General features: G+C 39.4%; 1 protein-coding gene across 5 annotated transcripts; it reads left to right on the top strand.

Moving 5' to 3' along the window:
- The first annotated feature begins 12,963 nt into the window (after positions 1-12,963).
- LOC108697591 (eukaryotic translation initiation factor 2-alpha kinase 3) lies at positions 12,964-60,242 on the top strand. Of its 5 annotated transcripts, none has more exons than XM_018227775.2 (18): positions 12,964-13,590; positions 22,764-22,893; positions 28,899-29,093; positions 30,358-30,488; positions 31,851-32,085; positions 33,777-33,939; positions 36,212-36,352; positions 38,057-38,179; positions 42,909-43,016; positions 44,821-45,044; positions 46,817-46,926; positions 48,469-48,591; positions 49,799-49,948; positions 50,720-51,482; positions 54,410-54,577; positions 55,625-55,726; positions 58,245-58,307; positions 59,914-60,242. In XM_018227775.2, the coding sequence occupies exons 1-18, from the start codon at positions 13,316-13,318 to the stop codon at positions 60,088-60,090; spliced, it is 3,381 nt and encodes a 1,126-aa protein (XP_018083264.1). In that variant the 5' UTR covers positions 12,964-13,315; the 3' UTR covers positions 60,091-60,242. The 5 variants fall into 5 exon arrangements, with proteins under 5 accessions (XP_018083264.1, XP_018083255.1, XP_018083269.1 ...); XM_018227766.2 differs by having other exon boundaries at positions 12,965-13,590; positions 22,761-22,893; XM_041587478.1 differs by lacking the exon at positions 12,964-13,590 and adding an exon at positions 22,375-22,436 and having other exon boundaries at positions 22,761-22,893.
- The last annotated feature ends 11,847 nt before the right edge of the window (positions 60,243-72,089 follow it).

The following is a 72,089-nucleotide window of genomic DNA, read 5'->3' as shown; positions in this document are numbered from 1 at the left end:
TGCAAGTTTTATTGGGTGTTTATTGTAAGGGGAGAAAATGTTAGGGAAGGAGCAATAATTGTGGCCTAGTTCTTATAGTGGCATGAAATAGTGTCAGGAAAAGGAGATTGGCTGTGAAATAGTGTGTATAATAAGGCAAATCACTCTCAGGGTTGCCCAACTGGATCACTCTCAGATTATATGACACAAATAAAAACCACACACAAAACTGGCAGCAGCCTGAGCCTCCAGGCACAATCCAGACTTCAGTGGAATTTGAGCCACACTGATCGTTTATAGTATGAAATGGATCTGATCAGTACAATGGCGCTTCCACTCACCAGACTTTTATTGTGACTCAGAGTGTACAACCCAACACGGTACAGTTGCACTGCCTGTAACATTATGTACCTTATTATTAGCTACTCTGGACAGAAACAAAGGGTTCAAATGGTTTGAGCAATCTCACCATCTCTACTTTCCCTCCCTATTAAACGCTAGTAAAGTTGGACTTCAGCTTTGGTCGTACTGGGAGCCAAACTGCACAGCTGCCCCTCACACCCAAGTTCAGAAGTAGAGGAGATGCAATTTAGATTTTTTTTGCCATCTGTGCCATACTGGAAATCCTTTGGGAAACAAAATGCTTCCAGTCGCTGCTTGTTCCATTGATGGTTACGAGTAGGGATGTACCGCATCCACTATTATGGATTCAGACGAACCCCTGAGTTTTTTTTAGGAGTTTTTGATGTTGACTTATCTGCAAAAGTACGGAAAACCTGTAGTTATAGTTGCAACAACTGAAGAAGTTGCAGTTTTTGTGACTTTTTCTATTCATACTTTTTTTATTCAGATTTTTTTTATCAAATGTCATGAAATTCGTGGTTTTAGAGAAAGTGAATTTAGTCGTGTTTCAAAAACCTCTAAAACCACTCAAATCTGACCTTTGATAAATAAGCCTCCACCACAAAATTAATCCTTACTGGAAACAAAACCAGCCTATTCGGTTTATTTAATGTTTACATGATTTTCTAGTAGAAGTATGGTATGACGATCCAAATTACAGGAAGACCCATCATAGGGAAAACCTCAGTTCTGGAACATTCTGGATAATAGATCCCGTACTTGTATTAAACAAATAGAATTTATATTACATCCTTTGCCCAAAGCCTGAGCAACATAGGAATGGCATATTAAATCAGAATATTAAATCAAGAGTCAGTGTGAACACAAGTAAATGAAACAATATATACAGTAAATAAACCACTAGAGACTCATATGACCATGTAAATAAAATGGACTGTGAAGTTTTCAGACTAACTAATGCTTTCAGGCAATATATAATGTCTCTAATTCCCTATTATTACTGCCCTCCATCATCTACAAATAATATGGTCCCCATGGCTCTTACTGATATACTGAGAATACCTAAATGTACACAGGGTTGACTTTACACTCAGGAACTGTATATCTTGCCTTTTATATAGTAATTCAAAGTAAAAGAAAACCTTGATTATAATTGGACAAATGATTTTACTATTTGATGTATTGCAGATAATGTCTAAGTGCATGGATCAACTTGAACTGTCGCTGTTCAGAATAGGACAACTGGACAATACTGGGAAAGTGGGGCCCATTAGCTGTCATGTGATGCCTCAAGAAGTCACTTATTAAGGGGGTACAGTGTGTGTTATTTCCTAAATCTACATCTGGTATCAGTACAGGCTTAATAAATAGTGTTTTATAGCCAGCATTTTCTGATCAGCACCTTGTGACCTCTCAGACTATGATGCATGCTGGGAAATAATGTGCAACCATAAAAGTATAATGGAGAGAGGGTTTAGTGCATACCTCCCAGCTGTCCCATTTTCTGAAGGACAGTCCCGATTTTGACAGCTCAGCCCGCGGTCCCGGGTTTTTAATTGAAATGTCTTGACTTTCTCTTTGATCTCCTGCACTGACTTGAGAAAAACCTACAAAGTTTCTGAGACGTAATCAAAATAAGAGGCTTTTTGGCAGATAGGCCAGAACACTCAGCAGCTGCATTTAGATACTTTTGTAACAATTTAAGATAAGCAAAGATACAATTGTAACAATTTAAGATAAGCAGGTCTCTTAGGAGAACTGAGACTTAGTAATTCGATTTCATTAGCAAAACTGGCCCATAAAACATGGCACTAAAACTCCCACAAATGTGTTCAAAATTTCATTGCATGCCAAAGTTTGTAAAATGGACATTTTAAGTGGGGGTGTTGCCATAAAATAGGCGTGGCCAAACTATTTTCTGAGCGGCATGAGTTTTTTTTTCAAATGTTGGGAGTTATGATTTAGTGAATGAGTCCCTGTGGTATAAACACTGATGATCTGACACACAGAATGCACAGAATGACTAAACACAAGATCACAAAACACACAATGGTGAATAGAAGAAGTTGCAGGCAGTAGTAGGACAGTCCCTTCATTCCAGAATAAACCCACTCAGACAGTGGCATAACTAGATGTTACAGGGCCCCACAGCAAAACAATTTAAGGGCCCTCCAAACTCTCCAGAGGTTGTCCCGTTTTTCCCGTTCTACAGGCAAGGCCGGATTTACATAACGGGTGCCCCTAGGCCCACTGCCGTTCGTCACCCCTGTCCCCTCTCCTTTATTCGTGCAAATTTTCATCATCTGGACTGGAGCAATGGGGATTGGCGCACGGGAAATTTAAAAAATGATTGTATCTCCAGCGCATCCCCAGTGTTTTTGAACCAATGTGGGTGTGGTTAGACAGCATGCCACCCACTAAAATCCTGCCACCCTAGGCACAGGCCTGGCCTGTCTACAGGATATTAAAGTGAGAAATACATATATGTTAGTAGGTTTCCTTTAGAAGAGAGGAATTGGCCGCCTCTTCATTTCAGGAATCAGCAGCAGTGGATACAGCCTGTATTAGGCCCCTGAATTTACTGCCTGTTCTATGGCAGACTTTAGATTGGGCGCCCACTTTTGCCCACATAGTGTACTTATACTGAACATCTGGGATAAATTCTTCCCTATAAAATGTGACCTTACAGTGTGAATCAGGGGCGTAACTACAGAGGATGCAGACCCTGAGGTTGCAGGAGGGCCCAGATGTGTAGGGGACCCAGTAATGTCCTCAATGATGAGTATTATCAATAATCAATATTGATAAATTATTATCAAATTACCTATAGGTCAATTGACCAAGGTTTTGTGGCCCTAAATGTAATTTGCTGTTGGGCCCAGTGACATCTAGTTACTCCACTTTTATGAATATAAGATGACCCCAGAACAACAGAAACCCCAGCAGAGCAGCAAGTTATATGTTAAATGCACATTATAGTACAACAGTGACCTGTAGCCAGCAATGGCCTTTATTAATATGACCTCCCTTCCTGACGTTCCCTGTCTCTGCTGCTCCTCATTTTTCACAGTTTTTATTTAACAATTGCCTACAGCCAAGATTAATGTAAAACTACAATACCCAGAATACAATGTGAGTAGTAAGGTGTAGAAAGCTTCCTCTATTTGCTGCAGTTCTAGCCTCACTGTCCCAACCTGTACTACACCCTGCAATACAGCCTGTGATTCCATGGTTAAAAAGAAGGAATATTTTCACATATATTCTTTCATTCTTTAGATTTTTTTCACTGTGCATATTGGGCTATTTTTGGGTGGCTTTTGACGTGTTTGGGTCTGGTTTTGGGACTGACTTAGACCCGACAACTGTGCAGAGGAGATATAAGTATACATAGATTTACATTTATGAGCCAAATTTCTGTTTTTTACATTGGAATTTCGGGTCTTCTAGTGCAGGCCAACCAATTTCGATGTTTGGGAAGGCTCCGAATCTCCCCTGCTGGCTCTGCCTCATTGACTGATAGTCGGGCAGTTGATCTGTAAATAACTGGTTTCAGATATTGTGCTAATTACACCAAGGCCTTATAACTGCTTAATAATTATAAATAGAGATGGCAGCATGTGTTTGTGGGCAGCGTGAGCACAGCTGGTGTATGATCTCAGCCAGATGATTCACTTGTGTCTCGCTATGATAAATGAGCAATTAAAATGGATGTCACGGCAATATCACAGCATGTCACCCCTTCAACTGACACAACTGACCCTTCAGGGGATAAATAGAATCATAAATGATCCACCTACCATCATGTGCGTCAGAAGCACAAGTATCTGAGCAGTATCACACTTTATTATCTTTTTCAGGTTCTGGTTTGCGAATCCAAATCATTAAAGAGAACCATGTGAGAAAGATAGAAAAGAGTTTAGGAAACGGGGTTAGTTAAGTGATAGGAGAGAAAGACTTTGCTAGTGGTTGGTGGGCCCACATTGCTGCCCTCAGACAGTCTACCCAATGCCGACCCCTTCACCTGCCCCTCTGCAAGTGAATCTGCATTGTTAGCTCACCCAGCACAATTACAGTTGCACTCTTTGCAATAGATGATTGAGTCTTGGTCATGTCCAATTTTTGAAACCTGGACCTGACTCAGATCTGTAACCAGGGCCGGATTTGACAAATCCTGCATGATCCCAGTGCCGGGTGCTTCTGCTTGCTCCCCAGTCCCCATGGCCGCAGGGTCCTAGCACTGGCCGCAGCGCTCTCAAGCACAAAAGCACTTGGGAGCTTTGAGTTACCAGTGCGCCTAAGGACGCAGCTGAGCGGCATGCCACCCCTAAAATTTCGCCACCCTAGGCTCGGCCATTTGTGGCTTCGCCACAAATGCGGGCCTGTCTGTAACCCACAACCGGGCCTGCAACTCAAAATTTTTACCACCATTCAACCAGAAATTATTTTGCTGCAGACCGCAAATAACGTCATCAGAAGTGGGTGATGGCAAAAAAACTGTTTTAAAGGCTTAAAACTTTTATTGAAGCCCGACTAACGACTCACCAACCCACACCCATACCTAAATCTGCAAGTCCTACACGCAGGTTACCCCCTTTTTTGTGAGTAACCTGCAGGTATGAACCTGCAGGTATGAACCTGCTGTAAGACTCTACTAGAAGAGGTGAAATTCTACTTCAAAAAAGAAGAAAATGTGTAAAATCAGGGAAATGTGTTAAAGGAGAAGGAAAGTGGTCTTGCATTAGGGGGTGCCAAATGTTAGGCACCACCAAGTGATTGTATTTACTTACCTGAAACCCCCAGGTCGGTGCTCCTATCAGCAGAAAACTGCACCGGCCCGGGGTTATTCCAGTGAGCACCACGGACCTCTTCCGGCTTCTTCTTTCTTCCAAATTTCCCCGGGGCAGACGCATGCACAGTAGAACGAAAAATCGACATTTTAAAGTTTGGCTTTTCGCTCTACTGCACATGCGCAGTCGCGTGATGAAAGAAGCCGGAAGAGGATCGCATGGTGCATGGCTGTATGAGGTGCAGACTAATTGTAATTAACGTTTACAGACAGAACCATGGTGAGGTATAAGTCTGGTTTATGGTTGCCACCTTTTCGGTTGGGTGAATCTGGGTAGGGGAGTGGACGATGATGCCAGGGGCAGGCTGGTGATGTCAGGGGAGGGCTGGTGACGTCAGGGGCCGGACTGATGACATTGCGATCAACGGTTGGCTGATTTCCATGTCATTAACTTCAATGTCCTGTCCGGATTTCCTAATTTGGAAATCCGGACAGGCAGTTTTTACCTGGACAGCCCTTCCAAAAACTGGGCTGTCTGGGAAAAGCACCTATTGAAATGCATTATAAACAATGTAAAAGGTGGGAAAACTTAAAATCATGGTAAAATTTATGTTTCACTCTATAGTGCTATTTATGTATTCAGCACTGTACAGAAGAATAGTAGATTAATAAAACAAACAGGGGGTTGTTGCAATAATAAATACAAATAAATGCAAAGTACAGTTACAATAAATATGTTAGGAGTATTATGTTGTATCACATGTATCACTGTATGTATATCTGATGTGTGCGTATACAATGTGCCTCTCCTTTCTGTGGTGACACAACAGCACTTCCCAACCACAGTATAATTATTAACAAAATAAATGGTAGTACAGCCAGTCTGATAAAGTTGTTTATTCAGCTGCAAGCGGCAGAGAAGTACAAGGCCAGAAATTCCGCTACTAAATTCTGTTTCATAAAAACTGACCTTACTGATATGTCAGTGTCCTGTGCTGCTGTGGTGTGTGCACTGTGTTACTGTACATTGACTGTGAACAGCTGTATTCTAATACTGGCTGGGCAAGGACAATACTAAAGGGCAGATTTATTAAGGGTTGAATTTTTTTTTAAGGTCAAAACTCTTAAATTAGAATTTTAAGACGTATCATACTCTGGCCCTTTAAGAACTCGAATTAGACTATTTGCCACCTAAAACTTGCCGAATTCCTGTATAAGTCAATGGGAGAGGTCCAGTGACCAATTTGAAGATGTTTGCAGCCTTCCTGACATTCGAGGTTTTTTCGGAGAGTAATCGAAATCGAATTCGAATTGAATTTGATTTGAGTTTGTGGGTCAGTTAAATTTTACATATTCAATTTTTTTTAACATATAATGAAATATTCTAATTGAGTAAAATCTAATTCATGTGAGTTAAAAAAAAACTCACATGAATTTGAAATTCAACCCTTGATCAATGTGCCTCTAACTGTTGTCACTCCTGTGTGAATCAGCCATATAGGGCTAAAATGATTCCTACTGACAGATATTTGGCCATGGAGCAGCTAATGGTCTATCAGACAGATTTCATAATCACATTTGGCAAGGACTGTCCTCTCCCAATGCCCCCGATCTGTCTCTAATAGCATACCTTGCAACTGTCCAATTTTGACAGCTCAACCGCTAGTCCCCGATTGTTACTGAAATGTCCTGACTTTCTCTTTAATCTCCTGCACTGAACAGCCAGAAAAACATACAAAGTTTCTAAAACTTAATTAAACAAGAGTCTCTTGGCAGAGAGCCCAGAATAGGTGGCAGCTGCACTTAGATTTGTAATAATTTAAGATAAGCAAAGATATAATTGTAACTGTTTACGATAAGCAAAGTGACTTGCAGCTAAAAGGACAATCCTACACATAAAACCCCCCAGAAATGTGTTCAAACTTTCCATAGCCTGACAAATTTTGAGTGCGGCAAATCTTTTTGTCCCTCTTTCTATTTTACAAAATGGCGGGAGGTGTGTAATAGTTTTACTTTATACTTTCTGCATGATCATATTCCTCCTTGCACGTTGCTTGTGCTGTGTCCAGCTATTATATTATAAAGAGAAGCTGCAAGTCTGTGTCCCCCGGGAGGATTTGCAGACGGCAGCGGAGGAATCACATGCTCATGAGAAAGAGAATACTTCCTGCTCCTGTCATTGATACAAGAGATCAATAACCATAACAATATTAAATATTTTAAGGGAAATCACAGAAATAAAGCATCAGCGTTGAAACAATGGTTTCATGGGCCAGTGCTCTCAATATATATACTTTGGATATCAGTCAAGTAGCAGTGGCGGAACAAACAGGGGTGTAGAAGGTGCAACAGCACCAGGGTCCACACCCCCTCGGGGGACGCCGGTGGTTTGAATGTGAGGAAATACCCCACGGGGGTAGTTATGTTACTGTCGGGTAGGATGCACCATCAGATGAGAAAGTGTTGTTCTTATCATTTGAGCTGTTAAAGGATAACTATACTCCCCAACAATGTAGGTCTCTGCTATTGCATATAGCTCATATGTAAAACCCTGCTTCATGTAAATAAACCATTTTCATAATAATATACTTTTTTTTATCTATGTGCTATTGGGAAATCCTAAATAGAAAATTGCCATTTTAAGGGCCACCCCCCTGGGATGCAATGATTCACGGTGCACACAAGCAAACCAAGGGCACACATACATGTTAGGTCACATGAGCCAATTAATGGACAAAGTTCTGTCTTTTCCTCCCATGCTTCTTCCTGTAACAGTTAGAGCTGCAGTATTTCTGGTCAGGTGATCTCTGAGGCAGCACACAGACCATCACAAAATGGTGGCTCAAGATAAAAGATGTAAAAGAACAATATTTACTGATATCTATATTCCAGTTCCGTAAGATTCCTTAAAATACCACTAAGGGGCAGATTTATCAAGGGTCGAATGAATTCGAGGGAATTTTCTAAGTAAAAAAATTCTAAATTCAAAGTAATTTTTGGATACTTCAACCATCGAATAGGCTACTACGACTTCGATCTGAAGTAAAATCGTTCGACTATTCGATAATCTAAGTACTGTCTCTTTAAAATAAACTTTGACTTCAATACTTCGCCAACTTAAACCTGCAAAATTGCTGTTTAGCCTATGGGGGACCTCCTGTGTGTTTTGCTAAGTTTTTTTAAGTCAAAGGATTTTTTGATAAAATCGTTCGATTCGAAGTACGATCGGAGTACGATCATACTCCGATCGGAATACAATCGTAAGATGTATAAAATCCTCTGACTTCGAATGTTGGAGGATTCTATTCGATGGTCTAATTTTGAAAAGTTTTTTCTACTTCGAAATTCGACCCTTGATAAATCTGCCCCTAAATATGATATGAACTATCTGTTGATTAAGTATTCATTTTGGGAGGTAAAGTTTTCCTTTAAATTGAACAATACAATGGTGCCCCTCTTTTAAAGGAGAAGGAAAGTCCTTTTTACTTGGGGGTGCCAAGTTCGGCTTTTTGCTGTACTGCACATGTGTGGTGCTCGCTGGAAGAATCCCAGGCTGGTGCAGTTTTCTCCTGATAGGAACACCGCCCGATGTGTCAGATAAGTAAATGTGATTAATTGAGGGTGCCCAACTTTTGGTACCCCCAAGTATAAAAGGACTTTCCTTCTCCTATAACACGCAGACCTAACTGTCCGATACCATACAGAATTGTCCACTGAAACGGAAAACTGCCTGTGGTACATGCTCTAACAACCCTGGGCTTCAGCGATATTTTGCAACTTTATTACAAATATTATACATATTGATGTTTTAGTGAATAGTGCCCAAAGGAATGTGAAAGTAAATTGTGATTTCTAGCCATGGTACCTGTATATAAACATAATATAAAAAATGTAAATAATTTTTTTTTTATAAGCATTAGGTTAGATTTCAGTGAGCAAAGCCCAGAGTTTAGCAAGTGAGGATGTCTGCCCGGCCCAAAGCTCAGCAATATCATAGCAAAGCCACTGATCGAACAGCCGGAAGCAGCAGCGGAGGATCATTGGCGCAAAGGCGCCAAACATTATTGCCTTCAGGCATTTCTTGAATGAAAATCCTCTGCTGAAATGACATCATTGATAAGCGAAGGCCATAAAGATGCTTCTATTTAAATCATCCCCAGAGATGGTGTGGAATGAGATAATAGGAAATGCCGGCACGTGACCGGATAAGTTCAATGCATTTTATACAAAGGAGACACCGCAGAGACATGAGAATCCGTCTTTCTCTTCAGTTTCATTCAGTTAAGGAATGACATCACCCCCAGCCATTCAGCTTGCTCTGCCCCCCACGGGAATATCAAAGAAATCCTTACTATGCACATGTCATTGTACATGTCTCTATGCACACGCCACATGCACTGCGGGTCTCTCTATGCTAATTATTTGCATGCCCCTCAATGCTATAAGACTACTATTCCCACCAACAGCTGAAGGCACCCCTACCTCCCAACTGTCCCGTTTTTTACGGGACAGTCCCGATTTTGACAGCTTAATTCGCAGTCCCTGATTGTTACTGAAATGTCTCCTGCACTGAAAAGCCAGAAAAAGATACAACATTTCTAAATTAATTGGCTTTTGGCAGAGAGCCCAGAATAGGTGGCAGGTGCACTTAGATGCATTTGTAACAATTTAAGCTAAGCAAAGAAACAAATTGTAACAATTTAAAATAAGCAGGTCTCTTGGGGAAAGTGTGACTTGCATCTTAAAGGGCAATTCACCTTCATTAGCAAAACTGTTATAACACATAAAAACCACAGAAATGTGTTCAACCTTTCATAACCTGCCAAATTTTGTACAATGAAACCCCTAAAATAATAGAGGTAATTAGTAATAATCTTTTTGTCCCTCTTTCTATTTCCAAAATATTGGGAGGTATGGACTTGGAAGGACACAGTTTGGACATTGCTATTCCAAGAAGCTAATTGACTAAATATTAATAGTCATTTTAATGACTTTTAGTGAATTTTTGTTTTGCATTTTATCTTCATTTTTTCACCTTCAGTTCCTCTTTTCCTTTTGTTCCTCCAGTCTGGAATTGAAACTGCTGTCTTGTTACTAGGAACATGGTCCCTGTCTACCAGGCAGAGGTTTGTGAGGAAAAACTATTCACAGAAGGGCACATTTAAAGTAACAAGCAATAACTAATAATAATAATAACATTAAAGTTGTTCACTTGCTTAAGAATAATGTAGCGAGTGATGTTCTAAGACAATTTGTAGTTGGTTATAAGTTTTTATTATTTGTGGTTTTTGAGTTATTTAGCTTTTTATTGAGCAGTGCTACAGTTTGCAATTTCAGCAATCTGGTTGCTAGGGTCCACGTTACCCTATCAACCATGCGCTGATTTGAATAAGAGGCTGGAATATGAATGGGAGAGGCCTAAATAAATAGATTAGTAATAAAAGTTGCATTAACAATACATTTGTAGCCTTGCAGAGCATTTTTTTTAAATGGGGTCTGTGACCCCCAATCAAAAGCTGGAAAGAGTCAAAACAAGAATGCAAATGATTCAAAAACTATGAAAAAGAAAAAATGAATGAATTGAAAAGTTAACTTATAGTTGAACCACCCCTTTAATACTTAGAGGGTTATTTATTAAAGTATGAATGTCAAAAACTTTTTTTTACTATAAAGTGTTTAGTGAAAAAAAAACTAGAATTTTTCGAGTTATAACCCAAGGATGGAAAAAGTCAGAATACGAAAATCCGGCATCTTAGACCTGCCGAGGTTGTATATAAGTCAATGGTAGAGGTCCCTATACTATTTGGAAGTTTCTGTGGTTTGCCCTGGAATTATCCCGAAAATCCGACTATTTCAGACTTTTTGGGCAAAAATCCGAAAAATTTGGGCTTTTCGGGACAAAGGCCCTATGGAGATGTACCTATACTTTTAAAATATGACGAATATAGACTTTATTTTTTGACTTATATTTTTGGCCTTGTGGATCCCTTGAGTGACGGACAGTCCTGTTCTTTTGCTGTATTTCTTTTGGGAAAAAATTAGCAATTTATATTGATAAATATGGCCCTTAATGTGTAGAGAACTGAAAAAAACTTTCAATGTAAATTTCAGATAAGGAACTCTTCTTCTCTTAAAAGTAACTGCAATCCTACCTTGTGTAGCATTAGTACAGCACCTAATACAATGGGGTTGTTTACTGCCCTCCAACGCATGGCTTAGTGGCTCAGTTCACTTCGAATTTCGAAGTGAAAAAAACTTTGAAATTTGACCATCGAATTGCAGTACTTCGAGATTCGAAGTTTTTTTGATCGAATATGACCATATTCAGTCGAAGTAAAATCGTTCAATCGATCGTAGAAATTGCTTGAATCGAACAATTTAATCGATCGATTTTCAAAAAAAAAAAAAAACTTCAACTCTTTAAAACTTAGCCAAATTTTGGCTATATGTTCTAGGAGGTCCCCATAGGCTAACATAGCAATTCGGCAGGTTTAAGGTGGCAAAGTGTCGAAGTCTTTTTTAGAGACAGTACTTCGAAAATTTCAATCGAATTTAGGCCTATTCGATGGTCTAAGTACCCAAAAATTACTTCGAAATTCGAACTTTTTGAATTAGAAAATTCCCTTCGATCCTTAGTAAATGTGCCCCTAAGTGTAACTAGAGGGCATTTAGGTCAATGTAATATCTGGGTGGGACCAGTATATTCATCTATTATAGATGCTGTAATCCCAATATTCTATATATACCAGATCAGCATACATCTATCAATTTTAAGTGTTTTTAACTTGTGAATTTTTCCCTCATTTTTTCTATTTTTAAAGGAGCAATTAAATGTTATGTTTTAATTGGGTTATTTATTTATTATTATTGGGTTATTTATTTATTAGTGGAATGTGAACTCGTACCAGACAATTGGCACTTTAACTATGAATGAACTATTTTTGTTTTTCACAATACTCATTAATGACACAATATGAATTGAATTATTAATTGAAGTAACTAATATTTAATTACACCGAGATGTGATTCCCTTGTTCCAGCACAAGGCCATTATTCATTTTACACTCAGTTTCTTATACATTGGGCGACATAATAGCAATTCCTTTCTCCTGTGCTAATTTTGTTGGTTCTTTCCATTTCAAGACTTGTCAGCGCATCTATTTTGCTATTTTGCTATGTGAACTAGTTGTTGCAGATGTTTAGAAGGTGCAGAAACCAAACATCCCAGTAATATCTACTTATTTCACTGCTGGAAAGCCTTGCCATAAAGTAAGAGAGAAGTGCTGTTGTGTTGGTGCCGCTGCTCCTCCCCAGTGCCCGCCTCTTTTCTCTCTTACCATAAACAGCGGCAGACTGAACACTCAAAACCGGCCACGTATCTACTGCCATATTACTGCCAATCAATGGGCCTATAGCGCCGCCCTTCCCTCAGGCTGACGTTATCGACAGCCAATGCAAAACGTTCTTCTCAGCTGCCTATTTGGCCAATCAGTGATTCCAGCGCACAGTCTTTCGCTTCCCAAACATAAGATGTAAACAGGAACCACGAAGGTCGGAATCTAATTGGTGAATGTGAACATGAATGGCACACTCTGATTGGCGGAGGCCTTCCACAGGTATCCCATGGGGCCGAGCGCCACTTTCTGTCTGAGCAGCACATTCAGCAAGAAGAGTTTGTTGACAGGCGGGGCGACGTCCTCGTGACAGACGTCAACTCCAGCCAATTAACGTCAAGACTAAACTTTCTGCTTGCGTTTGATTGGGTATGTTAACACTGAGAGGCGGAGAATAGTCTTAGGGGGCGTAACCTGGCTATATAAAGACATTGCAGCGCTGAGAAACGAAATTTTGTGATAAAGCTCACAGCGCACAAAACCTATTGGGAAGGGCACACTTTAGACAGCGGAGAGCAGCAAATATAAACTGATCCGTAGTCCCGTGCAGCTGTGATCGCTACTTCTCCAACAGGTTGGCGACACCACTGAACAGCGAAACATGAGACAAGACACCTGTTAAGTAGACGCTCATCAAGCCCTAGCGCATTTAGCATTAGTATATAGCACGTGATGATGACGCCGTGCGTCACTTGCGCGTGACGTCAGCGGAGGACGGCCAGCCTTTAGGAAGTAGTAGGAACCAAAGTGTTATGAGGTGAAAGTGTTCGTGGCTAGGCGGGTTAAAGAGCCCATGGAGGGCAGGAGCGTTTGGGTTTGGCGATTAGGGCTGTCTCTAGTCACCCTGCTGCTAATGAGAGGGGCCGCGGCCGGGCTGCTGGAGCAGGAGGCACCTGGGAGTGATGTGGCGGGTTACCCCTGGGAGGAACAGGACGAGGAGAGCGCTGCGGGGAGCAGTCTGAGCTCTTTATCCTCCGCTTTCCCTGCTGGGGAGGTGACTGTGGAGGATGTGGAGTCCGGGGCCGAACAGGAGCACTCGGAAGGAGGGAAGGACGAGCTGAGACCCAGGTGATCACTAGACACACTGTTTCCATGTACTAGAGGCACAGAAGGGTTAACAACGGCCCTGCACATTGTCACTTGTGTATGAGACAAGGGCCCGTGTCACATTCTAAATGGACAGAAACACCAGGAAATTAGTGTTTTACATTAATGAACTTCTGATGTACAGTTACCCTGCACTGATACTAGCAGAGTGTTTGCTTCCGAAACATTATTCTACTTTATATAAACAAGCTGCTGTGTAGCCATGGGGGCAGCCATTCAAGCACAGGATACACAGTAGATAACAGATAAGTACTACTATAGTTTATATAAACAAGCTGCTGTGTAGCCATGGGGGCAGCCGTTCAAGCACGGGATACACAGTAGATAACAGATAAGTACTACTATAGTTTATATAAACAAGCTGCTGTGTAGCTATGGGGGCAGCCATTCAAGCACAGGATACACAGTAGATAACAAATAAGTACTACTATAGTTTATATAAACAAGCTGCTGTGTAGCCATGGGGGCAGCCATTCAAGCACAGGATACACAGTAGATAACAGATAAGTACTGAAGAATCCCATTGTATACTACAGCTTGTTTATCTAAACTATAGTAGTACTTATCTGTTATCTACTGTGTATCCTGTGCTTGAATGGCTGCCCCCATGGCTACACAGCCGCTTGTTTATATAAACTATAGTAGTGCAAATACAGCAGTTTTACAAGTGCAGAGCAACTGCATTATGTTGTCATTCCTTTAAAACACTTTAAGTTTTTGATGTTACTGTTCTTTTAAAGGAGAATTCAACCCTAACATTAAAAAACCCTACCCTGCATAGACCCTCCTCCCCCAGCCTAAGTGTTACCCCGGGCAAATCCCCCTAATTTTTTACTTACCCCTCGGTGTAGATTCAGGCGTCAGAGTTCACGGGCGCCATCTTCAGCCGCTTCGGTAATCTTCGGAATAAGACCGGCGCTTCGGCAATTTAAACTTTAAATTGATAAACACTGAATGCCTTCCCTAAAAAAAATGTAATTTAAGTTCCTCTAACGTTGTCGGTTTTTACCTGCTCATATTTTCAATTGTTCATTAATGCAGCTTCAGGTTAGCAGGAGGCTGTGCTCCCTGTCATGTTTAAGCAGGGCAAATATTTATTTTAGCCATGTGCCTGTTAGATTTTATAACTGTAATTCTCTTGTGTCACATTCTGTCTCATTGTTTGTCACCCTTGCAATGTTTCTTTTGGCTTCCATGCATGCTGAGAATAAAGCAGATGGACATGGACAGTAAATACATAAATTGGGCTGCCGATAAAGCAGAACCTGTTTTCCATACTGAGCTGCATGTTTAAATATATACAGTATATATAATTTAACTGTGGGTATGTGTGTTTGGTTTTAAAAGCTCCCAAGACCCTCTTATATTTAATTTGTATTGCAACCAAGTACACTAGCTGGAAGTCTGTTGCATATATTAGTCAGCACAAAGCTATATTTTATTTATGATTTTTCAGCATGTGCCTTCAGTTTGTGTGACTTGCTGCTTTCTCACCAAACCTTTAAAGAAACTGTAACACCAAAAAATGAAGATCTTTTAAAGTAGGAATCCAGGATTTGCTGCGGGATTCAGGAATCGGATTCGACCAAATCCTAATTTGCATATGTAAATTAGGGTGGGTAGGGAAATCACATGACTTTTCTTCTTCCCCCCGCTTTTTCCTTTCCTGCCATATGCAAATTAGGATTTGTTTCGGTGTTCAGCCAAATATTTCACCAAGGGTTCGTGGACTCTGCCGAATCCCAAATACTGGATTTGGTGCATCTCTATTTTAAAGTAATGAAAATATAAAGCTGAAAAAGGAGAAAAGGCCCAGGATACACGGCAGATAACAGACGAGCTCTGTAGTATATGGGATTGTTCAGAACTTATCTGTTAACCCACACACGTGTTACCAGTTCAAGGCAACAGTACATTATATTGTCATTCATTTAAACACTTTCAATTTTGGCTGTTACTGTTCCTTTAAAGGGGTTGTTTACCTTTGATTTAACTTTTAGGGCAGAGACACGCTCAGATTTGGGGAGATTTAGTCGTCCGGTGATCAATCGCCTCTTCTTTGGGGTGACTAATCTCCCCGAACTGCCTCCTGGCGGCTAGAATGTAAATCGCCGGCAGGATGACGATTGCCACCCTGCCGGCGATTTACATTCTAGCCGGCGGGAGGCGACTTCGGGAAAACGAAGCACACCAATTGGCATCCCGCAGGCGGGAAGCTGTTTCCGGGAGATTTGGTGCTGGGCGGCTTATCTCCCCAAATGTGTGCGTGTTTCTGCCCTTAGTATGATGTAGAAATTGATATTCTGAGACTAATCGCAATTGGTTCTCATTTTTTATTATTTGTAATATTAAATTCTTTTTTTAGTTGTTTCGCTTTTTTATTAAGCAGCAGGAATTTCAGCAATCTTGTTTGCTAGGGTCCAAATTACCTGAGCAACCATGCATTGGTTTGAACAAGAGACTGGACTATGAACTAAGAGAGGATCTGAATAGAAAGATGATTCATAAAGAGTAGCAATAACAATACATTTGTATCCTTCAAAGCATTTGTTTTTTTAGATCCTTCCATGTCAATCCAAAAAACGATTTGTTCAGCCCATTCTATGCGCTGCTTTTGAATTTGACCATCTGGTCTGTTACAATTGCAGAAGCATGTAATAAAAATGGAAAATGTATCATTTATATTGTACATTTTGCTTTGTTTTAATACTATTGGTTACTAATGATAGAAAATAAAGTTCTGTGTATGCAGATTCTCCCATAAGCCCCCTGTTTTGGGTGGATTCTGTTCTCAAGCCTTGGTTACTACTACCCTGGCCTGGAGGCAGATCCACCTGTTCAGCTGTAAGACCATTTCTTTGGTTTTCTGTGCTGTGGAGGGATTACTCTATGCTCTCACACCCTAACACTAATTTATACTAGCCTGTTGTTTATGAAGTTTCTCTGCAAGGCAAAGAAGGGCATATATAATGTCATTATTAGCCCCACCTTACACCAGGCATGTGAGGGTTTCACTTTTACGGAGCCACCAGTTTATCAAGAGCGCTGGTCTGGTTTCCTGGCTTCCCAGTTTGGGATCCGTTATCCGGAAAACCATTGTCCAGAAAGCACCGATTACGGAAAGGCTGTCTTCCATAGACTCCATTATAATCAAATAATCAATTTTTAAAAATGATTTCCTTATTCTCTGTAATAATAAAACAGTCGCTTGTACTTGATCCCAGCTAAGATATAATTAATCCTTATTGGAATCAAAACCAGCCTATTGGGTTTATTGTTTATCATGTTTCCATGATTTTCTAGTAGAAAGGTGTGAAGATGCACATTATCCGGAAACCCCCAGGTCTCGACCATTCTGGATAACAGATCTCATACCTGTACATAATTGCCTGACAGCTTGTGCCTCTGTTGCTTTTATCTTTGTTGACTCTGCTCCGTTTTTTTGGGGTGTTTCCTGTTACCCCTTTAGCTATAACTGTGGCACGTCAGAGCAGGCACTAAATATAAAAGTGACCCATGAGAAGCTAGCCATAAACACCTGTATAACCGCCAAGTAAGTAAAAAGTCAATTTTATTTAGAGTATAGAAGAAAGATTGCATTTGTCCGCTTTTGCTTAAAGGAAAACTAACCCCCCAAAAAAATGAATACTTGAGCAACAGGTTTATATAAAATTAAGTGGCATATTCAAGAATCTTAACAAACTTATTTTTTTTATAAAATTGTACTTTTAAAAAAAACCACAAATGTTTCGAAATTTATTAAACCCAGAGGATGGGAAAAGTATGAATCTGAAAATCCGGCATCTCAGACCTGTCGAGGTTGCATATAAGTCAACGGGAGAAGTCCCAATGATTTTTTTGATGAGGGCTGGTTTTTGTGCAATACCCTGAAGTTCTTGGAATTTTCAGCTGAAAATTCCAGAAAAAAATCGGATGGAAAAATAAAATCCAAAAATACTGTGAAAATCAGATTTTTTTTGCCTTAAAACAAATTTTCGGGAAAATGTAATAAATAAGTGTAAAAAAACCTGAGATTTGATCAGAGTTTGTAGCAGAAAATATTGAGATAAATTTGGACTTTGGTAAATAACCCCCTTAATGTAACAGGAAGAAGTGTGGAAGCAAAAGGCAGACTCTATCGGTTAATTGGCTCATGTGACCTGCCATGTATGGTTTGTTTGATTTATTTTTTTTTAAAATGGCAGTTTTCTCTTTGTTTACCCAATGGCACATACCATTAAAAAAGTATATTATTATGAAAACTGTTTATTTACATGAACTTTTACATATGAGCTGTTTTATGAAATATATTTTAATAGAGACCTACATTGTTCGGGGGTATCTGTTTTCTTTAAAGGAAAACTAAACCCTAAAAATGTGGCTAAAAATGTCATATTTTATATAGTGAACTTACTGCATCTGCCTAAAGTTTCAGCTTGTCAATAGCAGCAATGATCCAGGACTTCAAACTTGTCACAGGGGGTCACCATCTTGGAAAGTGTCTGTGACACTCGCATGCTCAGTGGGCTCTGATTGGCTGTTGAGAAGCTAAGCTTAGGGCTCGTCACTAATTATCCAGCAGAAAATGAGCTTCCCTGGCTGTAATATAAGCTGATGCTACAGGTTTGCTGATTATTAAATTCTGATGCTAATTGCACTGGTTTCTGTGCTGCCATGTAGTAATTATCTGTATTAATTACTAATCAGCCTTATATTGTGACATTTCTATTCTATGTGTACTGTATATTGTGAGTTGGTCCCTAAGCTCAGTAAGTGACAGCAGCACAGAGCATGTGCAGTGAATCAGCAGAAAAGAAGATGGGGAGCTACTGGGGCATCTTTGGAGACACAGATCTTTACTGCTAAAGGGCTGTGGTTGCCTTTGGCTGGTACAGAAGCACAAAACATCATGTACAACATTTCTAGCTACTTCTTTAATTGAAATGTAATTGGGTCTTCCTTTCCTGCTTCAATTGGCCTTTAGGAATGCCAGCTACACACAATCTGTACGATTCCAGCTCAGTGCCAGTTTCTGTGAGATTCTGGCTATTTCTGACTTCATCTCCCAACATGGGAGCAATTACCGCTGCCTCTGGCTGCCAATGTCTGTAATGGGAATTCTCAAGCATTTGCTGCTGTACCTTTCCTGCAGTCCTAGCAACAGCATGGCCTCGCGTGAAATGCACACAGTATTTATGCTTAATGCAGCTCGTGTTTAACTGCTCCGTGAGGCTCTCACTACTGCTACACCCTTTAATGAAAAGTATTAATCAATGAAGAAAAGCATTCATAGAGAGTTATAGAACCAGTCAGGTTGCTGCAGCCCTTCCCCTCCCCCTCTAAGGTGTTTCTGTGTTAAATATCCCAAACATTTAGCAGTAGACTAGTACAGGTATGGGCGTGCATTATATGGAAACCCTTTATGCAGAAAGTTCCAAATGAAGGAAAGGTAATTTCCCATAGGCTCCATTTTAATCAAATAATTCTAATTTAAAAAAAAAATAAAATAAAATAATAATAATATAGTACAGGTGTGGGGGTCTGTTACCCAGAATACTCTGGAACCTGGGGTTTTTCAGATAACAGATCTTTCTGTAATTCAGATCTGCTAGAAAATCATGTAAATATTAAATAAACCCAATAGGCTGTTTCTGCTTCCAATAAGGATTAATTATATCTTAGTTGGGATCAAGTACAAGCTGCTTTTTTATTATTACAGTGAAAACAGTAATCATTTTTATAAAAAAATAATTATTTGGATAAAATGGAGTCTATGGGAATGGCCTTCTGTAATTCGGAGCTCTCTGGATAACTGGATTTTGGATAACGTTTCCCATACCTGTACACTGTACTTGATCCCAAATTAATCCTTATTTTAGGAAAAAAATAAACCTCTTATTGGGTTTCATGATCAAATTATTTTTTAACAGACTTGAGTTTTGGAGATCTAAATTACAGAAAGATCCCTGATCAAGAAAGGTCACAACCATTCTGGATATCGGGTCCCATACCTGTAGTAGAAGCTGTGGCCATTTTTTAGGAAGAGAAGGAGTGGTTGCTAGTTATGGGCCCTACCCATGAACATTTGGAAGTGGATTTTCTGAACAGTACATGACAGATGGCAAACCTATAGAATTGCCTGTATAGTTCCTCACCCACAGGGAATAAACACATTCTAAGAGCACAGCTATATGGCTGAATGAAGCCAATTAATACAATACCATACTAATGAGCCCTCTGGAATGCACCATATAGTAACAGCATCAACTGTAAAGATCAGGTAATGCCTTTCACTGTCCAGTCTCTCACAAACCAGTTTTAGATTGTAAGCTCTGCTAGAGAGGATATTGGCTTCCGTACCTTATCATGGCTTAGGTCCTGTTTGTGAGTGTGATTGATCTTTGACTGTGTATTGGATTATTTTTTTACTTTATTAGGGCTTTATTTTTGTTTCAAACTCTTCTTACATGTCCATCTGAAGTAGGGATGCACCGAATCCAGGATTCGGTTCGGGATTCGGCCAGGATTAGGCCTTTTACAGCAGGATTCGGATTCGGCTGATTCGTGCCCCAGCCCACAGACTTCATTTGATAACATTAAGGGTCAGTCCACAAGAGCAGATTCAGGGAGATTAGTAGCCCCATCAACAAATAGCCTCTTCTTTTCCGAAGTTGCCCGTAGTTTTCTCGTGAGGCAACTTCAGGCGACTTTGGAAAACGAAGCGCTCGTGTAAATTGCTGCAGTCAATTTTCATTTTAGCCGGCGGAGGGCAGGGATAAGGCAGTTCAGGGAGATTGACGTCCCAAAAAAGAGACTATTTGGCGCTGGGCCGACTAATCTCCCCAAATCTGTTTGTGTGGACTGACCCTAACTTGACAATGAAATAAGTCATCAGTTAGGTAATGAGCCAACGACAAGTTAGACAGCAGTGAATAAGTTCAAACTGAAGTCACATCAGTAGGTTATACAACAGGCCCTGAAACAAACTCCTGTTTTGAACTTTAAGGTGTGTTTTTATGCATTCTGCTTCGGATTATGGAAAGGTCGTCTCCCATAGACTCCATTTTATTCAAATAAACCACATTTTTAAAAATGGTTTCCCCTTTCTCTGTAATAATAAAACCGTAGTTTGTACTTGATCCCAACTAAGATATAATTAATCCTTATTGTAAGCAAAACCAGCCTATTGGGTTTATTTAATGTTTACATGATTTTCTAATAGACTTAAAGGGATACTGTCATGGGAAAACATGTTTTTTTTTTTCAAAACACATCAGTTAATAGTGCTGCTTAAGCAGACTTCTACACTGAAATCCAATTCTCAAAAGAGCAAACGGATTTTATTATATTAAGATTTGAAATCTGACATGGGGCTTGACATATTGTGAGTTTCCCAGCTGCCCCCAGTCATGTGACTTGTGCCTGCACTTTAGCATGGAACTACTTTCTGGCAGGCTGTTATTTCTCCTATTTAATGTAACTGAATCAGTCACAGTGGGACCCTGATTTTACTATTGAGTGCTATTCTTAGTGTAAGGGCACACCTGTAGATTCGTGGGATTTTAGTCACCCGGCGACTTCGGTAAATGAAGCGACGTAAGTGCAATGCCGCAGGCCGATTTCTCATTCTAGCAGGGGGAAGCCATTTGGGGAGATTAGTCACCCCAAAGAAGAGGCGATTAGTTGCCGGGCCACTAAATCTCCCCGATCGGAGATCTACAAAGGAGCTGTTATCTTGTGTTAGAGAGCTGCTATCTGGTTACCTTCCCATTGTTCTTTTGTTTGGCTGCTGGAAGGGGGGGGTGATATCACTTGCAGTAAAGAGTGACTGAAGTTTATCATAGCACAAGTCACATGACTGATGACAGCTGGGAAACTGACAATATGTCTAGCCCCATGTCGGATTTCAAAATTGAATAAAAAAAAATCTGTTTGCTCTTTTGAAAAATGGATTTTAGTGCAGAATTCAGCTGGAGCAACACTATTAACTGATGTGTTTTGAAAAAAAACATGTTTTCCCATGACAGTATCTCTTTAAGGTATGAAGATCCTAATTACGGAAAGATCCGTTATCCGGAAATCCCCAGGTCCTGAGCATTCTGTATAACAGGTCCCATACATCTGAGTGAGTGTGTGTGGATCCATCTGTCTCAGGCTGCTGTTTTCTCTTTACTATCGGAGTAGCGGAATAGAGAGATTTTTAAAATTCAGAGTATTATAGGGAAACGATCATGCAAAATATTACATTTGTGGAGTAGGAAAAGCTTGACATTTTTTCAATTTATTAAAATATAAAAATCTTCTTTTCTCCCTCTCCTCTGTTGGGAGCTTGTGTGTGGCTCTGCTAGGCCACGTCACGTATTAAACAAAGACGCTCATCCGTCAGCGTTTTCTCATAACCTGGAACACATTTTATTTAAATGTCGCACAGAACATGAGCCGTTTGCAGGGCTGCACCTCTAAGCACCGACTCCTCGTCTGACGCTGCATTTGTTTCATTTCATACAAGTAGTTGTTTTGTGCTTGTTTGTCGGCTACACATCATCCAAACACGTCTTGCTGGAAAACTTCCCTGTGTCTCGTGACTCCGTAGCCAACCTGAGACAGAGATTAGTGCAATCTGTTTACCTAGCTAAATCTATTTACCTTACGTAGCTCAGCTTAGAGATCACATGCCACGAATACTTGTGTATTAGCACTTGCCTCACTCGCCTCTTGCTCTTCTAGCTATGAGGAGTCTTCCCTGCCTGACTATTACACATGCTTCACACTGATATGGGACGGATATACTTGTGTCAGACTTGCAGGTACCTGTGCAGAGATGGTTCACTCAGCCGCTTGTTATATACAAGATATATACACAATTAAATGGCATAGACTGTCGGACTAGAACACTTAGCCCTGGGTGATGTATACAATAATAACCAGTTATTTCATAATCATATTTTTTTTTGCTATCTTTCCTTATTTTAATGGCACCTAATTGATCCTCATAAACACAAGGAGAAATCCAAGCTTCTGCTGTCTTTGTTTGTGTTTTCCCTTCTAGTGTGCAGAGTTGTAGATTTCATTTATTGGACTTTTATTTTATCTATTTTTCTTTTTTTATTAACAGTGTGTTTTCTCTCCAGCAGGTCTTTGGTTATTATCAGCACTTTAGATGGAAGAATTGCAGCACTGGATGCAGAGAATCACGGCAGAAAGCAGTGGGACTTGGATATTGGCTCTGGGTCCCTTGTGTCGTCCAGTCTTAGTAAGCCCGAGGTAGGCTGAACTTCATGTTATTACATTTATAAGGTTTTGCATAAAGGTAGGTCACCTTTAAGTGAACTCTTAGTACAGGTATGGGATCCCTTGTGTAGAAAGATGCGAATTACGGAAAGGACGTCCCCCATAGACTCCATTAAAATCCAAATTTTAACAAATTATTTCCTTTTTCTCTGTAATAATAAAACAGTAGCTTGTACTTGATCCCAACTAAGATATAATTAATCCTTATTGAGGCAAAACCAGCCTATTGGGTTTATTTAAAGGGACTCTGTCAATGGTTTTTATGGTGCAGTTTTTATTTCTAGTTTACACTGCAAATAATTCACTCCACCATGTAACATTTCATTCCTCAACCAGCAAGCGTATTTTTTAATTTATACTATTGGTGTGTAGGTGCCATCTTCAGGTCATTTTGCCTGGTCATGTGCTATAAGAAAGAGCCAGCTCTTTAGGATGGAACTGCTTTCTGACAGGCTGTTGTTTCTTCTACTCAATGTAACTGAATGTGTCGCAGTGGGACCTGGATTTTACTTTTGAGTGCTGTTCTTAGATCTACCAGGCAGCTGGTATCTTGTGTTAATGAGCTGCTATTTTGTTACCTTCCCATTGTTCTGTTGTTGGGGCTTTAACACACAGGCAATGCACTCGCGGCGCTTAGATTTCCGAAGTTGCCTTTTTTTCCTTTGCTATTGTGTATTGTCTGTCACCCATCGACTTTGTGACTTGTTTTCCTTCCTTATTGTCCTATATTGTATCGCTTTGTAATGGCTATTTTACCCATGTAGCCATGTGATTTTTTATTATTAAAAATTGTCGATAAATCACTCAAATCTTGAGTTGTGAAAGCCAATTGGCTCCACGCAACATTATTTACATTATAATACACAAAAGCCATGAATATCCTGTAAATTATATCCTTATAAACGGTGAGTTCTGATGTCATCAGTTATAAACGGTGAGTTCTGATGTCATTTCTGTCACATGACTCACTGAAACCACAAATATCCTGTAAATTGTATCCTTATAAAAGGTGCTTAGTGATGTCATTGGTTATAATTGGAGCTTAGTGATGTCATTCCTGTCACATGACTCACTGAAACTTGAGTATTATAATAAATAAACTACCCCCTGTTGCAAAATAAGGATATTTCAAAGTCACCTCGGAGTTCCATGACCTGAATAAAAACAGCCTTCGGCCTTGTGCTTTTATATGGTCATGAAACTCCTTGGTAACTTTTATAATATAGTGAATAAAGTACCCCCTCTTGTAAAATATGAGGATAGAGGAGTTTCATGAGTTTCTAATATCCTCATATTTTGCAACTGGGGGTACTTATTTATTTAATAACAAGGTTTCAGTGAGTCATGTGACAGAAATGACATCAGAGTCACAGTTTATAAGGATATAATTTAAGATATTCATGGCTTTTGTGTATTATATCTTTATAATACACAAAAGCCATGAATATCCTGTAAATTAAATCCTTATAAACGGTGAGTTCTGATGTCATTTCTGTCACATGACTCACTGAAATTTGTGTATTATAATAAATAAAGTACCCCCAGTTGCAAAATATCAGGATATTAGAAGTTACCTCGGAGTTCCATGACCTGTATAAAAACACTCGGCCTTCGGCCTCGTGTTTTTATATGGTCAAGAAACTCCTCGGTAACTTCTAATATCCTTGTATTTTACAAGAGGGAGCAGCACTTAAAGGAAAAGTAACACCAAAAAAATGTAAGTAATAAAAATGTCATGTAATGTTGCCCTGCACTGGTAAAACTGATGTGTTCGCTTCAGAAACACTACTATAGTTCATATAAACAAGCTGCTGTGTAGCAATGGCAGAAATTGAAAAAAGGTTATATGGCACAGCATTGTTTATATAAACTATAGTAGTACTTATCTGTTATCTACTGTGTATCGTGTGCTTGAATGACTGCCCCCATGGCTACACAGCAGCTTGTTTATATAAACTATAGTAGTACTTATCTGTTATCTACTGTGTATCCTGTGCTTGAATGGCTGCCCCCATGGCTACACAGCAGCTTGTTCATATAAACTATAGTAGTACTTATCTGTTATCTACTGTGTATCCTGTGCTTGAATGGCTGCCCCATGGCTACACAGCAACTTGTTTATATAAACTATAGTAGTACTTATCTGTTATCTACTGTGTATCCTGTGCTTGAATGGCTGCCCCCATGGCTACACAGCACCTTGTTTATATAAACTATAGTAGTGTTTCTGAAGCAAACACAGCAGTTTTACAATGCAGGGTAACACTGCATTATATTTATATTACTTTAGAACAATTTCATTTTTTTAACGTTACTGTTTTTTTTTATACCCCTGTGATTTGTCTGCCTCCATTTAGACTGTAAGCCCTACGAGGCAGGGACCTCCATCATTGTGTCTCCTTGACACAGAACTTAATCTGTATTGTAATAACTTACATATATTTATGTGTGGCGATTTAATAATGTACGTATTAGTAGTATTGCAATGACCCCCTGTTTGTTCTACTAATTTATTGTTCTGCTGTGCAGTGCTTTGCCCTTGAGGAGCGCTATACAAATAAAAATACTTTATACACTATATTACAGTGGATCAGAGGCCTAAATGTGTGCAAGAATAATGTTCCATCGGCTGGATATTCTTATGGTATCCACATTCCAATGCTTTATTTGCCCTTGTGGGTGCCTGGAATGAACAGGAATAAGTAGAATGATAGTGCCTCTAGTTTATATAGATTATTTGTTTGTATTCCCCTGGGCTGGATGGTTTCCTCCAGTAAATAGTATTTGTCTGATCCTTTAATGCCTGTGTGTGTGTCAAGCTGCTTAATTGCAATATCCCTATGATGAGCAGTGAAGCTGTTTAAAGACCTGCTGTGTGACCCTCACATTGATTGGCTGTGACTCATTAGATTAGAGGATGAGGTAATGCAGTTACATTGGGAGCTGATGTCATCCCTTACCTGCTCATCCTTCTCACCTCCCCACACTTCCTATTCATCAATATTCATGGCTTTGCTTTCATTCATCTACCAGACGGCTTCATTTCCCTCTGGCTTTACATTGCACCAGGATACGGCACCAGATAGAAAGCGGCTCGTTAAAATGAAATAGAAAACACACGCGCACTATTGCACTTCTCAAATAAATGACTTGTGTCCTGCCATTCTCGATTAGAGCTCGGCCATCAGATCTCCCACACTTTTAGACGTAGGCAGAGGAATATTCTAGTTTTTGCCTTTGGTGCAGGGAATAGTGGTTTTTTTTTTTTTTTTTTTTTTAAGAAGGTACCTCCTCAAATGCGATTTGGGGGCAAATTTAGGAAGGCTCTAATTGAAAAATAGAATTTCGAATTAAAATTTTAGAGTTTTTCATGGCCAAAACTGTAAAATTCTAGTTTGGTTTTTTTTTTTTAAAAAAAAAAAATTGGAATTCAATTTTCAAGATTTTCATATTTTGGCCCTTTAAAGGAGAAGTAAACCCCTTATTTTAAAAACCCTACCCTACATAGACCCCCTCCTCCCCCCCCAGCCTAACTGCTACCCTGGGCAAATGCCCCTAACTTTTTACTAAGCACGTGGTGTAGAGTCCTGCAGTGGGTCGAGTACCCACAGGTTACCTGCAAATAAAAGCGGGCACCCTGCAGAACGAGGGGGGGATTTTCAGGTGTGGGTTTACCCGCGGGTCTCATCTAAATTTCTTATTTTATGTAATATTGTCTATATTTTACTCCTTTTAAAGTTTTACAAAACGTGTTTCTGTCCCGCCCACTTTTGATGACATCACTTCCTGTTTGATGATGGTCGGGTTGCTGATAAGGTAGTTCCAGGTCGGGTAGCAGATCAAAGTGGGTAAATATGCGTTTCGGGTCCAAGTCTTAGAAATTGGTTCCGTGCAGGACTCTACCTTGGTACAGATTCACCGCATCTCAGTTCACAGCAGCCATCTTCTTCTTCAGTCTTCATCGGGTCTTCTTCTGTCGCTTCGGCAATTTTCGTGACTTTCGACGCACGAGCAGTTGAGAAAAACCCGAAGACTGCTCCAACTGCGAATTCGCCGATACGGAACTTCCTGATGAAGGCCGAAGAGAAGAAGATGGCTGCCGCGAACTCCAATGCCGCAAATCTGCACCGAGGGGTAAGTAAAAAGTTAGGGGCATTTGCTAGGCTGGGGGGGGCAGCTAGGGGGTCTATGTAGGGGTTGATTTAATCAGGGGTTTACTTCTCCTTTAAGAACTCAAATTCGACTATTCGCCACCTAAAACCTGCCGAAATGCTGTTAGTCAATGGGAGACGCCCTGGGACCAATTTGGACATTCAAGTTTTTTTTTTGAGAAAAAACTCTGATCGAGTTTTTGGGTTGATCCTATTCACCACAGTTTTGGAAATTCGATAATAAATTACGATTGGTCGAATTTCGAGTTCATGGGAGTTCATTGGAGTTTTTAAAAGCTCCCATGAATTCAAAATTCGACCTTTGATAAATGTGCCTTCTCGTCTTAAGGTAGGAGTCAAAGTATCTTATTATTGTTTAAACGAGAAAAAAAATTACCGGTATGGGACCTGTTAATCAGAATGATCGGGACCTGGAGTTTTCTGGATAACATCTTTCCGTAATTTGGATCTTTATACCTTAAGTCTACTAGAAAATCATGGCAGATTTATTAAGGGTCAAATAGTAAATTCGAAAAAAAATTTGGTGTCAAAATTCACACATTCGAATTTTAATCCCCTTATTCAAATGCAAATTTGAATATGAGATTTATTACACCTTGCCCATGGAAGCAGTCCTAATTCAAATAGTCGCCAACCTTAAAGGATAAGTAAATCTTTAAAATAAGTGAATGTAAAATTAATGAGGGGGCTATTCTAAGCACTTTTGCAATATACATTCATTATTTATTTTGTTTTTATTCCAAGATATTAAAGGATGCATGTACTGTTAATATGAATGAATTTTGTTACAACAGCACCACCTGCTGGACAGTTTCTGACCAGTCTGACCACCAAGTAGTCAAGGAAGTTGTCAGGAAAAAGAAAGGGGCTGCTCTGATGTTCTTCTTTAAGATAAAAAATAGAAACCTTTCTCAAATCTTTCCTAAGCAGAAGAACATCAGAGCAGCCTCTTTCTTTTTCCTGACAACTTCCTTGACTACTTGGTGGTCAGACTGGTGGGAAAATGACCAGCAGGTGGCGCTGTTGTAACTAAGTTTATTCATATTAACAGAACATCTATCCCTTAATATCTTGGAATAAAAAACAAAATAAATAATGAATGTACATAGCAAAATATCTTAGAATAGCCCCCTTCATCAATTTTACATTTACTCGTTTTAAAGGTTTACCTATCCTTTAAACCTGCTGAGTTCATGTACAAGTCAATGGCAGAGGTCTGTTGAGCCATTTGGAGATTTTAATAGCCTTCCTGACATTCAAGGTTTTTTTTTTTTCTACGAGAAAACTATTTGTACGAATCAAATACGATTTGAATTTTCGCGTCAGAACTATTCAATTGAATATTAGACATTCAATTTTCTTCCTAAATAATGTCCCAGTCAGTTTTGAGTATTTTATTTGAATTTATTGGAGTAAAAATTAATTCACATGAATTTGAAATTGATAAATTGGCCGCCCCAGAAACCCAACAGGCTGGTTTTGCTTCCAATAAGGATTAATTATATCTTAGTTGGGATCAAGTACAAGTTACTGTTTTATTATTACACAGAAAAATCATTTTTAAACAATTGGATAAAATGGAGTCTATGGGAGACGGCCTTTCTGTAATTCGGAGCTTTCTGGATAATTGGTTTCCGGATAACCTGTATTACACATTTACGTTATTTGAAGGGTTTGTTTCTGCTAAAGGTTTTCCTCCTTCAATTCATTGCTCACTGAGTAACTACTTTGCTTTTGTGTTCATCTGTTTTTGTTTACGACTCTTGGTATCTATTGAATAAATCTGTACGTTTTGTTTCCCTTCAGGTTTTTGGCAATAAAATGATAATTCCCTCCCTGGATGGTGACCTCTTTCAGTGGGATCGAGATAGAGAAAGCATGGAAGCTGTCCCATTTACTGTAGAGTCTCTGCTGGAGTCTTCATACAAGTTTGGAGATGATGTTGTATTAGTAGGAGGGAAATCTCTAACCACATATGGTCTCAGTGCAACCACTGGCAAGGTATTGTGAAATTTCAGCCTTTTATATGATCATTCCACACTTTTATACAATTCCACTTACATTAAAAACTATACATACAATGTCAGAATGTCAAATGGAACCTATATCTATATATGCAGACATATATATATATATATATATATCTATATATATATATATATATATATATATACAGACATGGGATCTTTATGTACTTTGGATCTTCATACCTCAAGTCTACTAGAAAATCAAATAAACATTAAAGGAGAAGGAAAGCTACGGAGGCATCTTATTGCCAATATATTAGCTACAATAGTGCAAGCTAGAATGCTATATTTATTCTGTAGAATGTTTTACCATATCTGAGTAAACCGCTCTAGAAGCTCTCTGTTTGTTTAGGAAAGCAGCTGCCATATTAGCTTGGTGTGACATCACTTCCTGCCTGAGTCTCTCACTCATAGCTCTGGGCTCAGATTACAGCAGGGTGGGAGAGGGAGGGGAAGAGGAGCAAACTGAGCATGCTCAAGCCCTAGCCCTGGAGGTTTAAGCTGAAAACAGGAAGTCTGATACAGAAGCCCATGTGGACACAATAGAAGGAAAGAAATTCAGTGTTTCTTTTGGCAGAGGACTCTTTCTGACAAATACGAAATGTTGACCCCTGATAAATGTGCCTCTAACTGTCTTTAAATATCTGACACCCAACTGCTCCATGAAGACAGAAGAGAAACAGATGCTGAGAGAGGAATAGTGAAGATAAACTTGATGATTTCAGAAACAATGCAGAATGTTTAATTGATTGTATTTACAAAGTTTCTTATTTCAGTATGATGAAGCTTATATTACATTTTCATTTTAATGATAGTTCCCCTTTAAATACAGATCTATCCTGTTAATCTATCCAAATGATCAGCCAGGCAAATATCCTCTAGGCCTAGAGACACCTTTACTGCAGGAGTGACAGTTGTGAGGCCCAATGCAATCATCCTGCACAGATTGCTGCAACCTCCATGCTATTCCCAAGGGCATATAACGGAAGTTTACAAAGATTATACCTTCTATGTGTTTGCAGCTGTTTAAGGTTACTACGGAATCAGTCTAACCGCTTGCATGCAGTTTGTGTAGCAAAGAAAAACAATTTTAAAGGGCAACTGAGCCTAATAATAAATACGATAAAAAATGTATTTTTCTTTCTTCCTACAGAGAGCCTGTGTATTCTATCTTAGCCTTCACTGGTGCAGAATATTTAAGGAATGTAAGTCTGACACTGCTTTTCATATTGCTCCAGGTAAAATATATCTGCTCTGCCATGGGCTGTCGGAGGTGGAATGAAGACGAATCTGAGCAGGATGATATATTGCTGTTGCACAGAAAGCAGAAAACTGTGCGGGCGGTGGGTCCCCGCAGTGGGAATGAAAAGTAAGTGTGGGGTTGACTCTGGATTAGGCTGGCTCTTTTTCAGTGTCCGACTCTTGCATCATCTTTTCATAAATGAAAACTTTTTTTTCTTTTTTCTTTTTTATAAAGGATTTTAGTCTATGCCTGAGGATTTTTTTAAAGGAGTTGTTCACCTTTAAATTAATTTCTAGTATGATTTTAGAATGGTATGCTCAGATAATTAACAATTGGTTTTCACTTTTTAGTATTGTGTTTTTTTGAGTTTTATTCAGCAGTTCTCCATTTTCAGTTTCAGCACTCTGTTTGCTAAGGTACAAATTACCCTAGCAACCATGCAGTTTTGATTATGAAACTGGAATATAAATAGCACCCGAAGAGAAGGATGAGTCATAAAAAGTAGCATTAACAATACGTTTGTAGCCTTAAAGTGCATTTGTTTTTAGATGGGGGTCAGTGACCCCCCAATGGAAAGCTGGAAAGAGTAAGAAGAAGGCAAATAATTAAAAAACTATAAGAAATAGGATGCACCTAATCCACTAATTTGGATTCGGCCGAATCCTTAATGAAAGATTTGGCCGAATACCGAACCGAATCCAAATCCTAATTAGCATATGCAAATTAGGGGTGGGAAGGGTAACACATTTATTACTACTTGTTTTGTGACATAGTCACATGCTTTCCCTCCCTGCCCCTAATTTGCATATACAAACTAGGATTTGGTTCGGCGTGGCAGAAGGATTCGGCTGAAAAAAGCCGCATCCCGAGCGAATCCTGGATTCGGTGCATCCCTAAAATAAATCTAAGACCAAATGAAAAGTGTCTTAGAATTAGTCATTCTATAACATAGTAAAAGTTAACTTAACGGTGAACCGCCCCTTTAAATTACCTTTTTTTTTTTTTTACATTTTTTTTTTTTTTTATGCTAACCCCTCTAATAATACATTTACAGAGATATGTTTTAATATACAGTGAAACCTCAATTTTACATCCCCTGATTTTAAGTTTCCACTCATTTTACATTGTTGTTTTGTCGTCCCACCTACCGTATATATTACGTATAAGGGTAAAGCCACACCAGGAGATTCGAGTCGCCTGGCGACTAATCGCCCCGTGTTTTGCAACTTCGGGCGACTATGGAAAACGCATTGCCGTGTGTGCATTAGCGCAGGCAGCCTATGGGAAAACACGCTGAGGCAGTTCGGGGAGATAGTCACTCAGGAAACGAGGTGACAAAATCTCCCCGAATCTCCTTGTGTGAACTAACCCTAATACATTTCCCTTGATTTTACGCCATTTTTTTTTCTGGTCCCCTGGAAAAAACATAAAATGGGGCTTCTACTGTATGTATGTAAAATACATAACCCTATGTTTATTCCTATTAAGGTGGAATTTCAGCGTTGGACACTTTGAATTGAGATATATCCCAGATATTGAGCCTGGAGTTGGGTTTATTGAAGGGCAGCTTGAGCCGAGCTATAGCACAGACGAGTCTCGGATTATTTCTGATGGAGATGACCAAGAAGTTGGAACCACAGATTTGGCCATCAAGGTTTCTGTAGCTGACTGGAAGGTTATGGCTTTCAACAGAAAGCTGGGCCATTTAGAGTGGGAACATCAGGTAAAAATTAGCTTTGATTGACAGTTTTAGTTTGCTTGAACCATAAACGGATTTTCAACCTTGACTGTCTGGACACAGCAAATCTGAAGTCAGACTGGGGTCACCTCTAATTTAAAGGACCAGTAACATCAAATTTTTTAAAAAAAAAATAATTTGTTGGTACACCACGAAAAAAACCCACCAAGATTAATTAAACTTTAAAATCGCACAAGCTTTAGAAATAACTTACAGAAATTCGGTTTGCGCTCCTCTTCAGATAAGGCGATCCATCGTGTGGCGCTTGATTTCTCCTCCTTATAGGAGATAGACAGGGAGGAGAAATCGAGCGCCGCATGATTGATCGTCGCCGTGTCATCATTTTTGGTTGGACCTAACTAATTAGTTGATGTATTTGTTTTTTTTACTGAACGTCCTCCCATTCTACCCATCCATTATAAGCAGGGAAAGTTTTTTTTTTTTCCTATAGTTAAACACCAGGCATAAGTATTTTCAGCACAAGCCCTGTTTATTGAGCTCATGTTGAAAAGGTGTGCATTCTGTCACTTTGGTCAAATGTTCATAAAAGGGATTCTGTTATGATTTTTATTAGGGATGTGCCAAATCCAGGATTCGGTTCGGGATTCGGCTTTTTTCAGCAGGATTCGGCCGAATCCTTCTGCCCGGCCGAACCGAATCCGAACCCTAATTTGCATATGCAAATTAGGAGTGGGGAGGGAAATCGCGTGACTTTTTGTCACAAAACAAGGAAGTACAATTTTTTCCCTTTCCCATCCTTAATTTGCATACGCAAATTAGGGTTGGGATTCGGTTTTGTATTCGGCCGAATCTTTCACAAAGGATTCGGGGTTTCGGCCGAATCCAAAATAGTGGATTCGGTGTAGCCCTAATTTTTATGGTGTAGTTTTTATTCCTAAATTAGACTAACACTGCATATAATTCCTACTTCAGTATAAAATCATTCCTGAACCAGCAAGTGTTTTTAGTTGTAAAATTGGTGTGTAGGTGCATCGCAGGTCATTTTGCCTGGTCATGTGATTTCAGAAAGAGCCAGCACTTTAGGATGGAACTGCTTTCTGGCAGGCTGTTGTTTCTCCTACACAATGTAACTGAATGTGGGACATGGATTTTACTATTGAGTGTTCTTAGATCTACCAGGGATCTGCGATCTGGCTACCTTTCTATTGTTCTGATGATGGGCTGCTGGGGGGGGGCGGAATATAACTCCAGCTTGCAGTAAAGAGTAACTGAGCACAAGTTTATCAGAGCACAAGTCACAGTATGTCCGATTTCCAAATTAAATAAAAATAACAGTTTCCCCTTTTGAAAAATGGATTTCAGTGCAGAAGTCTGCTGGAGCAGCACTATTAACTGATATGTTTAAAAAAAATGTTTTCCCGCGACAGTATCCCTTTGATGGCTACATACTTTCTCAAATAAGACTGCTTCCACTTTGCCTAGGGGGCATGTATGTAAACTTTTCAATCGGGTCCTTTAAATGTAAACTAAACATTTTTACTAGTTGCTTTTACTGGCCCTTTTAATAGAGCTCTACAACAGATACTACATCTCTAAAGAGCTGCAACTTGTAGATCTTTATTGTAGATTTTTTCCACCTCCTTTCATTGTACATCTCATCTAAACGTGTATTTGCATTTTTCTCTGTTCTAATAAATCTGATCCAATCTTTGCAGTTCTGCACTCCAATCGCTTCAGCCTGGCTCGTTCGAAATGGAAAAGTTGTTCCTATTAGCCTTTTCGATGATACAAGCTATATGTCAGATGATGAAATCCCTGAGGATGAAGAAGATCTTGTAGAGGCAGCAAGAGGGGCCACGGAGTCCAGTTTCTACTTAGGTACTTTGCATGACATCATACTCTTAAAGGACCAGTAACGGCAAAAATGTTTTTAAAAAGATTTGTTTGTATGCTTCGAAAAAAAGACACCAACACATATTTAAACTTTTTAAGTCGCCAAGTCTTTATTAAGAAATAACTTACCAAAACTCTGCTTGCGCTCCTCTTCAGAAACGCGACAGGGCAACGATCCATCATGCGGCGCTCGATTTCTCCTCCCTGGCTATCTCCTATAAGGAAGGCAGGGAGGAGAAATGGAGCACCGCACGATGGATCGCCTTTTCTGAAAAGGAGCGCAAGCGGACTTTCGGTACGTTATTTCTTAATAAAGACCTAGCGACTTTAAAGTTTAATATGTGTTGGTGTCTTTTTTTCGTAGCATACAAACACATTTTTATAAAACATTTTTTGCTGTTACTGGTCCTTTAAAGGGGTTGTTCACCTTCCAACACTTTTTTTTTTTCCAGTTCAGTTGGTTTCAGATAGTTTACAATAAATAAAGACTTTTTCCAATTACTTTCTATTCTCTATGTGTGACCTTTTTTCTAACATGTAAGTGCAAAGTGTCATTTTTCACCTTCTAAAGCAGCTATGGAAGGGGGGTCGCTGACCCTGTAAACTGGTCTTAATTGATACATTTAGTTGATATGTTTGTCCCTGCTGAGCAGACTCACTTAGTTTCATTACAGGCAGCTGTTAGAATTGATACAATAGTTGCTAATACTCCAGAAATGTTGCTGAGAAATGTATCCACTAAATGTTGCAAAATGTCTGCACCTGAATTACTGAGCTGCCAGATTGGAACCACAGAAACAGCGACATAAAGGGGTGCTTCAACTTTTATTATGTTATAGAATGGTCAATTCTAATCAACTTTTCAATTGGTTTTCAGTATTTATTTTTTTTATAGTTTTTGGGGCACATTTACTTAGCTTGAGTGAAGGAATAGAATTAAAAACTACTTCGAATTTCGACCATCGAATTGGCTACTTCGACTTCGAATCGAACAATTCAAACTAAAAATCGTTCGACCATTCGATAGTCGAAGTACTGTCTCTTTAAAAAAACTTTGAACACCTACTTCGCCACCTAAAACCTACCGAGGTCCCCATAGGCTTTCTAAGTATTTTTTTATCGAAGGAAAATCGTTTGATCAATGAATTAAAATCCTTCGAATCGTTCGATCGAATGATTTTTCCTACGATCGTTCGAATTAACGAATTGCGGTAAATCCTTCGAATTCGATATTCGAAGGATTTTACTTCGGTCGAATATCGAGGGTTAATTAACCCTCGATATTCGACCAATAGTAAATGTGCCCCTCAGTTATTTGCCTTTTTCTTCTGACTCTAGCACACGGGGAGATTTAGTCACCTGGCGACTAATCGCCTCTTATTCAGGGCGTCAATCTCCCCGAACTGCCTTCCCCTGCTAAAATAAAAAATCGCCTGCGGCAATGCAGTCGCAGCGCTTCGTTTTCGGAAGTTGCCCCACGAGTAAACATCAGGCGACTTCGGAAATCGAGGCGCCGTGTGTGCATTTTTGCAGGCGATTTTTCATTTTAGCAGGGAGAAGGCAGTTCGGGGAGATTGTCGCCCCGAAGAAGAGGCGATTAGTTGCCAGGCGACTAAATCTCCCTGAATCTGCCTGTGTGCTAAAGCCCTAAAAAACAAATGCTCTGTAAAACTACAAATTTATTATAAATTTTTATTACCAATCCTACTATTCAAACCCTCTCCTATTCATATTCCAGTCTCATATTCAAATCAGTGCATGGTTGCTAGGCTAGTTTGGACCCTAGTTACCATATTGGTTAAGATGCAAATTGAAGAGCTGCTGAATAAAAAGCTAAATAACTCAAAAACCTTCAATAATAAAAAATGAAAACAAATTGCAAATTGTCTGATAATGTCGCTCGCTACATCATACTAAGTTATTTCAAAGGTGAACAACCCCTTTTAACAGATTTTGGAAAAACTGTAAAAAAAAAAAAAAAAAAAAAAAATAGAAATTAATTGAAAATAGTCTTTATTTCTGGTGAACAATCTGAAAACAATTGAACTGAAATAAGTGTTTGGAAGGTGAACAAGCCCTTTAAATGCTAAATCTGGCAGCTGTTTGCATAGTTCCAAAAGTATATGCTGTTTCCTACATGGTCAGTGTGCCTTTTTTCTTTTTTAAAAGAGACAAATGCAAGTTACACAAACGGCAAATCAGTGTATTTACAATAATTCCTTTATAATTGTTTTTTTTTTTTTTTTATTCTATTTAGGAATGTTCCGTGGACAGCTTTACCTTCAGTCGTCCGTTAGACTCTCTGAAAAGTTTCCTGTAAATCCAACTGCACTGGATACAAGGAACAAGGACAATGCTATTGTATCTTTACCCAGGATTAAGTGGAAACCTTTAATTCGTAAGCACCATTTCCATTTTAGTACTGGAATGGGTTCTCAGACATATTAAAGTGCTACTGGCAAAATGCTGATTAATAGAACAAATTTTATTTTGTTTTTGTATACCCTGTGATAAAATAATCAGGCATCAGCAGTGCTGTCTTTCTTGGTTCTCGATCTTTTGCTAATGGAGAACTCGGAATCACAGCTGCTGGGGATTTTAGTATAGCAGCATGTGCCAGCTCTGTATTTGTCTGATATTTTATGTATTCAAAACCAAAACAAGTTATCCCAAAACTGTATATTACATGTTTTACGATGACTGGATCCCTTTAAAGATAGTGATACAGACCACATGGTATTCCGCCTTACGAGTTTCATACGCCCTGGTACTTAATCATAGGCATTAATGATCCCCACCAGATCATGATGATTTATACCCAAACTGGTCCCACCTTTTTGTTTCTAAAACCAATCAATTATTGCCACATCATACTCTGATGTCAGAGCAAGTTTTCTTCATATACATATATTAGGGTTCTATTCCTTGTTCTGCCCAGATTTAGCATTAGAAATAACTTAAAGGGATACTGTCATGGGAAAACATGTTTTTTTTTTTATTTTTTCAGTTAATAGTGCTGCTCCAGCAGACTTCTGCACTAAAATCCATTTCTCAAAAGAGCAAACAGATTTTTTTATATTCAATTTTAAAATTTGACATGGGGCTAGACATATTGCCAGTTTCCCAGCTGCCCCAGTCATGTGACTTGTGCCTGCACTTTAGGATGGAACTACTTTCTGGCAGGCTGTTATTTCTCCTACATAATGTAACTGAATCAGGCAGCTGTTATCTTGTGTTGGGGAGCTGCTATCTCGTTACCTTCCCATTGTTCTGTTGTTAGGCGGGGGGGGGGGGGGGTGATATCACTCTAACTTGCAATACAGCAGTAAAGAGTGAATAAAGTTTATCAGAGCACAAGTCACGTGACTGGCGGCAGCTGGGAAACTGACAATATGTCTAGCCCCATGTCAGATTTCAAAATCGAATATTAAAAATTCAGTTTGCTCTTTTGAAAATAGATTTCAGTGCAGAATTTTGCTGGAGCAGCACTATTAACTGATGCATTTTGAAAAAAACGTTTTCCCATGACAGTATCACTTTAAATAGTACACGTTATATAATTATAAAGACATATGTTGTGAACCCTGTTGAAAACTCTATAAAAGGTAAGTACCATACAAAATCAATGTTAAACAGGGTAATTGCTCCGATTTCAATACAATCTTTAAAAGTGATCTCAAGTACAAATATTTTGTTCAGATATATAGATTAAAGTTGATATTAGATACTGTGAACTCTGTCTCACTTTTAATTGGCAATAATTGATTGGTGTTAGAAACAAAAATATGGGGCCAGTTTGGGCATAAATCTTCATGATCTGGTGGGGATCATTAATGCCTATGATTAAGTACCAGGGGGTATAAAATGCGTAAGGCTGGATACTATGTGGTCTGTATAACTATCTTTTTAACATGCTTTTTTGATATAATGTAGAGTTTTGGGATAACTTGTTTTGAATGATTATACCCTTGTGAACTCGGGGCTTTATCCCAAAAATCATGGGCCCTTTTTGACCGTCCCTGTAGAGACTAGTAACCTACTAAATACCTATTTTTCTATGATATGTTATGTAACCTTCTTGATGCCTCATTATTAATTTCAGACTCTCCCTCCCGTACCCCTGTGCTGGTTGGCTCAGATGAGTTTGACAAATGCCTGAGCAATGATAAGTTCTCTCATGAAGAATACAGTAATGGGGCACTTTCCGTTCTGCAATATCCATATGGTAAGATTAAAGGCTACTTTTTTATTTTTTACTTTTTCAGAAATGCCTTGAATCTTCAGGATCTTATTTTGGCTAATGCTGACTTGTAATATTGTTTAAAATACAACAGGTGCTAGACCTTGATCACCAAAAATCCAGTGGCATTCATATGGCAGTTGCAATATCACTGGGCCTTGTACGACTGATGCATTTCTCACTTTTTTGTCTATCGTTAGTTTATCCCCTTTAACATTTCTTGCTTCTTGGTGAAGGTGTCTGGCAAGCCAGACTGAGATAAATGATGAACAGAAATCATAATATTTTTCAGTGATCCAAGCACTAAACTTTGATCTCGGCTTACTTACACACTTTTCTTGGCTGTCACTAAGAGGCCTATTTATCAATTTATCAAAGGTCGAATTTCGAAATTCATGAGTTTTTTTTTTTTTTTTTTTTTTTTTTTTTAACTCTAATAAATTAGAATATACTCTAAATTCGATTGGCAAATTAGGCTAAACTCTGAAAAATACTCGAATGTCAGGAAGGCAAATAACATCTTCAAATTAGTCACTGGACCTCTCTCATTGACTTGCACATAAACTTGGCAGGTTTAATCTGGCAAATAGTCAAATTCGAAGTATTCCCAGGTTATACATTTGATAAATCTCAAATTCAATTAAAATTCAAATCCAGTTTGGATAATTCACAATTCGAATTTGAGAGATTTGAAAAAATTTAAAAATTCTAATTTCCAATTCGACCCTTAATAAATCTGCACCTAAAGGCCTCCATACAGGGCTGATAAAAGCTGCCGACAGACCAAGTCGGCAGATTGTCGGCTCGTGTAGAGCCCTCCGACGGGCTTTCCTAATCGATATCTGGCCGAAAGTCAACCAGATGCTGAACGGGCAGGGTAAAAAATCCTGAAGGATTGCGGCCGCATCCCTTTCTTTGATCTGATCCGACTGCCCGTTTGGCCTCCATTCTGATCCGATCGTTGGGCCCAACAATCGGATCAGCCCAATATCGCCCACTTCAATGTGGGCATATCGGGGAGAGATCTCCTTGTGTATAACCACCTATAGTGTAGAATATGTATCACCGTAAAAAGGACTGTTCATGTCTCTTAATTAGAGATGCACCGAATCCAGGATTCGGTTTGGGATTCGGCCTTTTTCAACAGGATTTGGCCAAATCCTTATGCCTGGCCGAACCGAATCCTAATTTGAATATGTAAATTTGGGGCGGGTAGGAAAAATCACATGACTTTTCGTCAAAAAAGAAGAATTTTTCCCACTTTTTCCTTTCCTGCCCCTAATTTGCATGTGCAAATTTGGATTCAGTTCGGTATTCGGCTGAATCTTTCACCGAGGATTTGGGGATTCGGTGCATCCGTAGTCTTAGGGGCCGATTCACTAAATTGGAGTGAAGGATTCGAAGTAAAAAAACTTAGAATTTCGAAGGTTTTTTTGGGCTACTTCGACCTTCGACTACGACTTTGAATCGAAGGATTCGTAGTAAAAATCGTTCGACTGTTCGACCATTCGATAGTCGAAGTACTGTCTCTTTAAAAAAAAACTTCGACCCCCTAGTTCGGCAGATAAAAGCTACCGAAGTCAATGGGGCAAATTCACTAAGCGCCGAAGCACAGAACGCTAGCGTTAATTCGCTAGCGTTTGGCATTTTCGTTACTGCGCAAATTCACTAACGAACGCTGGCGTAGTTTCGCTAGTGTTACTTCGCACCCTTACGCCAGGCGAATTTTCGCTAGCGACGTAACTACGCAAATTCACTAACTTGCGCAGTGTACTGAACGCTACCTTTTACGCTAGACTTCCTTCGCCACCTCAGACCTGGCAAAGCGCAATAGAGTAGATAGGGATTGTTTCAAAAAAAGTCAAACATTTTTCTAAGTCCCAAAAAACGCTGGCGTGTTTTCTACATTATGGGTGATAGGCTGAAAAAGATCAAAAATTTTTTTGGGGCTCCCCTCCTTCCCCCCTACATTTCCTGACTCATGGCAACTTAACTATACAGTGGGCACATGTGTAGGGCAAAATAAAAATTTTATTTGATGATTTGAAGGTTTTCTAGGCATTTGTAGTGCTGATACGTGTTCCTCCATTGAAATTTGAATTTCGCGCCGTATGCAAATTAGCCTTCGCTAGCATAACTTCGATTTACATAGCGAATCAATGCTAGCGCAACTTCGCAACCTTACACTACCCCTGTGCGCAACTTCGGATTTTAGTGAATTTGCGGAGCGCTGGCGAAACTACGCCTGGCGAAGTGCGGCGAAGTTTGCCCCATAGTTTTGCCCCATAGTTAGCCTATGGGGTAGGTCCCCATAGGCTTGCCTAACTTTTTTTGATCAAAGGATATTTCTTTGATCGTTGGATTAAAATCCTTCGAATCGTTCGATTCAAAGGATTTTATCGTTCGATCGAAGGAATTATCCGATCGCTAGTCGAAGGATTTCAATTCCTAGTTGAATATCGAGGGTTAATTAACCCATAGTGAATCAGCCCCTATATGTCTTAAAGGAAAACTATACCCCCAAAATGAACACTTAAGCAACAGATAGTTCATATCATATTAAGTGGCATATTAAAGAATCTTACCAAACTGGAATATATATTTAAGTAAATATTGCCCTTTTACATCTCTTGCCTTGAGCCACCATTTCGTGATGGTCTGTGTGTTGCCTCAGAGATCACCTGACCAGAAATACTGCAGCTCTAACTGTAACAGGAAGAACTGTGGAAGCAAAAGACACAACTCTGTCTGTTAATTGGCTCATGTGACCTAACATGTATGGTTTGTTGGTATGTTTGTGAGTACAGTGAATCCTACGATCCCAGGGGGCGGCCCTTATTTTTTAAAATGGCAATTTTCTATTTATGATTACCCAATGGCACATACTACTAGACAAGTATATTATTATGAAAATGGTTTATTTACATGAAGCAGGATTTTACAAATGAGCAGTTTTATGCAATATCTTTTTATAGAGACCTACATTATTTGGGGGGTATAGTTTTCCTTTAATCATAAACTGTGAACCAGAAATACTGCCACCAATGATGCTTTCTGGAGACCTGTGAAATGAAAAGATATGTATTGTGGCTGGGCACAGAAAACCCACATTTTATTTGTGACCTATTTTCCAGTGTAAACCTGTGGGTCTGTCCTGTGCATATCATTAATCCAAACCTAAAGCAGTAACATGGATGTGACCACTTCGGTAACCAAACGTTTATGGTAAACTGGTAAAAACAGCATGTAGGTGGGCTTATCTTAAAGGAGAACTAAAGCCTAACTAAAGAAGGAGGGCAGAAATGTTGTACATTATGTTTTGAGCTTCTGTACCAGCCCAAGGCAACCACAGCCCTTTAGCAGTAAAGATCTGTGTCTCCAAAGATGCCCCAGTAGCTCCCCATCTTCTTTTCTGCTGATTCACTGCACATGCTCTGTGCTGCTGTCACTTACTGAGCTTAGGGACCCACTCACAATATACAGTGCCAGTGAAATTTGTTTTTCTGTCTTCACATAAATTTGCACTATGGTTTGCTACATGTTGGATATTTTTTAAATCTGTAGGGATAGGTTCTGCGCATGCACATCTTGCGGGAATGGAGTCATTCTGTTCTCCTTTGGTGTGGCTTACAGTTTGAGGTAACGGTCATTGCCGGGCAATTCAAGACTCTTATTATAAGGATGGTGTCCCTCTTATTTAGTGGCATGTCATGAATTAATACTGCCTCTTGTTTGCATTTGACAAATCTCTTGGATGCTGGGCATGACCCTCTTCTTCCTTGTTGCATGAGTACTAATCGCTTCTTCTCCAAATGTCCTTTCCCTTTTGAAGGCACTTGCTCATAACTGATGCATCATCACTTTCTAAACTGGACAATTTATGCAAATAAATAATCCATATATCAAATATTATTAGCTCTCCGTATAAGCCAGGTCACATACAGTATTAAAACTTCATATCAAGTAACATAGCAAGGTAACCTAGTAAGGCTCATTGATAAACACTGGGTAGGATTTGCTCCTGGGCAGTAACCCATGGCAACCAATCAGATGATTGCTTTCAGTGTTCAACCTGCAGCTGACTGATAAAAAGATGATCACTGATTGGTTGCTATGGATTACTGCCCAGGTGCAAATTTGCCTAGTATTTATAAATGACCCCCAGTAAGTTAGTTTGAAAAGAGGCAGCCAATCAGATAATTGCTTTCAGTGTTCAACCTGCAGCTGACTGGTAAAAGCTAATCACGGATTGGTTGCTATGGGTTTCTGCCCTGTTGCAAATTTGCCCATTGTTTACAAATGACCTCATGTAAGTTTGAAAAGAGACAGTTCTTTTAAATTAAAATTTCCCAAAACCCCATATAAGTCCAACACACCCGACTAATGAATCCCTACTCCATCTGTACTGTAAATAAACTTTTTATTATGGTGGAAAGATTTCTATATCTCCATATCCAAGTAGGGTGCTACTATTTAAAGGAGAACCGCTTTAGTTTGTCAAACTTTTCCTTGTAAGTTGACCCATCTGCTCCTTTACTTTGGTTACTTTTTATGGAACTCCAGTTTATATTCTCTCAGGCCCCTTAAACTCTGTGTATTACCATCAACTTTCCAAAACGTTGTTTTTTTTTAATTTTTTTTGTGGTTTTCGTTTGTTAACGTGCTAGACTGGAGGGACTGCAGCTCTGAAATAAAATGTCTGGCTTATTTCTAGCAAAACTTGAAGGAATCCCACGACTCCTACAGCAAGGAGCTCCAAGACAGATAGTAGTGCCTGTGATCTCAGCTGGGCATTCAGTCCATACTCCAGCACTAACGACTGGTACAAGACTGTAGTGTTCAGTCCTATATAAATTGTAATGTATATGGATATAACATCTTCCCACTGTCACTAACCACTAAGCCACCATGTTTGTGCCGACTCCTCTCTCACTGTTGTTACAAGAAACATGGCTCTGTGTGTTTCTGTTGTGTGCCAAAACTTAATACTGTGCATTAATAGGCTTGCGGACACAAGCCCGTCGATAATTCTAAGCTAACCTGATGTGGCTTTCTTTATCACAACATCAACTTGGCTCTCAACTTTCTAAAAGTGCCAATGGACCTACAGACGAGACCAAATTATTGGGGAAAACTTACACCTGCCTTCAGTATGAGCTTAAAGGAATAGTTCAGTGTAAAAATATAAACTGGGTAAATAGATAGGCTGTGCAAAATAAAAAAATGTTTTTAATATAGTTAGCCAAAATTGTAATGTTTATGGATGTCGAATAGAACATTACTTCCTGCTTTTCAGCTCTCTAACTCTGTTAGTCAGCGACTATAAGGGGGGCCCATATAGGACATAACTGTTCAGTGAGTTTGCAATTGATTCTCAGCATTCAGCTCAGATTTAAAAGCAACAGTTATGTACCATGTGGCCCCCCTCAAGTCTCTGATTGGTTACTGCCTGGTAACCAATTAGTGGAAACCAAGAGAGCTGCAAAGCAGGAAGTAGTGTTCTGGCTATTATGTTACACATCCAGTCACTCCAGCCTTTATACATTACATTTTTGCGAACTAACTATATTAGAAACATTTTTTATTTTGCACAGCCTATCTATTTACCCAGTTTATATTTTTACTCTGAAGAATCCCTTTAACGGAGCTTCTGTTAAAATAGTCTATCAATTCTTTTTTAATATTTTTTTTTTTTAAACACCCTTACTATATCTCCCTCTATCCCCATGAGATCAGCAGGGTTAAAGGAGAAACAAACCCGAAACATAAAAAACCCCTACCCTTTGTAGACCCTCCTCCCCCCAGCCTAGGCACCCGGGGCAAATGCCCCTAACTCTTTACTTACCCCTCGGAGCAGATTCTGTCCCCCGCAGTTCACGGCAGCCATCTTCTTTTCTTCGTTAAACCTCGGAAGCAGACCTTCGTTTTCGGCGCATGTGCTCTTGGATTAATTTTTACGATCCTGAACAACTGCGCATGCGCTGAAAGTCACAACATTTGCGCAGTTATTCTGGACTGGAAAATACTCTCACCTGCTGTGAACTGCGGGGGTACAGAATCTGCACGAGAGCTAAGTAAAAATTTAGGGGCATTTGCCCTGGGTACCACCTAAGCTGGGGGGGGAGAAGGGGTCTACAAAGGTAAAGGGGTAGGAGTTTTTTAGCTACGGTATGTTTCTCCTTTAAGGTTCCCATACAAGTACCAATATTATCTGACACCTTGAGCTCATCATTACTGGCTGACACTCACTGCTTCGTTATATACTTTTCCCTTGCACAACTGCTCAGAAGGGGTGGAACAAAGTATAAAATTATTTCTGCATCTGATTTGTGCAATGACTACTTGCAAAATTGATCAGAGCTGTATACACATACAGTAGCTACATTTAGAGGGTTGAGAGCCATTTGATCTGTACTCCTGGTGTATTCCATACCCAGTCTTGGCATGTACTCTATTCACCCTGTTCACTTCATTTATTCAAACTCCTTAATCCCTCCCAATGTTACCCCCATGTGCACAACAAATGTAGCAAACTATTCAGATTCGCCTCATTTGCGTGATCAACAACAAAAAAAAGTACCTTCCGATAAATAAAAGTATAAATATTGTCCAACTGTATGTTGTAGATAACGGCTATTATTTGCCATACTACAAGAGGGAGCGCAACAAGCGAGGCACTCAGATCACTGTCGGAATCTTGGAGAATCCAAACTACAAGAACATTCGGAAGAAGGATCCAGTGCTTCTCCTGCACTGGTGGAAGGAGATTGTGGGCACGATCCTGTTTTGTATCACTGCCACCACCTATGTTGTGCGCAAGCTGTTCCAACCAAATCTAAGCAATGCCAGAGTAAGTAATGCTACTTCTTTGTTACATTGTGAACTGCTTCTTTTTCTGTTTTGTTACATATGAGAAATACCTTATAAGAGTCCTGCGCGGAACCAATTTGTTAAACCTGACCCGCAAACCACACCTGCAACCCGCATGCTTACCCAATTGGACCCGCTACCCGACCCGCAAGTACCGCAACCCGATCTGCAACCTGTTGAACATCAAGAAACAGGAAGTGCTGTCGTAAACCGAAAGTGACATCATTAGAAGTAGGCGTGATCCGAAAGAAAGGAGTAAAACTCGCTATCGAGAAGAACCGCGACCCGCAAACCCGGAGAACCTCTGGCCCACGTCTATACCTGCTCCCGAAACTTCTACCTGCAAACCACAGGGTACCGCTGTTTTTTGCGGGTAGCCCACTGCAGAACTCTACTCTACAGCATACAAACCATGCTTTCAGCCTTAAATGCTATGCCATTCTGTTTTACATTCAAGCACATTGCAAACTGTCATCTAATTGTCATGGGTATTTTGCTTGTTATTCATCATAAACAATGGATCACAACCATTCAATCTATGAAAAGCTGGATGGTATCACGGCTGCTTCAGGCCCTTTTATGCTACAGTATCAACAATCCGCAGCTGGTTTTTGTGCAAATGTCCCTTTAAAGGGGAACTCTTGCGAAAAGGAAAATTTAACATAGGCTTCAGCATCCTAAAATAAGAAACCTTCTAAATACAATCAATTAAAGGGGTGGTTCACCTTTAAGGTAACTTTTATTATGCTATAGAACGGCCAATTCTAAGCAACTTTTCAAATGGTTTTCATTATTTATGTTTTATAGTTATTTGCTACTTTTTTTTTTTGCTACTTTTTATTACTGATCCTTCAATTCAGACTATCTCCTATTCATATTCCAGTCTCTTATTCAAATCAATGCATAGTTGCTAGGGTAGTTTTGGCCCTAGTTACCAGATTGCTTAAAATTCAATTTGAAGAGCTGCTGAATAAAAAGCTAAATAACTCAAAAACCTTTAATAATAAAACAATGAAAACAAATTGCAAATTATCTCAGAATATCATTCTCTATATCATACTTAAAATTATCTCAAAGGTGAACAAACACTTTAAATATTCTATACAGTTTCTGAAATAATCAAGTTTATCATCACTATCCCTCTCTTAGCACCTGTTTCTCTTCATTCTGTCTTCATGCAGCAGTTGGGTGTCAGATATTCATTGACAGTTAGATCCAATATATCTTATAGGGGGCTCCTTTTGCCTAGAAGATGTATTAGAGCTCACTCTATTAAAATCACCAGACATCATGTCTCTCTACATGCAGAATTTGTGCAAAAGGCAGTTGTTTTGTTAGATTTTGTTTGTACTGGAATCAGTTATTTGAGTGAGCTCTTAATCATCTGCTAGGAAAGGGAGTCCCCCCTATAAGATATATTGGATCTAACTGTCAATGAATATCTGACACTCAACTGCTGCATGAAGAGAGAATGAAGAGAAACAGATGCTGAGAGAGGAATAGTGAAGATAAACTTGATTATTTCAGAAACAATGAATATTTAATTGATTGTATTTACAAAGTTTATTATTTCAGTATGCTGAAGCTTATACTAAATTTCCGTCTTTACGATCGCTCCCCTTTAAGGATTGTTTATAAAATATAAATGTGCAAGGAGACATGTGATGCTGTGATACATCAATGCTTCATATTCTTCAAACAGACTTCTATTCAATTTCTAATGTGTTATCCTCTTTTAACCCTTTCAATCAGAAGAGAAAAGAGTCTGAGACACAGTGTCAAACTGATAGTAAATACGATGCAGTAAATGGAGATCTGAAAGACAACTTGAGTGACTACAAGAATTGTGGCTACGTGTCGCGGTATGGGCACCCTCTTTATGCTTGTCTCTTATTCAGTAGCTTAATTAACTACTTATTAATTGAGGATATTTTTTTTTTCCAGTCTATTCTAATGACTACAGTGCTAGAATGTAATGTATTCTGAAAGATCTGTAAATCAAAACTTCTCTCCTAAAGTGGGAAAATACGAAAGTCCGTTTCATTTATGATTCTTGGTAACTGGGTTGGAAAAGATTAGAGTGAACAGGGCACAGCAGTCTAGCAAAAAAGGCTTCTATTTTATTACATCATTTAATAGTGCAGGGGCACATGCAAAATTAAAAATTATTGGTAACTGCGTTGGGCTGGCTTGCCAGAGTACCAGAAGATGTCCAGATAGACCAAGCCTTAAAGGAGCAGTAACACCTAAAAATGAAAGTAATACAAATATTATGTACTGTTGCCCTGCACTGGTAAAATTGATGTTTGCTTCAGAAACACTACTATAGTTCATATAAACTGTGCTGTGTAGCAATGGTGTAAATTGAAAAAAGTCGTAAAAGTGGTACAGGATAAATAGTGGCTAACGAATAACACCATTGTGTTCTACAGAGCTTATCTGCTATCTGCTGTGTAACCTGAGTCTTTTCTCTTTTGAATGGCTTCCCCCATTGCTACACAACAGCTTGTTTATATAAACTATAGTAGTGTTTCTGAAGCAAACGCATCCTCAACCACTGCAGGATAAAAAAAGAAAAGGAAAGGTTAAAACTAAATAAGCCTAATCAGAAAGGTCTATATAAATACACCAGTAAACCCTCATAGTAGTGCTGCTCTGTCAAAAGAAACAGCACATTTCTTTCCTACTATTGTGTACTCATGGGCTTCTGTATCAGACTTCCTGTTTTCAGCTTAAACATCCAGGGCTGGGGCTTGAGCATGCTCAGTTTGCTCCTCTCTTCCTCCCTTCTCTGCTGTAATCTGAGCCCAGAGCTATAAGTGAGCAGGGAGAGACTCAGGCAGGAAGTGATGTCACACCAAGCTAATACTGCAGCTGCTATCCTAAATAAACTTTAAGCTTTTTACTCAAAGATGGTAAAACATTCTACAGAATAAATATAGCATTCTAGCTTGCATTATTGCAGCTAATCGATTGACAATAAACTGCCTCCATAGCTTTCCTTCTCCTTTAAACAGATGCAATGAAAGTTACTTAATCAAATACAGGTATGTCATCTTTTACCCAGATTGCTTGGGACCTGGTGTTTTCTAGATAAGGATCTCGCCGTTATTTGGATCTCCAGACCTTAAGTCTACTAAAAAATCATTTAAACATTTGTTAAACTTATTAGGTTTATTTTGCCTCCATTAAAGATTAATTATATCTTCGTTAGGATCAAGTACAAGCAACTGTTTTATTAGAGAGAGCAAGGAAATCATTTTTACTATTTCGAATTATTTGAGTAAAACTGAGTCTATGGGAGATGGCCTTTAATGTGGAGCTTTCTGGATAACAGGTTTCCAGATAACAGACCCAATTACAGAATGCCTCTTGCTAACATGTATCTTTTTACATCGCATCAGGTACCTCACAGATTTTGAGCCCATTCAGTGTCTTGGCCGTGGAGGGTTCGGAGTGGTGTTTGAAGCCAGAAACAAAGTCGATGACTGTAACTACGCAATCAAGAGAATCCGCCTTCCTAATAGGTAATTTTTAAAACAACATTTTTTTTAATGGTTTCACACAGTCCATAATACAGAAAGAAAAAGGAGAATAATTGTATGTCGGCATTTCACAGCAATACATAACATTATGGTGTGTCTACATCCTGATCACTCTCCGATGCCCTACTATACCAAAACATCTACCTGAGTGAAAGGGAGAGGTGGTTGAGGTTGAATATGATGTCATATCTGATACATTTCTCCGAAACAACTATCAACCCTCCAGATGGGGTATATCTGGCCAGTCGCGTAAGAAGGCCGTAATAACCATGCTGACATAAGTTGGCGGTGGGGAAACCAGTGAATATTGCTGTATATCAATAGCTTATGTCTAAATCAAATATAACAGAAAAGATCGAGAAGATCGGAAAAGGAGAGGAAGATTAGAGGGGAAGAGGAGAACTTTCCAGGATCATTCTCATGAAATTCAGTATAAATCTATTAACGAAAGCATACCCTTTACCTGAGTAAGTGCAGCTGAAATCCGGGGGAGAAAGCTAGTGAGAGGGAATATGTTGGCTCTCAAGATACCAGAAAAGTGGCTTACGCAAAATCACGGTATAGGATGCTCACCTTTGCTGAATCTGGCATCAGGTTTTGCTGAGCTGCAGGTATTGGTCAGAGCTTAGGTATTGGGTCCAATAGAACCATTTTTTAGCGAAGTTCCTCGTTCCTTGTAGGTCTTAGCTGCTCAAATCTATAGACTTCCAGCACTTTATTGCACCACTCTTTGATTACTGGGGGATTGGTTTGTTTCCATTTTAGTGGGATTAACGCCTTAGCAGTGTCTAATAATATTGGTGTTAATCTCTAATATAACATTTTGTATGGCGTCCCAAAACGGTTTTAAGATGGGGCAACTCCAGAATATATGTAACAGAGTTCCCTGATTGACCTTACATCTCCAACAAAGAGGAGAGAGTCAACGTTTTTTAAGTGAAGTGGTGATCAGTATTTTATTTGCTCAGTGGTGTCACCTGAATGACTTGTGTATTGTAGCTAATAATGTATCTCTTGATATTGGTCTGGAGTTCTGTGACCTGTTCTGTCTTCAGCCTTCAGCCTTCTTCCTATATGTTCATGGAGTGACTTTTATGATATCCTTATTTATCATATGGGCTGTATTCTTCCCCTTTATAGATATAATTCAACTGGTAAGTTCATTAACAGAACACACTCATATTTTCAGGGAGCTTGCTCGGGAGAAAGTGATGCGGGAGGTGAAAGCCTTAGCCAAACTGGAGCACCCAGGCATTGTGCGCTATTTCAACGCATGGCTGGAAGCACCCCCAGAACTGTGGCAGGAAAAGATGGATGAACTCTGGTTAAAGGATGGAAGGTAATGAAGAAAAGGTCCAGAAAATTCATTAACCAGTAAATTGATAAGATGTGTAGAATGAAACACCTTTTTGTAAAGGCTTTTCCTCTATCTTCCATGTTAGTTTTTTACTTTTTCACTACATATTATTTATTTTTCATCATTTGAGGTTTTTTGTTATTTCGCGTTTTATTCAGCAGCTCTCCATTTTGCGATTTCAGCAATCTAGTTGCTAGGGTCCAAATTACCCTAGCAACCATGCATTGATTTGAAATAAGAGACTGCTATATTGAATAGGAGAGAAAGATGAGTAACAATACATTTGCAACCTTACAGAGCATTTGGATTGGATCAGTGACCCCCATTTAAAAGCTCGAAAGAGTCAGAAGAAGAGGGCAAATAAATACAAAACTATAAAAAGTAAATAAAGAAACCAATTAAAAAGTTGCTTAGAATTGACCATTCTATAACATATCTACCCCTGTAAGCTTTTATTGTCAGGATAGCTGACAATATAATCTATAATAAATTTGCTTGTATATGTACATATACATCCAACGTTTCAGCCCACATCGAAAAAGGCTCTAATGTGGGCTGAAACGTCGGATGTACGAAATGTACAAAACAAAAGCAAATTAATTTATCACAGATTGGAGTGAGGGTCTTTGAACAGATTTAACTACAGTATTTTTGACCTGCACCCACATTCATCTCAGAAGTCTTAGCGCGAGAGACTGACTTGTTACAATTTAATCAGTAATACAGTATTGCTTCTTTTGTTTTTTCTTTTAGCACTGATTGGCCACTAAGCTCTCCCACCCCGCTGGATGGTCTGTCAGTCAAAGTCCGGAGCATTGATCCATACTCCATGAAGGAGCAAGTAGAAGTAATCACCCCATCGGAAAGCTACAGCTCCCTTTCTGCTGCATTTGTTGCTGTGCAAGGAGAAAATTCTGAGGCATATCCTCGCAGGCAGTCCAGAGCAGAGTCTTTGAATGAGTCTTCAGTTGCCCTGGTGAACCTGCAGGACAGTTGCCTTTCCGACTGTGATTTAGATCATAGCTCAGATGAGAACTCGGGAATCTGGTATGAACATTGCCCTCGTACGGTGGCAGATATAGGGGTTCACGAAAGGACCTCATCCTCGATTGTTTTTGAAGACTCTGGTTGTGACAACTCTTCCAACCATGTAGACAAGGCAGAGGTCTCAGTCCTTCTCACAAATAGTGAGTTTTCAGAAAGAGAGAGCGGAACCAAAGACACTAATGAAAGCAAAGCCACCTCCACAAGCACTTTATCCCAATCACCTCCCAGGCCCAAATCCTTATGTCTGGATTTAGCTAAAAACACTGCTGAAAGCATAAAGCCCAGCTCTCCCAAGGTGTACCTCTACATTCAGATGCAGCTGTGCCGCAAAGAGAACCTGAAAGACTGGATGAGTGTGCGTTGCACGCTTGAGGAGCGGCCCCAGGCTGAAAGTTTGCATGTATTTTTGCAGATTGCAGAAGCCGTGCAGTTTTTACACAGCAAAGGGCTTATGCACAGAGATCTCAAGGTTTGTACCTTTTTAAAAGGGTGTCATGATTTTTATGATGTAGTTTTTATTTCTAAATTACACTGCAAATAATTCACTCTACAATATAAAATGTCATTCCTGAACCAGCAAGTGTATTTTTTTTTTTTAGTTGTAATATTGGTGTGTAGGTGCCACTCAGGTCATTTTGCCTGGTCATGTGCTTTCAGAAAGAGCCTGCAGTTTAGGATGGAACTGCTTTCTGGCAGGCTTTTGTTTCTCCTACTCAATGTAACTGAATGTGTCTCAGTGGGACCTGGATTTTACTATTGAACAGTGTCGGACTGGCCCACCGGGATACCAGGAAAACTCCCGGTGGGCCCAGGTGTCAGTGGGCCCTCTTGCTTCTAACCATTTAGTCAATTTCATGGTCATTCTCTATTTCTTCATGGAAAAAAATAGGCTTAATGTTGAAAGACTAGAGTATAGTAAGGAGATATAAAAAACTAGGAGAATAAAGAGGTTAAATGAAGAGGAATAATAGTTTGGAAAGTGGGCCCATGGTCTAAAGTTTTCTGGTGGGCCCCGGTCTAGGGTTTTCTGGTGGGCCCCTGGCATCCCAGTCCGACACTGCTATTGAGTGCTGTTCTTAGATCTACCAGGCAGCTGTTATCTTGTGTTAGGGAGCTGTTATCTGGTTACCTTCCCATTGTTCTGTTGTTAGGCTGCTGGGGGGGAGGGAGGGGGTGATATCACTCCAACTTGCAGTAAAGAGTGACTGAAGTTTATCAGAGCACAAGTCACATGACTGGGGGCAGCTGGGAAACTGACTGTCTAGCCTCGTGTCAGATTTGAAAATTAAATATAAAAAAATCTGTTTGCTCTTTTGAGAAATGGATTTCAGTGTAGAATTCTGCTGAAGCTAGAGTCCTGCACGGGTCCATTTTTTTTGCAACCTGCAACCCGCATTCTTACCCACTTGGACCTGCTAACCGACCTGACCCGCAAGTACCTTATCCGCAACCTGGACCCGTGACCCGCTGACCATCAAGAATTAGGAAGTGGTGTCATTGTAAACCAGAAGTGACATCATCGGAAGTAGGCGTGATCAGAAAAAAGGAGTAAAAATCGCGATTGAGAAGAAAAACCCACAACCCGCAGGGTACCGCAGGTTTTTGTGGGTAACCCGCGGGTACCCGACCTGCTGCAGGACTCTAGCTATTAAATGATGTGTTTTGAAAAAAATTTTTTTTTCACATGGCAGTATTCCTTTTAAAGTTTTTTCTTTTTATTCTTACTTTGCTAGAAACTGACTTGTGGCTATGTGTTATAAGACAAGGGCACATTTTGTTTGCATTTACAATCATCTAATTTTTTGAGTGCAGTTACATTAAGGAGCAGTAGGGTAGCTATAGAGAAAGCAGACGTTGCATTCCCGGGGTGGGGGTTGTGGGGACAGGGGAGCCCTGGACCGCTGGGCATGTTCTTCTATAACTGTAGAGATCCTCTCTGGCTGCTTTCCTATGTGAGTGGGGGAGGGGGCACTGCATTTAGTTGTTACACCACTGTTTAAGAGGACCATCATGTAGGCCGTAAATGCACTTGTTGTCATGGGGAATTGCCAGCTCTTAATTTTTTCCATTGAAAGACATTTAAAAAAAAAAAAAATAAAAACATACCAGTGCGTTATACTTATTTAGATATAGAGAATTGTGCTTAAAAAAAAGTAGTGTTTCAGGCTGATTTATTGACTATTTCTGCAAAATCACTAATAATCCCCCCTTCTTTTCTACTTCCTGCTCCCTGAATTCCCAGGCTGTACAGGGGAGCCGGTGGCTCTCAGCTCACTGCACTGTAGGGCAGGAACCAATCAGGACCTGATAGGGAACTGAGGCCTGTCTGCTTGTGTGACTGCAGGGCTGTGATTGGCTGTCCCCCCTCCTACTGTGATTCTGGCAGGGACCATTAGGACACGCCCACCCCTCATTTGAAACCTAGACAGGGACCAGAGAACATCAATAGGGAGCTCCAATAAAGGGGCTATTTTTAAAGATATTACATTTTTAGCATCATATAAAAGCAACATCATATATTACTCATAATTGCCTACAAAATTAGGGTTTTTTCATTTATTCTGTCTCCTTTAAAGTAAATTTTTAGTATGTTATATATTGCCCTTTTCTTAGTGTCTTTTCAATTGGTCTCTGTTTGTAATAATAATAGATGCACTAGTAATATTAATAATAATAGCCTTCCTAATCTGTCTCTTTTCTTGCTTTCAAGTAGGGGGCAGTGATGCAACAGACAGGGGGCAGTGATGCTCTCTGAGTGATATGTTCTACTTCACATTAAATGTTTAATTAAAGGGGTTGTTCACCTTTAAATTAACATTTAGTATGATTTTGAGAGTGATATTCTGAGACAATTTGAAATTATTTTTATCATTTTGAGTTTTTTTGAATTGTTTAACTGTTTATTCAGCAGCTCTCCAGTTTGCAATTTCAGCAATCTGGTTGCTATGCTCCAAATGACTTTAGCAACCAAGCATTGATTTGAATAAGAGACTGGAATATAAATAGGAGAGGCCTGAATAGAAAGATGGGTAATAAAAAGTAGCAATAACGATACATTTGTAAGCTTACGAGCAGTTGTTTGTTTTTTTTTTAGATGGGGTCAGTGACCCCTATTTGAAAGCTGAAAAGAGTCAGAAGAAGGCAAATAACTCAAACTTTTTAAAAAAATAAATAAATAAAGGCCAATTGAAAACTTTCTTATAATTGGACATTCTATAACAGACTAAAAGTTCAATTAAAGGTGAACCACCCCTTTAAATGTGGTTGATCCCCTTTATGCTCTATTGTCTCTCATTCAACCCCTTCCTTATCTTGTTCTATGTTAAAGTGAAGGATTCTGGCTCTTGAAATAGCTTTATTAAAAATGTTTTTTTTTTTTCTTTTTTCCCTCACCAGCCTTCCAATATATTTTTTACTCTAGATGATGTAGTTAAAGTAGGAGATTTTGGGCTGGTTACTGCAATGGACCAAGAAGAAGATGAAGAGACCGTTTTAACACCAATGCCAGCGTATGCCCGTCATACAGGCCAAGTGGGAACAAAACTGTATATGAGCCCCGAGCAGGTGATAAACATTTTACATTATTGCCCTACTCCGTGACAATACATCCCTTATGCGTCAACATTTTCCTGTTCTTTCCCCTTTATCAGTTAGAGGTGCGACTCCTTTAAAAGGGGAACTATTGTGAAAATGAAAATTTAATATAAGCTTCATCATACTGGAATAAGAAACTTTCTAAATACAATCAATTACATTTTCTGAATAGTTTTTCAAATAATCAAGTTTATCTTCACTATTCCTCTCTCAGCATCTTGTTTCTCTTCATTCTGTCTTCATGCAGCAGTTGGGTGTCAGATATTCATTGGCAGTTAGATCCAATATATCTCATGGGGGGGGGGGTTCCTTTCCTAGCAGATGTATTAGAGCTCACTCAAATAACTGATTCCAGTACAAACAAAATCTAAAAAAATAACTGCATTTTGCACAAATCCTGCATGTAGAGAGACATGATGTCTGGTGATTTTAATAGAGTGAGCTCTAATACATCTTCTAGGCAAAAGCCCCCCTATAAGAATATCTGTTAATGAATATCTGACACCCAACTGCTGCATGAAGACAGAATGAAGAGAAACAGATGCTGAGAGAGGGATAGTGGAGATAAACTTGATTATTTCAGAAACAGTAAATATTTGATACGGTACAGAATATTTAATTGATTGTATTTAGAAAGTTTCTAATTTCAGTATGCTGAAGCTTATATTAAATTCTCATTTTTGCGACAGTTCCCCTTTAATACCAGGGGACTTGTTTAATGAGCTAGGCTCCAAATTGCACTAGTGGTGTTACCAATGGCAGTGAATTGGAAAGCAAAGTTTTGATTGATCGCTATGGTAACTGCACCAGTGCAATTTAGCAGCCGTGTTGGTAACCTGCTCCCCACATGTCTTAGCCTGGTTTTCTCCATCACTTCTCCTTTACCCTGGTATCTGCTGTATCCTTTCCATTTATACTGCATCCTCATGATGCACTTTTTATTATGGCTGGTAGTAAATTTTATAACAAAACACTTTTATTTTGACATTGGCGTCTGTTTTGCTTTTGTATTTTTAGTTTTTTGGGCAGAGCTATTCCCACAAAGTGGATATCTTCTCCCTCGGGCTGATCTTGTTTGAGCTGTTGTACCCATTTAGCACACAGATGGAGCGGGTCAGAGTAAGTACATACAGTCCGACCTCAATTTTACACCATTTTGTTTCTGGTCCCCTGACAAATGTAAAGTAGGGCCTTTTGTAGTTTCTTAGAGTTTAGATTTATGACTTTGCAGCAAATCATCATGAAGGTAAAATACCCAGACAGCTGCCATGTTGGATTATTGAGGAGGGGGATTCTGTAAGGCCTCTCTTTTACAGCTTTCATCTGTGCTTAGTTGGGAGGAACCTGAAGCATCTAGTGTTTAGTAATAGGACTGAAAGCCCCGATAACAGTGTTCTGCTTGGGCCAATTTCAATGGAATCCTGCAACATATACAGTTAAGTCCACAAATATTTGGACAGACAACTTTTTCTAATTCTGGTTCTGTACATGACCACAATGAATTTTAAATGAAACATCTCGGGTGCAGTTGAACTGCAGACTTTTCAGCTTTAATTCAGTGGGTTGAACAAAAAGATTGCATACAAATGTGAAGAACTAAAGCCTTTTTTTAACACAATCACTTCATTTCAGGGGCTCAAAAGCAATTGGACGAATTAAAAAAAACTGAAAATAAAAATTTCTAATACTTGGTTGAAATCCCTTTGCTGGCAATGACCGCCTGAAGTCTTGAACTCATGGACATCACCAGATTCTGGGTTTCCTCCGTTTTAATGCAGTGCCAGGCCTTTACTGCAGCGGCTTTCACTTGCTGTTTGTTTGTGGGCCTTTCTGTCCCAAGTTTAGTCTTCAACAAGTGAAATGCAGCTCAATTGGCTTCAGATCAGGTGATTCACTTGGCCATTCAAGAATATTCCACTTCTTTGCTTTAATAAACTCCTGGGTTGCTTTGGTTGTGTGTTTTGGGTCATTATGAAACACCTCCCAATCAATGTGACTGCATTTAGCTGGATTTGAGCAGACAGTGTCTCTGAAGAGCTCACAATTCATTCTTGTGCTTCTGTCCTGTGTCACATGATGGATAAACACTAGTGTCCCAGTGCCACTGGCAGCCATACACGCCCAAGTCATCACACTGCCTCCCAAATGTTTTATACAGAACTGTGCTATGCTTTGGATCATGAGCTGCTCCACGCCTTCTCCATACTTTTTTCTTGCCTGGTAGAGGTTGATCTTAGTTTCATCAGTCCAAAGAATGTTTTTCCAGAACTGTGCTGGCTTTTTTAGATGTTTTTTTTTTTTTTTTTATCAAAGTCCAATCCAGCCTTTCTATTCTTGATGCTTATGAGTAACTTGTACCTTGCAGTGCTCCCTCTGTATTAACTTTCATACAGTCTTCTCTTTATGGTAGACTTGGATATGGATACTCTACCTCCTGGAGAGTGTTGTTCACTTGTTTGGCTGTTGTGAAGGGGTTTCTCTTCACTTCTTGGATGGGTTGTTTCTGTTTTTGCAGCTTAAGGACGACTTGCTCCTTTGACCGCATGTTATCTGGTCACAGCAAAATTTTCCACATACAAGCACCCCCCCCCCCCTCATATCCACTCCAGGGCTTTTATCTGCTTCATTTATAATGACATAATGAGGGAATTGCCCCCACCTGCCCATGAAATAGCCTTTGAGTCAATTGTCCAATTACTTTTGAGCCCCTGAAATGAAGTGATTTTTTTAAAAAAAGGCTTTAGTTCCTCACATTTTTATGCAATCCTTTTGTTCAACCCACTGAATTAAAGCTGAAAGTCTGCAGTTCAACTGCACCCGAGATGTTTCATTTAAAATTCATTGTGGTCATGTAAAGAACCAAGATTAGAAAAAGTTGTCTGTCCAAATATTTATGGACCAAACTGTAATAATTTCTAATGCACAGCACGTGTCAATGTAACCTCTGATGTAGCAGTGTTTTAGGAGAAAGGGTATTTCCTTCTATTTAGGCCCCAGCACTCTTGATTATGTCCCACCATTAGTGCTCTGTATAATTAATTATGTGTATGTAAATGTTTATCTGTGCTTTCACTGAATTAGGGCTAACCTGAGCTACTTATTGGCCAGTTAGTAGTACAGTATACAACACACATATTTCCACTAGAGGGCATTAAGATGACTGATAGAAGATTATAAGTACGTATGGGAAAGAAATATTCTTAATCTTTGAGATATGTGATGCTTTTTACGTTGCATACGAGAAAGAAAAGAAAATTGGGTTTCCTGTGATAAGTCTTCTGTCATCAGAATATATTTTTTGTCCATATGTTGCAGCAATTACAGCCATACTAAAATCTCTGAATAATACTGCTCTGTATTACTATACTGTTGCGCTGCTCAGTAAGAGCACAGGCAGATAAATCAAAACATTGTAAGATATTTATTGCAGAGCCATTGTGTTAAACCTCGTTACTACTACCTGGGGATCATCAGAGATTTCCTTTAGCCTCGCCCCAGGCATAAATGCAGAGTGAAGTGCAGATAGTTGTGCGTATAAGATCAAACTAACTCTTTAACAAGCCTTGAATGTTCTTGTTTCAGGATTTCCTTAATCTGAATCTTCAAGCTTTTTCCTATCTTATTTTTTTTTTGTTAGGTATTAACAGAATTACGCGACTTGAAGTTCCCAGAACTATTTACAGAGCAATACGCTGCTGAGGTAGGCTCATGGCTGCTTTCTGTTTTCATGTAATACTTGGTGAATCTGAAAAATCCATTTCTAAATTTTGTTACACCTGGTTCAGAATTCTTGCAAAAGCCAGGTTACAGGTATAGGACCTGTTATCCAGAATGCTCGGGACCTGTTATCCAGAATGCATAACAGCTCTTTCTGTATTTTGGATCTTCATAGCTTAAGTCTACTAGAAAATCATATAAATATTAAATTAACCCAATAGGCTGGTTTTGCTTCCAATATGGATTAATTATATTTTAGTTGGGATCAAGTTTAAGCTACTGTTTTATTATTACACAGAAAAGGGCAATCACTTAAAAATTGGGATTATTTGATTATAATGGAGTCTATGGCAGACGCCCTTTCCGTAATTTGGAGCTTTCCGGATAACTGGTTTTCGTATAATGGATCCTATACCTGTATATCATAAGGAGCGGTTGGGGATGGGCGAATTTGACCCATTAAGCCAAAAATTCACCGAAATGCATTAAAGTCTATGAGCGACTTTTTTTTCTTTTTTTTGACGCGCAAATTTTTTTTCTCCCATTGGAGTTTACGGGTGCCATTTCAGCAGTGAAACTTGCTGAAAAAAATTCGCTCATTCCTGCGAGCGATCAATGCCCTGTTTGTAAACGTGTATACGCAGACCACAAGTTTTTCACATTGCTTAAAAAGATTATACTGCATCTTTATATTGCAATTAGGAGTGCACCGAATCCTCTACTTTGGATTCGGCCCAACCCCTGAATCCTTCGCGAAAGATACGGCCGGATCCAAAGTAACCGAATCCTTATTTGCAAATGCAAGGGGATGGGAAGAGGAAACATTTTTTTTACTCCTTGTTTTGATGCCAAAAAGTAAAGTGATTTCCCTCCACACCCCTAATTTACATATGCAAATTCGGATTTGGTTCGGCTGGGCTGAAGTATTCGTCCGAATCCTGCTGAAAAAGGCTGAATCCCGAACCGAATCCTGGATTCGGTGCAATCCTGTTGTTTCATTCTATGATCCATGATTAAATGGGTTTATTATAAAGCACTTAATAACTTGTTGGGGTTTCTTTGTAACTCTATCTCACCTTTATAGCACTATTTACTGTATATTTATGCTGTTATTACTCTTGCCCTTCTTGTCTGACACTGGTATACTGAAGCCGTGACAGTGCTTGTGTGCAGGGCAAAGACCCGGTGTAGAAAGTGGGGGGTCATTTATCAACACCGGGCAGTAACCTATGGCAACCAGTTAGATGTTTTCATTGTTCTATGTGCAGACTGAATAAAGATTATTACTGCTTGGTCGCTCTGGGTTGCTGCAAATTTGCCTAGTAATGATAAAGGATTCCTAGCCTTTCGACTTTTTCTCGTACCACAAGCTCAATATAGTGATGGCATGTCCGAGCCCAACACCAGGGAGGGGACCAGAGGGCTGGGCATGGAAAGAATTTACTTTGGCTACGTTTCCATAGTTCTAGGTGTTTATGTGATACTGACTTGTTCCCTGTACCTTATATAATAAAACGCAGGTTTAGGTGTCGGTTTTGGACATGCTCCCTCTCTGCTGTAAGACTAACCATTATTCTTCTTCTCTGCAGCAAAACATGGTCCTGCACATGCTATCTCATAACCCAATTGAAAGGCCGGAGGCTGAAGAGATCATTGACAACCCATTGTTTGACAGCCTTGATCTTCACGGGAAACTGGCCCTCAGACAGAGGTCTCGCACATTAAGTGCCTCCGGCATGAAGACTTTCAGGCAGTCCAGCAAGTGAATGGATTGTGCCAATTTGCACCGGATTATAGCTCCTCCTACTTCAGTGGGCTGACATTTCACCTGCAAACCATATGAAGTACATGAGGCAGGCTCACACTGTAACTCCAATATGATTGGTTTAGCGTAGTAAGAGCAATACAAAGTGCTTGGGGTATAAGCCGTCTCCTCACACCTGCCCTGTTACTCCTCCCAGGAGACTGACTAGCAATGGCTCCTTGCCTTTTTATATTTATATTTTTACTGGATGAAAAGCACAAGCCTTCGAAGTAAAAAAAAGAAAAAAAATGTTGAATTTGTAAACAAATATTTTTCTAGAGCTAATGGAAAGCCTTGTGCTTTGACTGTAATTCAATGTCGAAATCTGTGAGCAAAAGATCATGAAATACGTCATCGCTATTATTGTTTAGTTTTATTGTTTTAAGTCGGCGACTTTCTTACTTTTTGTGGCGTTTTAGCTTTTTCCGCCATCTTGTTTTAAGAGAGCGAAAAAAATTGTACTGCTGATTTTCGTTTCACAGATATTCTTGTTCCGGTTCGCCTCGTCTGGGGGAGAATACTGGGAGTTACAGTTTCTCAATTTACATAAATCTTCAAGAGGAAAAACAAACCTTCATTATTGACATGAACTCATTAAAGGGGAACTATCGCGAAAATGGTTCATCATACTGAAATAACTTTAGAAATAACTTACTAAATACAATCAATTAAATATCCTGCATTGTTTCTGAAATAATCAAGTTTTTCTTCATTATCACGCTCTCATCATCGGTTTCTCTTCATTCTCTCTTATTGTAGCAGTTGGGTGTCAGATATTCATTTACCGTTAGATCCAATATATCTTATAGGGGGGCTTCCTTTCCTAGCAGATGTATTAGAGTTCACTCAAATAACTGATTCCAGTACAAACAAAATGTAACAAAATAACTGCCTTTTGCACAAATTCTGCATGTAGAGAGACATGATGTCTGGTGATTTTAATAGTGAGCTCTAATACATCTTCTAGGCAAAAGGAGAGCCCCCCCTATAAGATATATTGGATCATTCATCTGACACCCAACTCCTGATGAATAGTGAAGATAGACTTGATTATTTTAGAAACCGTACAGAATTTTTAAATGGTTGTGTTTAGAAAACTTCTGATTTCAGTATGCTATAACTTATATTACATTTTCTTGATAGTTCCCCTTTAAGTTGGGTTTATAAACTGGTGCATGAAGACATCTAAGCCCATTAAAATGAGTTCATAAGTGAAAAAGGGGGTATTTTTTTTCTCTTTAAATGACAAAAGTCCACCCAAACCCTTTTCTAAATTTTTACTGCCCAAAATATCATTTTTTTTTTTGGTTTCACCTTCCTGTATTTATTTGAATGCAGCTGCCATCTTGGATCCAGTGATGTCATTCCCCTTCCCAGCTCTGCATCTTTTATTATATGCATTCAACTCCCGACCTCACGTCATTGCTAGAAGACGATAACATGTTTGTAGCCTGTTGCAAGCCCAAGTAAGCGGAGGCGACGTCCTTCAGTTCCTTGAAAATCGAAGAGCTTTCTCATCGGGCTGCAGAGAAGGTTGGAATGTAGAGATGCTGCATAGAAAGGCGTTTGCTCGTTTTAAAGCACCTATTCTGATAGAAAAATCCTTTCTGATGGTTTCCTTGCCCTTTACGGAAAGACTTGGTTTACTGTAGAAGTTGCTGATGATCATTAACTCCCGACCATGAAGTTTCATTTCCAAAACACTTGTAATTTTGCACTTCCTGCTTAATCATGTCCTGGAAAGAAACCGATCCTTTTATAAAGCCTCTAGGAGAAGGAGATATCGTCGTCTGAACGGCAGAGTCTTCTATTAAAGCAATTTTATATAAATGTGAGTAAAATCTCAGTGTAATATTTCGTAATGCCACCTGTCACCATACAGTTCTACGAATGCTGTGGCCGTTGGTGGGAATAACAACTGCCAGTTTTCTGGGAAGTGGTTTTCACTACGGCCACCTCATGTCTGATATCTCTATGCCAATGACTCAGCCAGGGGTAACGCTTAATTCTGAGATCACCAAACACTCTGCACTGTCTCTTTAAATACTCCCCTCTCTGTGTGTGTTGTCAAGGGCTTATCCATAGAACGATTATATTCCATTGTACCCCACACAACTGTCAGTGAAGCGGCCTGTCCTCTGTCTGTCAGAGACCTCCTTTTTCTCTGTATTTGTTGCTGCTGTGTCTCTCGCTCGACTTGCGCTGACGACGACTTTAACGTCTTGGAAATCGGTCATTGGCTTTATACGTTTAACCACGCGTCTCGTGTAAATATGTTTTTGTTTTTTTTCCGTTGTGTGGCTCCGTCTTGTTTTTTTTCCCCTCTTTATTTATGTGAAGTCAATCCGTTTGGGGTTGTTACTGTACAGAACACTTGTTACTAAATGAGAACGTTAAAGTGCATTCGATAATGTTGACTTTTTTTTCAAGTCTGAAGGATTTAATAAAAAACGGTTTTTATTTACTTTTTCGTTTTCTGTTTCATTTCAAATACTAACGTGGCTCCATGATTTGGGTGTATGTATGCAGTTATTATATATTATTATGTATTTATATATGTATTATGTATGTAGGTGGCCCAGAGTTTGCCTTGAATAAGACTTGTACAGGATCCTTTAGTCACATTGGGGAAAAAATCGATATTTCTGTGCTTCAGCCCCTTCACTTGTGGATTAGAATCGCTTGTGTTTTGGTCACTATAAAGAGCAACACTCTAAAAAAAACAGGTACGAGACCCGTTATCGAGAATGTTCAGGACATTGGGCTTTCCATAATTAGGTTCTTCATACCTTAAATCTATTAGAAAATCATGTAAACATTAAAGGATAAGTAAACCTTTAAAACGAGTAAATGTAAAATTGATGAGGGGGCTATTCTAAGATATTTTGCAATGTACATTCTTTATTTATTTTGTTTTTATTCCAAGATATTAAGGGATAGATGTACTGTTAATGGTCATTTTCCCACCAGTCTGACCACCAAGTAGTCAAGGAAGTTGTCAGGAGAAAGAAAGAGGCTCCTCTGATGTTCTTCTGCTTAGGAAAGATTTGAGAAAGGTTTCTAACTTTTTTCCTAAGCAGAAGAACATCAGAGCCGCCTCTTTCTTTCTCCTGACAACTTCCTTGACTACTTGCTGGTCAGACTGGTCAGAAACTGACCAACAGGTGGTGCTGTTGTAACAAGATTCATTCATACTAACAGTACATGTATCCCTTAATATCTTGGAATAAAAACAAAATAAATGTATATTGCAAAAGTGCTTAGAATAGCCCCCTCATTAATTATACATTCACTTATTTTAAAGATTAACTTATCCTTTAAATAAACCCAATAGGCTGGCTTTGCCTCCAATAAGGATTAATTATATCTTATTTGGGATCAAGTACAAGCTACTGTTTTATTATTACAGACAAAAGGGAATAAATGGAGTCTATGACAGTCGGATAATTCCGATCTTTCTGGATAACGGGTTTCCGGATAATGGATCCCATGTCTGTATCAGAAACTAGGCAGCCTCTTTACCCTGAGCACAGTAAATAAAGCATAAATGTTCTAGGAAGCGAAGCCTCATTATTGTGAACCTTATTACAGAGAAATCATTTTTAAAAATTTGGATAAAATGGAGTCTATGGACATTTCCGTAATTTGGAGCTTTCTGGGTAACTGGTTTCCTGGATAACGGATCCCATACCTCTACATGTACTGGGCCTGTTATCCAGAATGCTCAGGACCTGAGGTTTTCTGGATAACAGATCTTTCCATAATTTGTATCTCTAGTAGACCGTGTATCTCCATACATTGTCTACTAGGAAATCATTAAATAAACCTTCATGGGGCTCATTTATAAACTTGACGCAGCGCAAAATGATTCGCACAGTGAAAATATTTGCCCCGCGCATGGTTATATTAACCTAGATAAGAGCGGTGTATTTAATTGCAAACAGAATTGCGAATGTCCATAAGGGCTTTTTAAATATGGTATAATCGCTAATTGCGAATATTTATGCACGCACTCTCAGGCACATTTATCAAGGGTTGAATAGTAAATTAGAATTTTCGACAATCAAAATTCACACAGAATTTTCATCCTCCTAATCGAATGTAAATTTAATTTTTATCACGCCTCGACCATGGAAACGGTTCTAATTCGAATATTCGCCACCTAAAACCTGCCGAGTTCAAATCAATGGCAGAGGTCTGTTGAGCTGTTTGGAGATGCTAATTGGCTTCATGACATTCAAGTTGTTTTTTGTTTTTTTTTTCGGGAGACAAACTATTCGTACAAATCAAATTTATAGGTCGGAACCATTCTCTCGAATATTAGCCATTTACATTTTTTCTTAAATAACCTCCCAGTCGAATTGTGAGTATATTTAAATTTAAAAAAAATCGCATGAATTTGAAATTTGACCTTTTATATATTTGTATTTGAGTTACACCACAAATTTAGTGACCGACAAAATAACAGTTTTCGCAAAATGAGAATTAAAATTACTGTCAGCTATTTTCGCACACAACGACCTTGCGTAGTCGCAACCACCAATCTCATTTGCGGATATATTTGTGCAATGTGAATTCCCAAAAAAGACTGGCGCAGCAGTGCAATATTTCAGCATTCAGGATAAAATACGGGCAATACAACCGTTTGGAAATAAATATGTGCTTGGGGAACTTTATAAACGATCCCCATTACGTCTTAGTTGGGATCAAGTACAAGGCACTGTTTTATTATTACAGAGGAAAAGGAAATCATTTTTAATTATTTGAATAAAATAGCCTATGGGAGACGGCCTTTCTGGTATTCAGATCTTTCTGGAAAATGGGTTTTCAGATAATGGATCTCATACCTGTACCAGGAGCCACCATTCTCTGATCTTTTATACATAGCAAGGATGCAAACAACTCCAAATTGATCCCTGGACGTCTTCCCATTGACTTTAACCGCAATTTGGCAGGTTTCAGGTGGTGAATAGTTGAATTCAAGTTCTTAAAGTGTGATAAATCTCGAAAATCGAGTTCGAATTTTTAAAAAAAAAGAATCTAATTTGAATAACTCCCTAGTCGAAATTTGAATTTTGACCATAAAAAAAAACTAGAAAGTTGAATTTGAATTTTCAATTTGACCCTTCATAAATCTGGCCCTTAAAGGGATACTGTCATGGGAAAAAAATTTTTTCAAAATGAATCAGTTAATAGTGCTGCTCCAGCAGAATTCTGCACTGAAATCCATTTCTCAAAAGAGCAAACAGATTTTTTTATATTCAATTTTGAAATCAGACATGGGGCTAGACATATTGTCAATTTCCCAGCTGCCCCAAGTCATGTGACTTGTGCTCTGATAAACTTCAATCACTCTTTACTGCTGTACTGCAAGTTGGAGTGATATCACCCCCTCCCTTTTCCCCCCAGCAGCCAAACAAAAGAACAATGGGAAGGTAACCAGATAGCAGCTCCCTAACACAAGATAACAGCTGCCTGGTAGATCGAAGAACAACACTCAATAGTAAAAACCCATGTCCCACTGAGACACATTCAGTTACATTGAGAAGGAAAAACAGCAGCCTGCCAGGAAGCATTTCTCTCATGAAGTGCAGGCACAAGTCACATGACTGGGGGCAGCTGGGAAATTGACAATATGTCTAGCCCCATGTCAGATTTCAAAATTGAATATAAAAAAATCTGTTTGCTCTTTTGAGAAATGGATTTCAGTGCAGAATTCTGCTGGAGCAGCACTATTAACTGATGTGTTTTGAAAAAAACATGTTTTCCAATGACCAGATCCCTTTAACCATAGCCTCAATCGTAGGCTATGATTAAGGGGCAGATTTACATATGGGTTAATTAACCCTCGATATTCGACTGCCGAATGTAAATCTTTCGACTTCGAATATCGAAGTCAAAGGATTTACCGCAAATCGTTTGATCGAACGATTTTTCTTTGAACAAAAAATTGTTAGAAAGCCTATGGGGACCTTCCTAACATTGCACCTCGGTAGGTTTTAGGTGGCCAAGTAGGGGGTCGAAGTTTTTTTTATCAAATAGTCGAATATTCGAACAATTTTTAGTTTGAATCGTTCGAGTCGAAGTCGATGGTCAAAGTAGCCAAAAAAAAATTCGAAATTCAACGTTTTTTTTATTCTATTCCTTCACTCGAGCAAAATAAATGTGACCCGAAACGCGCAAGGCTTTTGTTTTAATACATAATGTAAAATAAAGTATTTTGGGTTATTTAAACTTTGGGCTCCTGATTTGTACTGTTTGGTGTTCCGGATTGATGCCTGCCTGCAACTACAAGAACTAAACAAAGTCAAGTCTTCCTAAATGACGGGTCATTCACATCCACGTCGCCTGCAAGACTGGTGGACATAAAATGTAAAGTAATCCTGATTTAACATTGTGAGAAACCACGGTCTCCATGCTTTAAGAACCTCACCTCCTCCACTGGAAAGTTCATTCGATATATTTTTTATGCAAAATGTTGTCACTTGTCAAAGTCTTTCAGAATGAATCCTGTGTATAACTAAGTACCCCCCCCCATTGTCCCGTCATATTCTTTGCATGAGAAGGTTGTCCTCCTCCCTTTCCATATCTCTGGCTTCCCCTCATTCACGGCTCATCTTGTAAGTGCAGGGAGAAGGCAAAGAGCTTGTAATTATGTTGGGAAGAAGTGCAGAAATGTTTGCTATTAGTGAGGAACCGCTCCAGACTTTGCAATGAGTCTCTCAATTATTCATTTTCCCCCTTAACGAAAGATCCGAGATGCGCGAGAGCATGACAGCTGAGGAACAACAAATGGTAATTGAAAAACCAAGTCATGCAAGAAATACAAGTAATTACTTGAAATTATATGTATGAAATGCTGTAAGTATGCAAAACTAAACTTCTGCCTAAGATGCCGAGTTCTTCTTGTGCCACCGTGAACCACGAAACACACTGGGAAGCCACGCTTGCTCTCTTTGTGCCTTTTAAGCTATTCAAGCTACTTATTTGGGGCTACCAATTCCTTAATGCATGCAATTTGTCATGTGTATATATAGTGATCTATAGGAATTTGAGCCTGAAGGGCCTTGATTCCTTACCTTACCACTGGTCCAGAACAGCAGGTTCTTGGTAAATGGGGGCTTATCTGCTGTCCCTGGTTTGTATCAGTATCTGTCCATCGTCTATCATCTTCTCTATAAATCTATCTATCTACATATCTATCTACAGTCATATGAAAAAGTTTGGGAACCCCTCTCAGCCTGCATAATAATTGACTCCACTTTCAACAAAAAAGATAACAGTGGTATGTCTTTCATTTCCCAGGAACATCTGAGTACTGGGGTGTTTTCTGAACAAAGATTTTAAGTGAAGCAGTATTCAGTTGTATGGAATTAAATCAAATGCGAAAAACTGGCTGTGCAAAAATTCTGTACCCTTGTAATTTTGCTAATTTTTACGCATGTAACTGCTCAATACTGATTACTGGCAACACCAAATTAGTTGGATTCGCTTGTTAAGCCTTGAACTTCATAGGCAGGTGTGTCCAATCATGAGAAAATGGTATTTAAGGTGACCAATTGCAAGTTGTGCTCCTGTTTGACTCTCCTCTGAAGAGTGACAGCATGGGATCCTCAAAGCAACTCTCAAAAGATCTGAAAATAAAGATTGTTCAGTATCAGGGTTTAGGGAAAGGCTACAACAAGCTATCTCAGAGGTTTAAACTGTCAGTTTCAGCTGTAAGGAATGTAATCAGGAAATGGAAGGCCACTGGCACAGTTGCTGTAAAACCCAGGTCTGGCAGGCCAAGAAAAATACAGGAGCGGCATAGGATTGTGAGAATGTTACAGACAACCCAAAGATCACCAACAAAGACCTGCAAGATCATCTTGCTGCAGATGGTGTATCTGTACATCGTTCTACAATTCAGCACAATTTGCACAAAGAACAACTGTATGGCAGGGTGATGAGAGAGAAGCCGTTTCTGCACTCACGCCACAAACACAAACAGATTCGCTTGTTGTATGCAAAAGCTCATTTAGACAAGCCGCAGTCATTTTTAAACAAAGTGCTTTGGACTGATGAGATAAAAATTGAGTTATTTGGTCATAACAAAAAGCATTTTGCATGGCGGAAGAAGAACACCGCATTCCAAGAAAAACACCTGCTACCTACTGTCACATTTGGTGGAGGTCCCATCATGCTGTGGGGCTGTGTGACTAGTTCAGGGACTACTGGGGCCCTTATTAAAGTTGAGGGTCAGAGAATTCAACCCAATATCAACAAATTCTTCAGGATAATGTTCAAGCGTCAGTCACAAAGTTGAAGTTACGCAGGGGGTTGGATATTCCAACAAGACAATGACCCTAAACACACGTGGAAATCTACAAAGTCATTTATACAGAGGGACAAGTACAATATTCTACAGTCCCCCAACTTGAATATCATGTAAAATTTATGGGATGATTTGAAGCAGACTGTCCATGCTCGGCAGCCATCAAATTTAACTGAACTGGAGAGATTTTGTTGGACGAATGGTCAAAAATACCCACATCCAGAATCCAGACACTCATCAAAGGCTATAGGAGGCGTCTAGAGGTTGTTACATTTGCAAAGGGAGGATCAACTCAAGTATTGATGTAATATCTCTGTTGCCCAAATGTATGCACCTGTCTAATTTTATGATGCATATTTTCTGTTAATCCAATAACTTTGTTACTGCTGAAATACTACGGTTTCCATAAGGCATGTTATATATTAAAAGGAAGTTGCTACTTTGAAAGCTCAGCCAATGATAAACAAAACTCCAAAGAATTAAGAGTGTCTATGATCTCTCTCTCTCTCTCTCTCTCTCTCTCTCTCTCTCTCTCTCTCTGTCTCTTCTCTCTTCTCTCTTCTCTCTCACTCTTCTCTCTCTCTTCTCTTTCTCTCTCTCTTCTCTCTCTCTCTCATATCTCCCCACTCCTGTGTGGCCTGTGCCTAAAGCTTAATCCAGTCTCTCAAACGTTTCTCTTCTTTGTTTCCCTTTGGGCCCCTGCCGTCTCTTGCCCCTTGGAATTCTGGCAACAGATAGATCGTATTGTTTACTCCTTGGTTAGTGCACTTGTCTCTTACTGATTTCAGGAGTTTTCTAGCCAATGTGTGTGGCCCTAATAATTCAAGTGATTTGGGAGCAATGTGGGGTGGATAGTAGCATTCTGATCACCCCCACACCCCACAAGTGTCAAAGACCTGTCTATGATCAACTACATCAGCTACGGCCACAGTCAAAATTCTTGTAGACTCAATATCAGGGCCCAATCAAATTGTAAGAATAAGTCATGAATAAAAGTGACCAATTCAAGTAAGGAATAAAGTGTTACTGTCTCTACCTTTCTGATATTTGTGGTGTGTTACTGAGTATTCCCCCACTCATCTCATCTTACAACTGCTGCTCGTAGGGGCCCCTCTGTGCTTCTCACTGTTTTAATATATTATTGAAGAGAATTTAATTTAAGCATAAGGTGTGGGGCCCTGCCAGCGACAATTCCATCTGCTTCTTGATTGGTAGTATAAAAACAAATAGCATTATGTATGTCATGTTGCAGATGCTGCATATGTAGCAGAACATTTATATATTGATGAGCTTTATGTAGGGCACATGGGAAGGAATCCATCTGGGATGAAGGCAGAATTCAATGCAATTGAGAACCATAGGGCTGTTATTCATTCACTGTGGGTTTCTGAGAATTCAGATCCTCTAACTGGGCAAATGCGGCCACCGCTGAGCTGCTGAATTGTTATTTATTAGATGTGGAGCATAGAACTGTCAGGCTGGGAATAAGTCATGCTCAGTGCTCTGCAAATTGTGTTTTATAGCAAAAGTAACAATAGCCTTTTACCAGTGGAGCAGCTCTATGACCAATAAAGACTCCAGAGCTCTCAGATGCCCTTTTCTGTCTTTCATCAAGATTGGGAAACATTCTACAAATGGCAGATATTGGTGAGGACATTGGAACCAGTCATTCATTAGAATGGGAATGAGGATGTGGGCAATGAGCCACCACCATAAAGCAATTTATAATGTTGTTATTGATGTTTGCACTTACTGTTGTACTTATGTTGGGTTAGTCGTGAGCCAGGAGCTTAATAATTAGGGGAATAATGTTTGGGCCTGGAAAAAGATTCACATTTTATTTCTGGACCAGTGTTGATGTGTATACAATTACAGGATCTTCCGTCAAGCTCATGGTGGGGTGGAGCAGGCCTGGGTCTATCAAGTTTAGCTTTCTTGCTTCATGCCGTGATTCAGGGCCTCCATCAGAAATCACTGGGCCCACGTACAACAAAATGTTTTCAGACGCATGCGCAGTAGAATGAAATAGCGTCTTTTTCGTTTAAGTTCGGCTTTTTGATCAACTGCTCATTCGCAGCCGCGCAAAGAAAGAAGAAGACGGAAGAGGATAGCTCTGTGGTGCTCAATGGTATAACCCTGGGCCGGTGCAGTTTTCTGCTGATAGGAGCACCAGCCTGGGGTTTCAGGTAAGTCAATACAATCACTTGGGGGTGCCTAACATTTGGCACCCCCGAGTGCAAGACGACTTTCCTTTAACTCCTGTGAGACTCATAATCCATGGTTACTAGGGATGCATAAATCCACTATTTTGGATTTGGCCCAACCCAGCAAATCCTTTGTGAAAGATTCTGCCAAATACCAAACCGAAATCGAACCCTAATTTAATAACTAATAATATGCAAAATAGGGAAGGAGAGGGGAAGAGATGTGGCTAAAAAATTTTTTACTTCCTTTTAAGGACTCGGTTCAGCCAGGCACGCAAATTACTAGGGATGTTGCAAATCCACTACTTTGGAATTGGCCGAAGCCCCAAATCATTCGTGAACGATTAGGTCCAAAACTGTACTGTAACCAAACCCAAGTTTAATAACTAATCGGAGAGGGGGAGGGAAAAAGAGAGCCACATGTGGCTAAAAAAAAATTCACTTGCTTATGTGATAAAAAGTCGCACGATTTCTCGGATTCGGTTCAACCAGGCATGAAGATTTGGTCTAATCCTGTTGAATATCGAACTGAATCCTGGATTTGGTGCATCCCTAATGGTTACTTAATATCCTGCAGGGCAATTGGCTTCTCTGAGTTTTCCCAGTTAACCACAACACAAATGAAACTCACCTAATATATTTAAATAACCCTCTTGGTTCCCATCACAGTTTGCTCATCACATACACAGCAGACACTCAGCAGCATTCCGTTTCTATACCGTCCCTCATTCCATTAGTGTCCAATCCACCTACACAATCAATTCAGCCCTGATCCCATTATCTGTAAATGACAGTTGCTCCTGCATTGCATGGATCCCTACAGAAAAGAACCTAATAAAGATAATTCAGAGTAAAGCTGAGATCTTGTGATGGCACGAGGCTGTCGTTCAGGACCTCAGAGATGACTTCTAATTCAACAACATTAATGGTACATTATCCCCTGTCTGGCAGTAATTACAGAAAGTAGTATCATCATCTCTGTGAGATATCCCATACGGCAGCTGCTGATGTTCTGCTATTTGTATTCCTCAAGGGCTTGCTGGTTCAGGACGAGCAACCAACCATCTTGCACATCTATCAAACAGCTCAGCGAATCAGCAATTGTCATTTAAGCAAATTAAAACTGCATTATAAGTTGGGCACCAGCTGCAGGATTCGGGGCTGCCATGCTGTTGGGAGAATAGTAGTACGACAGACAATGCATCAGCAGAGCTGCAGTAATTCTCTGATATAAATAAAGGGACTTGGGGTACAGGAGGGATTCATCTGTATAATTGCTGTTGGGGTGTTTTTACACCAAATTATACCAGAGTTCTGTTCACTCTATTGTTGGGAAACTCTGAGCAGCAGATCCGCTCAATATTCAACAGCTGATTTGGGTCCATAGTGGTTATATCCAATCCTTGTGATTTATGGGAAACAGAGAGTTGATTTCAGAAGCCG

Source organism: Xenopus laevis, chromosome 1L (genome assembly GCF_017654675.1).
Source record: "Xenopus laevis strain J_2021 chromosome 1L, Xenopus_laevis_v10.1, whole genome shotgun sequence".
Taxonomy (NCBI): domain Eukaryota; kingdom Metazoa; phylum Chordata; class Amphibia; order Anura; family Pipidae; genus Xenopus; species Xenopus laevis.
The sequence above is the reverse complement of the archived record's forward strand: the minus strand, read 5'-3'. Positions and strand labels throughout refer to the sequence as shown.

What these genes read in the sequence shown, in the direction of transcription:
- LOC108697591 (XM_018227766.2), top strand. Translation starts at nt 13,316, where the DNA reads ATGGAGGGCAGGAGCGTTTGGGTTTGGCGATTAGGGCTGTCTCTAGTC. An exon ending in CGTTCTGCAATATCCATATG is followed by an intron (nt 38,180 to 42,908) that starts GTAAGATTAAAG and finishes GCTTATTTCTAG; the next exon opens with CAAAACTTGAAGGAATCCCA. An exon ending in TACTCCAGCACTAACGACTG is followed by an intron (nt 43,017 to 44,820) that starts GTACAAGACTGT and finishes TGTATGTTGTAG; the next exon opens with ATAACGGCTATTATTTGCCA.